Below are 64,061 nucleotides of genomic sequence, written 5' to 3'. Positions count from 1 at the left end.
ACCGTGACTTACCTAAAAATATAGTAGTACAAAACTACAAATATTTTGTTTTTACAAGTTCTCTTATCTTCTTTTTTTGTTTTTGTTTTTTTGCTAGAGTTTTTTAAATTATCAAAATGTGATCATTGCGCATTCGGACAGTTTTTAAACCACGTGATAAGTTTACAAATAGTTATAGAAAAGAAATTAAGAAAAAAAAATTGTTTCTTTGGTGGGAAAAAATAGCCAATTTGAAAACTATATATAAGCATGATTGCCCTTCCCATGATATTTTTCATTTTCTTATTAATGAAAATAATGAAACATCACTTTCCCTAAATGCATTAATCTGATTGAGATAGTTTATGTGAATTATTATTGATCAATCATGAAATGCAATCAATAAATTAGTATACATGTAACATTTATATCAGTAAATATAAAGTTTATTTTTATTTGTTTACGTTGAATAATAGATTGTACATAAGATGTAGCTTTATATTTACTAAAATGTACATGTATGTACAAATATATTGATTGCTTTTCATGATTGATCTAAATAATTCTCATGAGTTATCTCAATCTGATTAATGCATTTAGGTAAAATGATGTTTACATTGTTTTCATAAAAAATAATATATTGTTTGATTATTTTAACAAAAACCATCCTTTTGGTTGAGCATTTATATATTTTAATCTAAACAAATAAAAATTGGTATATAAAATAAGCTAAATCTAACTCATAATACATTTTCTTTTATTTTTATATTTCTAAGTTTGTATAATGTCTAGTTTTACGTTCTAAAAGAGAGTCATACAATCATACAAATAAAAAATAACTTCATCTCAATACGTATGGGGTAAATATTATTAGTGAATAATATATTACTTATAAAATTCAATAAAAAGGTACGAATATCGTGCAAACATGTTGAAATTTCACGTCAAGAACTCAGACATCTCTTATCTTGTACTCCTATTAATTAGTAGTAATATTTATTTAAAAACTATATTTCTCAATATATTCAGCAGTAGAGATTAATCGATTAAAATTAATGTGGATCATTGAACTTTTATTTTACTTTTAATATAAATAAATATATATTATCCCATGCGGCCATGCCAACTATGAATTAAATTAGTGGTTCGTTTAAGACACGTACTTAGCTACCTCGTATTCTCCAGCTTATATCATAAGCTCTAAAATTAAAAGGTTATTGTTCTTTTACGTAAGTTATTATTTATATAAATAAAGCTAATGTTTTTATGAATAAAATAGTAATGTATCACAAATAAAAATGACACTTTTGTGCTTAAAACACATTGTATAAGTTACGGGCTATAAAATCCGCGTCGGTTCTACAAGGTAATTGATGTTGGATTTATAAACCTAGTATGTTCTCTTTTCCGATAGACTAATATTTTGGAATGAGTTCTCATATATCTATAATATCGGTGTTTTTATTGAGAGACCTAATAAGTCAGAGTGGTGGGTTGGCAAAAGAGCTAGCCATTACCAACGAGAACATTTGGAGCTGACTCAGGGTAGTGGCCCAAGGAATGGTGACCTGACAAAGGCACCAGCCACTCAGGGTAGTGGCCCAAGGAATGGTGACCTGACAAAGGCACCAGCCACAACCAACGTTGCCTAAGAGGAGTCAACTCTAATGTCATGTGTCGGTTATATAAGGCAATTGGTGTTGGATATGGTCCATGGAGTGGTGACCTGATAAAGGAATCTATAGTGGCTAACGTGGTCTAAGATTGGTCCATTATTAAGAACACCAATGTTCTACACCGGTTATATAAGACAACTGGTGTCGACTCGAATATCCTACATCGTTACAGACTTCGTCCCACATCAGTGTATAAGACTACTTGTATTAACTCTAATATTCTACAACAATTATGTAAAACAACTGATTTTAGAATTAGATCAGATAGATTCCCTTTCCTTGTAAACTTATTTCATATTTGTTCTACAACAGTTACATTGTACATTCTTCAAGATGTATATGAACATGTCCCCTTACTATATGTCACGAAAAAAAAAGGAAAATCATACGCATATTGCCAAAAACATGTATCTTATCATGATCACCAACTAAGAGAAAAATATAATAATATAATAATGATCGAGCTAAACACCATGCTTGGTGAATACACACATATCTTTGTAGGTATGATTAATGGTATTTAATCATGCCACATCAAATAACAAGATTATGATTGATTTTAATATACTTTATTTCGTGACACTTTTGTACACGGATCGATACACGAATAACTAATATTTGCACGGCAAATGGCATGATGTTTTAATAATACCAATCATCAACATGAAACCAATCGATCGATAGAGGCATGAAATTTAACCAATTAATTTGACCCATATATTATTGATTATTTATTCCCACAGAGACAAGTCATGTAAAACAAGATACACAAATAGTAAACCCACAAGAAAGGGTACAAATCATCACCAATTAATATGGCTCAAAATTGTATACTTGTATCATTAATGAATGAGTCTATGTGATGTGTGAAATGACTAGAGACTAATATTCCATTAGTTTTAGGAGAGTTTGAAACTCATTTAATATTTTGTGTTACTTTTTTAGGACAATTTGGGCATACAACGTCATGATAATCAACTTCTAACATATCATTATTTAAAATAAATATATTGAGTGATTGAATTTATTAAATTGTTTGTAAAATTATAAAATTTGATCAAATTCTGAATTATAACCCACCTTAAAATTTAAACAACAAATCTCGATATTTCAAGATTCTTAATTATTCCATGATGATTTTTTGCTGGAAAAAAGTGATGCTAAATTGATGCACATATTCAATTTTTTTGTAATATGGATGAATAGTGATGCAAACATGTATAATGTATTAATATGGCGACAAAGACGACTAAGTAATATCGTCTAGAAATAAGAAAACAAACTTTGTCACATGAGACTATTGGCAATTTTATAAACTTCATGATTTATCATTTAAATTGGTACGGTGTGGGACAAAACATAAATGAAATATTCTTGGTAATTCTATAGACAAATTAATCCTTGACTTTATTCTATATCGTTGATTATTTTAGAACCAAAACTTCTTCATGAATAACGCATTGTATAGCTTTTTATACATGATATATTTAATTATTCTTGACTTTTGGATATTTTTCATTGTGTGTTGTAGTTGAGAATCATATCCATTTTATAATATGCTTTGTTTGAGTTCTTCATATGTGTTTATAATATTATTACAATTTAATATTATTGGTGAGGATATTTTATATAGCACGATATTTATTTCGCTTGAATTAATTTTTTAAATCACCATTCAATTTTTTAAAAAAATAGGTTGAAAAATCTAGAGTTTTGAAGAATATTGATTGGAGGGTCCCAATATTTTAAATTTCAAAATATTTTAGTGAGAGAAAGCAAGTTGCTAGGGTTGTATTTAAAGCAAATATTGTTCAGTTGGCTGGTCAAGATGGGTAGATTTGACATTCTATCTACATTTTGAATTTTTAATTGCATCCTTAAAACTAGAATTATTTCCATAAATGATATTCCTCGAAAGAACAAAAGTTTACCTAATCGAGCAAGATTAATGTTCAATCATTGATCATTATTATAATTTAGAATATCACAAACGGAAAAATTTTAGCGCTTAATTTCACATGTATTGATAAAGTGAAAGAAAAAAAATTTCATTGTGAAATGATATGTTTTTCCAACAATATTTATATAGAAACTTTGAAGAAATACTTAATCATGATTTTGAAGTTTTGTTGGTCACGTATTTTTTGGTCAAATGTGATTGTGTCTTTTGAGGCAACAATAAAAACGACTGCGTGGTTACGTGAAATTGTGTCAACAAAAAAAGAATAATAATTATCAGTTTTTTGTGAAAGAAAATATAGAATCGAGATCAAACGGATAACAATTCAGTCAAAGTTTGCGATTTTTTAAACTTATTGAACATGTAAAAATTTTAAATAATGAATATAGGAAATAAATAAAATTATTTAGTAACGTTATTTATTTTCCTATTTTTTATAAAACAACAATCACGTATACGTATTACATTCAGTTAAAGTTTGTGGTTTTAACAGCTAATACTGCTTTATTGAAATATGTAAAATTAATGAACGTATAAATAATAAACATAAGAAATAAATAACATTATTTGTTTTCATTTTTTATGAAACGGCGATCACGTATGAAATCGTGACATTCAAGTATTACCTTTCAACAAAATGCGAAACTCTATTTATTTTTAAGTATTATCAATTTGTATAGTACTACAATTTTATTTTATTTTTTTCTAATTTTAATTTTCCACACAGCCCGTGCTGCCCGGCGACGAAGCTGGCGTGATGTTGCTTGCCCGAATTTAATAGAATAAATTTGAATGAGAAAATATATTTCTTTATTGTGTGTGTCAAACATGAATAGTGGATATTATCGTATTTTAATTTGAAGTAAATTATTTCATCATATAGGGAACAATTCAAATGCTCTCTTGAGATTTGGTAGAGGTGAAGATAAATTATTTTTTGTTTTCGTGATTCTTTGTATAAGGAGTAGTTTATGCAATTAGTTAGTTAATTAGTTACGTACGTATTTTAATTTGATTGATCTAATTAAATCATTAAAATAAAGTCATCGAATAAAATTATGTTAGACTTTATCTCTAATATAAGGATAAGGCATCTTAAACAAAAGGTTAGTATTATTCGTTTTCATATTATAAGTTGTTTATTGAATAGCAAATTAAATGGTTCTCCTATTAACCACTTATGACATATTCAGAATTTTTAATTTGAGGTACAAGTTCCTACAAACAATTACTTAACGCGTCATAAAATAAAAAATAATACTGCTAAACGTAAAACATTTTGCAATATTATCTAAATTATTTTTCGACAATTCTTCTTTTTTCCAAACAATCGACAACATTTATCGAAAAATTATTAAAATATAATCATTGAAAGTGACAAAAATCATTAAAACGTAGATAGATAGTAGTAAATGAATTTATGCTCCTGAATTGCGTTTCTCTCTATTTTGAGTATCGAAATAGTATTTTTGGGCTTATTTCCAAAATATTATTAGAACCTGCTCTAGATTTATGGGCTTGGGCCACCAATTAAACCCAAAGAAAAAGTGAAGAGTCCAGCACTAAATTTAACATTTCTGGCCCATTTAATCAGTGGCGCAATTATATGAGTATGTGGGAAATGGGAAGTATAGCTCAATTTATTGTAAATTTCTTTTTAAAAAAATTCTCCAAATATACGAGTTCTGATTTTCATTTGAGATTGCACATAACTATTTCGTTCTAGTAGTAAATGAATTTAAGAGTTGTCTGATTTTGCACACAAAATTGAATTTAATTTGAATTATATAAATGGAATAGACTCTATATTATAAAATGTCATTTTCAACATATTGATTTAGATTATTTAAGTATATATATTTGTCTATAAAATTAAATTATATGAAGAGCGAGTTGAGTATTTAATTATGCCGCTGGAAAAGTAAACATTTTACCTTTGTCATTTTTCTGCAAATCTTAAATTTTCAAAAAAATTTGAAAAGTGTAGTGAATTTAAACGGAAAGGAACAATCATATCTGTGCAGCTTTGGGTTTATTGATAACAAAATTTGCAGCTTTTATAATTAGGGCGGCCTCAGCCGAAAAAGGGATTTTGTATTAAATGAAAATTTCTTGAGTTGTCAATAGAAAAGCACCTTAAAAAAGAGTTTTAAATAATCAAGGTATAATTGAGCCTATTAATTAGATTAGCGAAAAATACATCTTCATACCCTAAAAAGGGCCTATTACTTGTATTTGAAAAAGGGCCTATCACTTGTATTTGACTACCAAAATGGTCCACATTGTACTTGAGTAGGAATTGGGCATTAGATTAGTACTCCCTTCGTCCGTCATTAAGAGTCTCATTTTTTGGCGGGACGAATTTTAAGAAATGTTAAGAAAAGTGAGTGGAAAAAAGTTAGTGGGAATATGAGTCCCACTTGTATATAGTTTTAAATGAAATGTGAGTGAAATGAGTTAGTGGAAGGTGAGACCATATTACCTTTTATGGTAAAAGTGAATCGGGACTCCTATTCGCGGACGGACTAAAATGGAAAAACAAGACTCCTATTCGCGGACGGAGGGAGTATTTATTAAGTATTAAAACAATATTTTAAAGTGGGTCCATAAACTATGTTCCAATTACGGCTGAAAAAATGCATGGGGCCACAAAATTCATAAACAAGAGAAATGAGAACTCAGAAATTAAAGTAAGTCCCATTGAAATCGACATATTTTTATTTGGAACAAAATTTTATGTAGAGTGATGAACTCAAAAAATATTAATTCAAATGACATAATCTTCCAAATTATGCTTTAAATAAGGCAATGTAATACTTCATTTGTCTTGTAAAATAAGAGACTTTAAAAGCAACATAGATTTTAGAAAATAATTTATATATATATATATATCTATCATTTATATATTCCAATAGTCACGAAAGAGCCCACCGCTCGAACTCTTCTTTCGTTATAGCTCAATAAAATAAATCTTAATTATTTAGAGACCATAAAATACATTTTGCAATATTCTAATTTCCTATGATGCCTTGATTGGTGATAAATAAAAAATAAAAGGGCAAGAATACAACATTCAAATTGACTTTGGTCAACTGGGGACAAGTTGTTTCATGAGGTTGAGTGTGTTTGAACTTTGCCCAATCAAGATCAGCATATGTGAGCTGCCAAAATAAATGCCGTTTCAGTTTTCTTCATTTGAATTCCCACCCTTGTCCAAATTCACAAATTCATCAATTTCTTCATTTTATAGTATAGTTTAGTTGGTTGAATATTTAATTTATGATTCAAAAGTCTTACAACTCAATTGAAAAATGGCTGAAAAGTTTTTAGGGCATCCACAATGGGTGCCCTATGGCGCGCCACGTCAGCAGTTTTATCCTCCTACCCTCACATGCAATGGGACGCCCTAAGGCGCGCCCTATGCATTTTATTTTATTTGAATATTTAAATAACAAAAAATTGGGAAAAAACTTCATTTCATATATAAAAATTAATACATTACAATACGAATTAAAAAATAATATGCAAACTCAACGACGGCGGTTACGGGCCCACACTTCTTCAATCATGTCGTTCATGAGTTGCATCTAACGCTGCCGAGGTCTCTTCAAGCATTCCGCCATGGCCTCTTCAACGGCTGCATCTAAGGCTGCCGAGGTCTCCGAGTGCGAACTACCGACTCCGAGAAGCTAGAACTAGTGGTGTCATCGTCGTGGTTCATGTTGGTATGTGAGATAGGTAGAAATGTGAGAGAGGAGCGAAACGAGAGAGGCGAGATGTTCGTATGAACAAGTGAATGAGAAACGAGGTTTAAATAGAAAAAAAATAAAAAACGTGTGGCATCCTCCGCGACCATCGTCCGCCGATCCCGCAATGGGGCGCCCGATGGCGCGGACAATAGGCCATCGTCCGCGCTTCAACCTCGGACGATGCATCAGGCGTGGGCGTAGGGCGGGCACCCACAATGGGGCGGACGATGGCACGCATCGGGCGTGCCATCGGGTTTCCCATTGTGGATGCCCTTAATAACAACACAATTGATTATCCTGATTATTTAGCAAATTTCATCGTATGACCTGACTTTCAATTTAGGTTTTTTTTTTTATATTGTATGAATGTTGAGAAAAAAATGCAATCACAGTATCCTACAACAACAATAACATTGAGTTGAGGGTTAATTTTGATCAAATCAAGATTAGTTTGATTGATGCATGAGTTTCCTCGGTCATGTCAAGACGACGATTTTTTACGTAATAGGAGTACTCAGTAATTTGGTTGACTGATGGGTAAGAATTTTATCAGAAAGAGTGAAGAATGTCTTTTGTCAGAGCATCCACAATGGTTATAGCTCAGCCACAAACTCCCTCTGCCACATCATCAATACTAAAAATCCTCCTGCCACATCAGAAATAGCTCAGCCATAGCCTAGCCATATCATAAATAGCCCAGCCACATCAATAGCCACATCACTAATAACACAATATACGGAATTTAATTTTCGAGACATATACGAGAAACATTAATAATACTATTTTAATTTTTTTTAAATAGTACAATAAATTAAAAAAAGTACAAAAATTTTAAAAAAAGTACATTAATAAAAAAAATTACATTCATAATCGAAAAAGTATCTGCGAATGAAAATTTTTTATTAATTACATTAATAAAAGTATCTGCGAATGAAAATTACATTAATTCCCTCCGGTCGGCATCCCGGGTAGCATCTGCTGCCACGGGTACATGTTGTAGTACCCGGGCATCTGATTCCATTCGCCTCCAACGGGGATTGGGGGAGTTTGAGAACCGCTCGTCCCTGAACTAGGCTCGTTGTTCAGATCCATTTCTCGGTGTTGATCTTGTACAGAAATTAAGATAGAGAGAGTACTCGTTAATACAAGTGGTGCGAATGAAAATGAAGTGCAAATAGCGTATATCACTACTAGAAAATTGGCTTTTTGTGACACCTTAAAATGCCACTAGAAATATATTAACATTACACTTAATCTATAGTCGCATTTGTACCAAATGTGAGGTAAGTATGTGTAACGATAGATGATATGTAATACAAGAGCGCCTATTACCACACCTAAGAATGACATGGCATGTTATGTCATATGACACTTATAAGTGTGGCAAAATGTGGACCAGGACTACACTTATATCCTTCCTAGAAAATTTGCAATTGACTCCTTTAAGTATTTATAAATATAGTTTCGCCCCTACGTCTTTGGTATATACATCTTCTACCTAAAAATATTATTAATTATATTTTAATCCTTTCAATTATTTATAATTTATCGATGTCCCAAATAACACAAATATTTACATTCTCACTTCCAAGAATTAATCAATTAAATAAAATATTAACTAGTATGCAAAACAATCAATTAAATACAAAAATTTTAATTAAAATATTACATAATACTTTCAATAAAATCATAGTATACAATTTTAAAATGAGAACTATAGAAAATGTTCTAGATAACTACAAAATTTATCTAGTATTTTCAATTTTCCTCCGAGCTCCTTATAACAACTTCACATTACATTTCTTGATTAACTTCATCTTCGTAAGAACTTCATTTAATCCTGTTAAGATAACATAAACACACTATATTATTTAAGATAAACAATACAAAGTCATAAGAAAATCTAAGATGATAAAAGGAAATATTAAGTTCTAAATCAAAGTACTCCACTATAGAAGACAAAATAAGTTGAAGTAATTTCTTACCAGTTTTCTCACCAGTGGAACTCCAAACCTAAACTTAATTGAACTAAATATGACACAAAAATAAATATACTTTGAGATGTTGAGCAGCAATAGCTTCTATAACTTGTAGTATATATTGGCCATGTTCACATAATGTTTAAAAATCTTAATTTTAGCCTCTAACAAAAAATTTCTCATATTCAAACTCTACAAAGAACTCTAACCTTCTCAACTATCAAATAGCTCTAGCTATCAAGTCCCCAAGTTCCAACAATTTCTTTTCCTAGATATATTCATTTGCAATCTATCAAAGATGAAATTGAATCAAGTACTTTCAACACTTACACTCACGAAATGAAATATAATATGCTTTTCCTTCCTAATATCATCTCTCGGAATTCTCATCTTGCAACTCCTCCTACCCAAGTTGCAAACTTGCAATTACTTGAGAGCATTGTAGAGCAAAACATATACTACAAAGCATTGTAGAGCATTGTAGTAAGTAGTATCTATTTTACAAATGATATATATGAAACATTACAAGATAAAAAATCATCAAATAAAACATAAACAAGTAGAAAATTTAAATTGGTCAGACAATTCTGCCTCCCATATTCATTGTGTGGTACCAACAAAGTAGTATCCGTCCTCCGTCGGTCATAAATCTTAATCTTAGGAGTGGATTAATTCGTTTTCCATGATTTCTTTTTCATGCTTCCAGGTTGTAAGTTTTTACACAGCCCCATTGATTTTTTCCTCCAAGATTTAACTCAATCCCCACTTCGTTGTCCTTTCCAGTGTTACCATTCAACACATTTAACCTTGATTTACCTAATATGAGAGGCAATTCTTATCAATTTTGCTTCAATTTTTTCCTTCTTGTTTCCACTCAATACGACCCAAAAGTTTACATACGACTCCAACTCGAACAACACAATGTTTCATCGAATTATATGATTCAACACAAATTTTCTTCAGACAACAACCCAAAATTGAAACATTTAGATTCACAAACAAACAACATTCCAACACATAGAACAAACCTCAATTGGAATAAAGGGGCGGCGGACTAGCTAGTAGCCTGGGCAACGACGAGGCCGGTAACTGGCTTGTGGTGGTTAGCAGCGGCATTTCAGAACTGGGCGACGGCGGTTGGGCGGAGGGGGCGTGGAGTGGGGCGGTGAAATTTGGGGGAAATGAGAAATTTGGGAAGACGTGGATTTGTGAGGCAGGTTAAATGGAAAAATGTACAGTAAGTAAATTTATTTTTTATAATAGGATTATATTTAATTATAAAATTAGAAGTGCCATGAAGTTTCTTTATTACACTTATTTCGAAATGTGGTATCACTGTTTGATATAAACGTGATAAAAGGTTGATGTAGTGATAGATGAACAATAATCACACCTTTAAAGAAGTGTCATAAAGAAAGTGTGATGAAAAGCTATTTTTCTAGTAGTGTATATAGTGTTTCGAAAATTAAAAAAAAAATCCGCTGGGCTATGCGCTGGGCGATCCGGGCGCTGCAATGGAGCCGAGCGGATCGCCCAGCGCATAGCCCAGCGGTTTTCGACCGCCTAGCGCTAGGCGAAATTGATTTCCGAAAAACTGCTCGGCGGTTTTCGGATTCTCCAATGGTTCGCCTAGCTCCGGCGCTCGGCTAGGCGGTGCGCTAGGCGCCATTGTGGATGCTCTCATAGTTCTACAAAAATTTGTCCTCGATATTCAACAAAGTTGAGTGAGTATGTCAAAAGCTTCGTCTTGATATGATCGACAAAGTTTATGCATCAATCAAATTAACAAGCTTGTTATTGTTGTTGTTGAGTATAAGTATTAGTGAAGTTGAATTCAAAATCTTTAGGATTCAAAAGCATCTAATTCAACACATGAAAGTAATGTTAATTATTACATTCCACCTAAACAACCCTTGGCTATCAACCCCTAAAGAGGAAAACATGTATAAAAGAACAAAAAGGAGAAAATAGTATATAGAAATAAATATTGGGAAAACTCAATTTGTAGATTGGGCATGCATGGTTTGCTTCATTTATAGATAAATAATTATCACACTTGTGTTTGTTAGTATTTCAGTTTAGGTAAGTTGTAATTTAAAGATATATTGATCTGTTGTCAATAATGCTCAATAGTTTATCATTATAGCTATCGTGATACTCTAACTTAGATCTATCTTTAATATTACATGTTCATATATCCCTCTATCACGTTACTCAAATTAGATCTTCATATTTATTTTTTTTAAAGGCTAAATTTTGTTATAACAACTGAGGTTTACATGTAGCTAGTTTTTCTTTTTCCCATTACTTAATTTCTCTTATCTAGGGTGATTTCGGTGATCAAAAAATTTTGTTTCGTGCCACATTTGTAACTTTTTCTAAAAGTTACTTAGTTTATATTTGCATTATATACATACATATCAAACTACTTCAATTTAACTTATTTAATATTCGTAATCGCAATTTAACTCAAAAATCGAGTGCAACACATACCTAACTAGATAAATAATCTCTTTCTTGAAAAAGCTAATCTCACTACACATACCAAAGGCTACAACTCTAAGTGGTTATAGATTACTATAAATGATTATGATATGGTGTTACTAATTTCATATGAATTGATATAGTTATGGAAGTACCCTAATTTAGGGGATTGAGAAATGGGCAATAGTCCATTCATAGTGGGGAGGAATCTTGGAAGTGGACCTTCACCTAAATACCAAAAAGAACAACCCTACCAATATATAACCTATATTCCTACCCCAAAAAAGTGCATTCCATCATAACTTAAATGTAAATTACTATTTTATTTATCAAGAAATAAGTTCATTTTCTTTTTCAAAAGGTTTTTTATTTAAGATTTGCTTTTCATCTTGCACCTCATCATTGTAATTGGTCTCCTTTTTAAATTTGTAGTGGTAATAATGTTGATTGGTTGACCAAGAGCTTCAATCTCAATTTATTCCCTAAATTTCAATGATGTTTTTTTTATTTTGATTTATTTTTAAAAATTATGATTGGTTGACTAGATTGTTATGACCTCCTTCTAGCAAGGGTAATTCTTAAATATGTTCACAATTTATGGAATTCGAATTTAAAGATAAAATAAGCAATCAAATCATATAAATAAAGTTTGAATAAAACATGTCTTTAATAAGAAGTGACATTCTTAGGGGAGTGATTTGTAAATATGGCTTGAAATTTAAAAAAAATGCAAAAAATGACAAATTTTCATAAATTTACGAACTTTAGAAAATATAAAAAAATATTTATGGATGTAATTAAAGTTATAAAAATAGTTCGACATTAAAAATTCTGAATTTTCATAAAAGTTAAAAATACATTTAGAAGAACTTACGCTTTTGCCCTCAAAGGTGACGTGCATATTATGTGAAATTCTCTATTCTACCTAGGATCGAATATTGTTTATTAAAGGCCGTGTCAATTTTACAACTTTTAAAACAGGTTTTGACAAATTTTGTTTGTATTTTTTTTAAGTTGAAGCTATTTTTAATTTTTTTTTTAAATTTAAAGTGATTTTCGCAAATCACTCCAATTGTTAACCTTAATTTGAAACTCACGACATAAACTAGTTTTTTTCTCCTCGTCACTCATAGAATGCAAAATAGATTGCTTAATTTCTCAAACAAATAAAAAGGTTCAAAGATTCAAGAAACCAATCAGTATGTATGTTCACAAATAAATCCAATAGGAGCAAATTAAATAAATGTTTTTATTAAATATATATTGCTCAATCAAAGTCCCTTCATCCAACCCTATGAGTATGCTACCTTGCTTTAACAAAAAGTTGGATTTTGGTCATTCAATAATATAATAAATTTCCATTCATATAATTATGATTGTCAGGGGAATAATCTCAATTGTGTGCTGAATTAAAAGCTGAAAAAGGCTATTCCAATTTACTGCAAAGACATTTATTTTTATTCACTTTTTTAAAATTGATTTTTATTCTGACTTTTTTTTTGTGAAACAATAAAAAGTGAAATATTTAAGTGTTGGTCTTTGTTATAATTGCCTGCCCAAAATGAGACGACGGCTATTATAAAAAGTAACAGCTGTGAGAATCAAATTGGCGTGAATTGACAACTGCTAAAACACAAAGTACAATTTGGTATTCACTGTTAATCATACTCCATTTGATATCAATAACTTTTGTGAAAGAAAAAAACAGTTGTAGAATAATCTTATGATTTGATATGTTGGTTTCATAAGTATTTATTTGCTTTAACTCGTGTCAAAAAAAAGTACTGGAAAGTGTCATTTTCAAGTTGTAATAGTACTCCTATAATTATACTTCTTGTTCAGTTTATTTAGGCAAGATACTAGTGAGAAATAATACTAATATAGTACAATAATAAGTTTTATATATAATTAAATTAGTATGATATTGTTTGATTGATAAGACTATGTTAGAAGATAATTTTACTAAGATGTTTGATATATATATGTGGCGGATGTAATATCACAATATTACATCAGCCAGTAAAATATATACTTTTTTTTGTAGTGATAAGATTAAATAAAATAATTATTGATAAAGTTTTAATTAAATTATTAATGAATTAATTAGTGTATATATATATAGGGTTGTGATCAATTGAGATTTTTTAGTCTAATTGAGAATGGAGATGCATTATCAGCCACTCATTTTTATTAAATGAGTGGTCCAGAATTTGTCACATTGAAAATATTTTTAGATTAATTAATTATGATCGGACAGAATGGTAATTTCATGGTACATTTTTGTAACACCCCGACTTTTTCTACCTTTTTATTGAGTTCTTGAAAGGACTGTCGTTTGTGCACTTAAAAATTTTTTTCGACCTTGTTTCTTTTGTCGAGAGAAGTATGTCACTTTTGAGGCCAAACAATTATTCTTCCTAGCCCAATTTGAAACTCAATTGTTACGAGCCCAAAATGATACCTACACGAAAGAATAGACCACGTATCAAATACACTTTCGACAACAAATCAAGACGAAAAGTTGGATAAGAACCGCGTCACATCAAGACGAAAAATTAGATAAGAACCACGTCGCATCAGACACGTTTTCCTAAGGCCGCATTAATTAGTCGTCAAATCAAAACGAAAAGACGTGAATTTTTGTCTTTTATGAAAAAATTTTCTATAAATATAACCTTCCATTCACTTCATTCTTTTACTTCACAACAAAGAGCTACTATCAAGATTTCCGACCCCTCTTCATCCTCTTCAAAATTTCCTTCCAATTCTTGTTCTTGCAACCATTGAAGTTTATTTTCAAGAATCTCCGACGAATCGCATCGTTTCTTGTCTCTACCGATCCATTTTTGTCAAAGAAGGTATATTTGCTTCACTTTCCCTCATTCTTTTCGTTTGAACCATGTTCTTGACTCCTACATGCATGTAGTGGGTGTAGGAATCATAGATCACAAAGTTAATCGGTGGGAAAGTGAGTCTGCTTGAGAACTTTGATAGTTATGCGATTTTTGAATGAGTTTATGTAGAGATTGTTTTGAATCCTTGGTGAATGATGTAAGTTTATGTGCAAACATATTTATAAGAGTCTTATCAAGCATGATTGTGTGTTATAAGCATGAGAAAATTTTGTTTGGATGATTGTGGAAGAAACCCTAATTTCGAAATTTTGAGTATGAAAATTGTGGTGTTCGGTTAGTGGATTCCGACGTGTATTTGACTGACCAAACGATCGAATTTTGGTATGAAAATTTTACTGAGTTAATTTCAAGGTGTTTTCTATGTCTCGTATAAATTTCAGCCCTTTTTATCGAAAAATGAATTTTTGAAAAATATTTGAAGTTGACTGCGCAATTCTGCCAGAAACTTGTGTTCTCGGCCAGAAAGTTTCGTATTCTGTTTGACCGATCAAATGACCTCCGTTTGATGTTATTCTTGAACTATGTGAAAATTTGAAGTGTCGTCTGAGTCGTGTAAAAATTTCAGCCTTATTGGACATCGTATGAATTTATGGTGAATTTTTCAAACGAACTGCGCAATGCTACGCGAATCTTTATGTTCCAACCAGAGTGTTGTATTAATGTTTTGACTGACCAAATGATATTATTTCGGTGTGAAATTTTAACTGGGTGAACTTGAATGTGTCTACTGTGTTGTGACCAAATTTTAGCTTCATATGAGGTCGAATGGATTTTTAGTGATTTTTACAAAACGGTCGCGCAGTTCTGCCAGTTTTATGCCTTAATAAAATAGTGCTTATTTTCAAGATATATGGTGTTATATGATGCATGTATATCTAAGGAGTGTGTTTATTGGTGTGGTTAGGTGTTGCACTTTGAAATATGTTATGGTGTGTTTTTCCCTCTTGTGTTGAACATTGGGTTGGGTAAATTGAGAAAAACGATGAGAGAGGAACGATAGGACATGCATAGAAAAAAATGAGTTTATGGAAGGCTGACTTATGTTGTGATGTTGGCAAGGATTATTGTGTGTACGTGAGCACAAGGAACGAGGGTTGCCTTAAATGGATATTGAATGGTTTAAGCAAACGAGGTGGGCTTTCTGTTAAAGTTACAGTTTTTTTTACGAAAAGTATATTTATGTGGGCTTTCGAACTAAAATGTTTTTATGAAGGTTTTTAGTTTACTATAAAGTGGTTATGAGAATTGTTTTATGTGCTTTCTATTTATTATATGATGTTACGTGCGAGCTTGCTAATTAACGTGAAGTATTATGAAAAGTGCTATTTGCTTGGTGTTATTATATGATGTTATGTGTTGCTTTACGATTGCTTATGAAGTGTAGCCTGCGTTGATTCTTGAGTTCGGCTTTGACCGATAGAAATGAGTTTTGATCCAAATACGTTTACGACGAAAAAAAAAAGAGATGAAGTTTTGATGTTTTGAAGGTTATATGTGCTTCTTTTGATGAAAGAAAGATGAGTTATTTAAAAAAAAAAAAATGGTCTTACAGAAAAATAAAGTTGAAAAGGTTATGTCAAGCCATATTTTGTTTTGGAACTATGCCTATCTGACTGCAACGATGAATGAAATGGATTGATGGGTGACCGTGGGAGGTAACCACTTCCCAGGCACTTGAATGTTAAGATATGATGAATGATGAAAGGAAAGATGAATGATGAATGGACTGATGAATGAACAAGAGATAGTGAAATCGGGTTTGTCAGATACGGCATATGTTCCAGGAAAATAGATCGAAAGATCGCTTTTGAAAAGGAAAAGAAAAATGTTTAGTGTTCTCGGACTTTTCCTAAAATCCCGAGTTCACTCAAAGAGTGGCTTGACAAAATCTATTTTTATAAAATATATTTTGGCACGTGTCCACTGAGTACACCAAGTACTCAGCCCTGCATGTTTTCTCTATGTGCAGGTTGAGCGGTGACGAGCGCGGTGGGTGTTGAGCATGAAAGTGAAGAAGATTGTAAATAAAACTTTCTGAATATATTATGTCTTCATACATAATAGTATTCTACTCTCGAATGCTTCCGCCAAGTATTGTTGAGATAATTTTATCTCGAGTTGCTGATTGTTGAAAAGACACTCTGATTTTATTTGAGCTTTTCCCATTTGTTTGGAGCTAAAGTCGAGTTTGCACTCTGTGTATCATACACTCTGATATATATTATTCTTTTAAGCTAATTGAGCCTTTCTTATGAACTGTTATCCTTAAATGCTATTCTTAATGTTTGTCCCTTGGTCACGATCGCCTCGTTTGTAACACCCCTGGGGTGGGCGGTCGTGACAATTTTATTCAATAAATAATTTTTTAATTTTCATTTTTTAAAAAAAAATTAAATTTTTTAAAAAGTAATTTCTTATTTATTTCTTATTTTTTTGTCAACTACATATACAATTCATGTCAATTATACACATATAATGTCAACTATAAGTTATTGACATTTGATGTGCAGACTATTGACGATAATACCCCCGAGTTGGCATAATCTACTTGCAGTTGACATTTCAAAAATGTTGTGGATGAGTGGCTGAAAATGCATCTCAATTCTCAATTAAACTAAAAAATCTCGACCTAAAAGTAATATATATATATATATATATATATATCACAATATGTTGATATACTAATTTACCAATCAAAGTATTCGTAAAAACGAGTATATAATTATTGTGAGTCATTAGAGTATTTTGACTCTTTTAAAAGGGATTTATTAGATTGATATAATATAAAATGGAGATGAGAGAAATGTAATCATAAATGACAACAACCACACTAATAAGGAAACAATTTTGCTTTTCCTTGAAGGGGAGTGTTGCAATTGAATAATAATCCGTCTCTTTTTCATGTGTAGACAGTAATAAAATTATTTTTTGTTATGAATAAATAACATATGGGATCATAAAATAATGAGTAAATTTTGCATATAATAATTGTCGATATGATTACCCATATTTGTATTTTTGACCAAAAATTGTTTGAAAAGATAACTTGAGGGGTCCAAATTAAAGAAGAAGCTAGTGCACTTTCAAAGGTTGGCTTGCTATTTAATTGAAAGGCTTCCCACTTATATAGTTGGGCACCCAACCATGCATCTTAGGTATAATGAGTAGTATTTATAAAATCACAACACATTACACATATAATAAAAATTTATATGTCTCAATTCTATCCATTAGAACTTCAGTACTAATAATTAAAAATGATCATTTGTTCTAATTAAGATTTGATTATTATATGAATAAATTTCTATATATGCTTGAATTTCTCTCTTTTTGACTCTTTTCTTTGCTTTATTGCTATCTAAAGTGCTAAAACTCCAAATATGACACATTTGAGAGGTGAAAACTTAAATAAGTATTATTGATGACCCATTAATTAATTAATCCGTAGGGGCTATATATGATCTTATTATAACAAAGTAGGCTTTAATAAATTTCTTTATCCTAATTATTTTGTAGAGTAGAAGCACAAAACTTGTCAGTGGTCCCTTAAAAGCATTCCAATTGACAACTAATATAGCTAACCACCTCATTCAAGATTATTGCATAAAATGCTAGAAACCACCTCATTTTCATTTTGAAAAAGAGTGATAGTACTTACTAAATTATTACATTATGGCAACTTATACAAGATATTTTTAAATTTCGGATTTTGGAAAATATACTTTTAAAATGTAGACTACAGAATGATTAAATCGTATTTGGGAATTAATTAAAATAATTGGTTTTTGTAGATTTGTTACAAGAGTCTGGTGGACAAGATTTATTGTTTTAAATATAAAATTTTTTGAAATCAGAACATATTATGATAACCAAAAAGATAATAAAAATAATAAATTAATAATCATAATTAATGCTTAAATATATTTTCATAATTTTTTTCTACATATTCTAGCTTAAATGAAGGGTACAACAGTCATAAGAAACTTTTTTTGTTTTGTAGGTGAATTAAATGTGTGACCAAATCACTAGAAAATGAACTGATTTTTGTTTGAATTATCATATTATGACTAAATAGCATCACTCTTTTGAAAATAGTATGGAAATAGCAGTCAAAATAGGTTACTAATTCTCCAATAAAATCCACTTAATATATCGTTTTTGTAGACCCTTAAAATTATACTATTACAATTGGATTCGATTTTATTCGGCTCGACTGGACTTGATTCGGTACAACATAATTAGCTCCCATCACGACAAAAAAAGAAATTGCAAGTTCTTCGTGGTGAGATTGATTTGAGTTCAATCATAGAGTAAGATAGTTCTTCGTTTAGTCGAATCATTTAATTGGAATATTTTTCTAGTTTTGGATGAAAAATTATTTTCATATGTTTGAGAGATCACTTTCATCGTGGTGAGGATAGATGGACCATACAGTTGGATCCTTCAGGGATACTTTAAAAAGAAAAATAAGTATAAGAATACAAACAAGAAAAAATTTGACATTATTTTATTTATTTTGTGTATATTCGTATGTGATTGAAAATTATCAGTCCTTTTTGTAAATTCATGTTGAATTAGACTACATTGATTATAGAAGAAGAAGAAGAGGGAGTAATAAGTTATGAGTATTACTATAAATTAATTACGTGCATTTAAGTGCAAATAGGGCGGCATAACTTTTTTTTATAGAATTGATCAATTATAATAGTTTATTTTTAAATTACCAGAAAATGTGCTTACATCTTAAGTTGAGTATGATAATTGTATTTTTTTTCTATATAGTAATATGTATTTAGTTTACATCTCTAATTTACATATTTGGATATAATAATGTCTCGATCAAAAAAAGCATTACTATTCATTGATTCTTTAAGAGTTGTCGAGTAGTTTTATACAGTGTTTTAAGATGTTAATCCTTCAACCTATATGTTTTGGATAATAATTTATCTTAGTTTGTAAGACATTAATTCTCGATAGATCGAATATTGTTTTGTTCAAATTGATTCTTTTAAAAAAATTGACTTTTCTATGCTATATCTAAAGACCCAACCAACATCCTCTCAAGCGTCCCATTCTTCAAAAACCCACGAGCACTGGCTAATAAAATACTATAGTAATATCAATAATAATAGTCTTAATAAAATATAGAAATACATCAACTCAATATATATAAGATTTCATTGGTCCCCCATCTCCCCAGCTAGAAAAGATGCATCACTAATTAAATAAATCACAATCATTTATCAATATAAGTGAAGATAATTATTATAGTAGGAAGGAGTTTTAAATATCATCTTCATGCTATATGACAAACTCTATATATGTGATAATCGCTCTCGCTTAATTCTCATCACTGTTATTTATTTAATTTTATAAGTATTTATTGTTATTCCAATACTGATTATTAAATGTTAACATTATTAATTCTATATATTAATAAAATTAGATTGATTGTTCATTTTCTTTATAATGTCAAATAAACTAATACTCCCTCCGTCCTTCAAGAATATGTGCTCTTTCATTTTTAGTTCGTTCCACAAGAATATGCACTTTCTAATTTTGGAAAGTCTTTTATCTCTAATGATGTGTGACTCATTCTCCACTAACAATACTTTATTTACTTTTTCTCTCTACCTCTCTCTTACTTTACTAATTTTACATTAAAACTTGTGCCGACCCCAAAGTGTATATTCTTTGGGGACGGATGGAGTATATGCATGAAACGAGAGTGATGCTTACATATAATGCTTGCATAAGATTTCACATATCATTATCTTCTTGACACGAAACACAATCCTTAATAAATGAAAAGCTCATAAAAATTATAGTACCAATTTGTGAAATTATGTAACTATATTTTGTATCTTAGTATCTTCTTTCACATTGAGCTTAATGGAGCATTAATTTCGATCTTGATTGTATCATACTCCAAAGTCCAAACCGATATTACATAAATATAGACCAACAATGGCTCTGTCTAACAACAACTATTCTAGAAACTTGTCGAATCAAACCCAAAATAAGAAGACATAAACTTCAATTCTATTTCCACATAATTAAAAAAAACCTAGAGTGAAAAATGGAAAACCAACCTTTTCCTTACAAGACTATATCCAACTTCTGAAATTTGTTTTTATTCGTGCCTATGTAATGAACCTTTTTGGCTTATGGAGTAACATGCAATATGCGACTGTTGTACAATTTACTCGATTTGAAAGATTGGTAAAACTAATTAGTAAAATGTAGTTTTTCAATCATCAAATTGGGTTGATTTCACTTTGACACTTTCTATCCAACTATTTGTACTTCTATAATCATATTAATGGAATGACTTAGTACTATTAAACTCAAAGTAAATTGAGACGTTTTGAAGTTTATGATATGAATTGTTCGCCTAATTTTTTAAATGTTTTTGTGTGTATTCGTTTTTCCGTCACGTGAACTTTACAACTCAATCACTCAATATTCGACTATAATCTAATTTGATACAAATATTAATACTATTAACTATTTTATATCATGATTCATGTACGATTTTAAACATACTCTTATTTATTTCCAATCTCTTATTTATTATTAGAATGATTAATTCTCATATAAACAATTTTATATTTCCAATCTCTTATTTATTTAAAATGATATATTCAAAGTCACAAAATATTAAGGATTTAATTTGTTACTCAATATTGTTACATGGAGGTACGTTTACAAAATTTAACTTTGGTTATTATTTTAATATTAAAAATGTAAATTTAATAAATAACAATTTTTAATATGTTTAAAACCAAATTTGGTTTTCAGTTGTTTTTCCAAATTTTTATATATTCGAACCAAACCAAATTAAACAAGAAAATCAAATTTTGTCAAAATTTTATACTGAAATGAAAAAAACTAATCATATATTTTAAAATTCAATTTAATTCGAATGGAATATGATAATATACCCTACATTTTTACTACTCATATCAACTAGACCATAAAAAATACCTTTTGTTTTACCATCTCGTTATTTCAAAGAAAAGACCATGGAAATGACAAATCATAGTAGAAAATGTGGCCAAGTAATTTTATAAAAAAATTCAATCAAAAGAAGAGATATGTATGAGTCCATAAGATGATTGATGATGGGTCCAAAGGTGCAATAATAAAATAAGACCGCTTCAAAAATCATGTGGGTTTGTTTATCGTAACGTCTAGAGGGAGAATCATATTTTGTACGACCAAATAATGAAAAAATTTAGAAATAAAAAATAAAAATCGAGGGGAAAAAAGAATCTTGAAAAGTAATGCAAAAGGAATAGTAAACAGAGTTTTTCGGTGGCCTAAAAAGACTGGTTTCTTAGTACAACAACTACAAATTCAAAATGAAGAATCCCATCATTTTATTCCTTTTATGAAACAAAAAAGATTTAAAAGTTAAAACAAAAAAAGGTGGTATATGAGGCATTTAACTTGTGTGTTGCAATCATAGTGTATTTTACTCCTAAATGTTATATGTGTCACAAATGTTACTTTTGGCTGAGTAATATGAGTCATACTTTTTACTAAACAGATTTCAAGAAATGTGAGTTGAAAATTTTAATAAAATGATATATTAGTTTTACACTAATAAATATAAGTAGAATGAATTATTGAAATGAATAGTAAAAAATGAAATGAAACTTCCATATATGGACATCTAAAATAACAAAGGTGAGACTTCGCTAACTAAGAGAGTAGTCTTTGATTTCGAACTTTATTCATTAGTGGTCTTTAATTTCGAACTCTATATTTTATCACTTAGAAAAGAGTGTGTAGACTTAGTACATATATACATGAATCTAGGAGAAAACAAAGCTCCACAAATTTCAAAATGAGAAGTAAAGGAAGCAAATTCAGTTGCTCGAGGAAGAAAAAGGAGGAAACAAGTGCCCCTAAATCCAAATTGGAAGAACAAGAAGAAACACAAAACAAGAATTGAGATAGAGAGTGGACATATCTTAGGTTGCCAAATCCTAGTCATTCTTTGGTCAAACAGTTACAAACCAATGAAGCTCATATCTTAACATAATGAATAACATTGACCAATAGACAAGATTTTTTAAATATATTTAAACTAAATTAATAGAAAAATCATTAACTTTTGTAAAATTTTATTCAATTTCAAGCTTTTCATCAATATTATTCAAAATTTTATTCAATTTCATCAATTTTTTTCTACTAATTCACTAGGAAAAAGTAAAAGAATACTTTTCATGTGCAATGGTCAAGCCATAGGCAAGAAGAAGGTGAACTCATGAATATATCATGCCCTAAGTTTTGCATGCATTCTCTCTCATCCCTCCTCTCCTTCTTGAGAGAGATGTGATTTTGTTTTCCCCTTCTTCTTTTCCATCTTCCCAATCATCCTTTCCCCTCCAAAGGAAACCATCATCATTGCCCCCAACAATCCTTAGAATCCTCACCTTCTAATAAGATTGTTATTCCCATTCCCATAATCCAATCCTCTCTCCCTTAAATACCTCTCTCTCCACCCTCACTTCTTCTCCCCCCTCTCTCCCATCTCTCTCTTATGATGGATCCTTCTTCAACCACCTCTGTCAATGGCTTCTACAACTTCCTGACACGTGGCATAGACGATCTTGAGAGAGCCTTCGTGTCCAGCAACTTCATGTCGATTCAATTCCTCCAAAGAGCCCTCTCTCTCCTCAGATCATTCCACACACAGTTGACCTTACTTGTGCAGAAGCTTCACCTCCCAGTGGGTGAGAAATGGCTGGATGAATACATGGATGAGAGCTCCAAGCTTTGGGAAATCTGCCACGTGCTGAAACAGGGTGTTTCGGGAATGGAGAATTACTACTCCGCCGGCCTCAACATCGCCGCCTCCCTCGACAACCACCGCCGCCTCAGCCCGCAGCTGGCCCGCCAGGTACAGTTCAAGATCGAATTTTTATTAATGTTTAACCAAAAAGGTTGAGTTTTTATTAGTGGGTTCTTCCTCAATTTCACCAATTTTCAATCTTTTAACAAAAAAGATCGAGTTTTTATTAATGGGGTTGTGTTAAACTTACGCCTCGGCCTGCAGCTGGCTCGGTATAATCAAGATTCACCCTTGTACAACAAAATTAACATCGATTTTTTAATCTGGAATTTTACCAATTATCAATCTTATTTATGGGTTTGTGTTGAATTTTGGAATTTTGGATTTTTTAGGTGATTCGGGCCATAGCGGGCTGCAGGAGGGAAGCAGTGGGCCTGGAGGAGGAGAATCGGGCCTTGATCGAGACAAGAATCGAGCCACTATCCCTCAAATTCGACGACCAAGTCTCGATCGAATCGAAATTGAACGGATTCAACGGATTCAGAGGCGTTCTCCACGCGATGAGGAACGTGAGCTCGCTGCTGCTGATGATCCTCCTATCCGGGCTGGTCTACCGCTGGCCCGAGCCCGGCGGCGGCGGCGAGGGCGGCGGGGGAGGGCGGTCGGCGTTCATGGTCTCGACGGCGCGGCTGCAGCGGCGGGTGGCGGCGGAGGTGGGGCAGGTCGCGGGACGGGCCGGGGTGCTACTGCACGAGTTCCGGCGGTCGCGGGCGGCGGTGGACGAGCTGCGGGCGGAGCTGGAGCGGCGGTGCGCGGCGGCGGAGTGGGAGGCGGAGGGCGCCGGGATGAGGGAGAGGGTGGAGGTGTTGAAGGGCAGTTTCGGAATTTTGAGGGCGGGGGCGGAGAATATTGTGGGGCAGCTTGATGATTTCTTTGATGAGATTGTTGAAGGGAGGAAGAAGCTTTTGGATTTCTGCAGTCATAGGTAGATTTTTATTTTATTTTTTTTTTGGAGAAAAAAGTTCCAAGAATGTGAGGAAATACAGGGGTTTTAGGGAAGAAATGAAAGAATTTGTTTTACTGTAACTTGTTTTTAATTTTTTGTTTATTTGGAAAGTAAATAGTAAAAACATAAAAATTGATTGAAGGGTACTTGCTAAATAAAACAGAGGAAGGTAAATACCACTCGTAAAAAGAAAAAAAAGGTTAATTAAAGAATTTTTTATTTTCAATGCGTTTAGAGTTTGTTGTAAAAAAAACTGATTTTTTAATAAATTTCGAACTAATATTTTGTATACAAAGTTTGATCAATTTATGGTCTTATTCGCATTTTTCAAAAGATAAATGATGGATCATGAAGGTTTACTACTAATTAATTCACGATGATTTTTTTCTGGACAAAATGCAATGCTGAGTACATGTAAAATCTCGACGATGTGGACAAATAGTTGTGCAAAATGTGAGCGATTAAATAACCTCGCTTCGAAAATAAGAAACAAAATAAATTTAGTTAGATGGGTTAATTATGAATTTTTTAAATTTTGTGATTTGGTATTTAAATTTTGAAACTTATTGAAAAAATTAGAAATGACAAGCTATTCTTGATTTTGTAAGTAATAAATCCATAAATTTAGTAAATTATTGATCTATAAACCCAAAAATAATAGATGAACATAAGAAATTAAAACAGATTTTTCAATTAAGATTTTTCACAAAAAAAAAAAAGAAAACATGACATGAGTGCGACAAGCTAGAATGCAAGAAGAAACATATTTCAACCAAGCATAAAAGCAATGTTTCTGTCTTCCATTTCAAGAAAGCAGTGAAACAATAAAGCATGGAAACTTCTTGCTGTAAAAAAACATGGGGTAATTTATTCTTTAAATGCAATAATATGTCATTGAAATTTGGAATAATTTGTGGTTGCATATTCTTGCAACATAGTGATGGTTTGTGGCAGTGGTTTGAATAATTCTGGTTGCTGTAGTGGAAATGATGTTTAGGAGGAATGATGAAAGTGGTGGAATGGTTTTGGAGCAGTGAACAAAAGAGACTGTTAGATTCTTGGATTTGGCTTTAATGTCAAAAGCAAGATGCATTTTTCTGATCTATGTGAAGCTTTTGTTCCTTTGATAGCAATGGGTTTGATCATCATCAAAAAAATAAAAATGCTTTTCCCCATCTCAAAATCTCGATTCTCGATTCACGGAAACTTCGTCCTTGGTCGGTGGGGATGTCAATCGGGTTATTCAGCTTGGTTGTTAATCGTGTTCTTGTGGATCGGATTTGTGTTTTTTCAGGTTGGATATTTTCGACTCGGGGTGGTAGTATGGCAATGTAAGAAATATGACCTACTTACTTTTTTAGAAAACATATTTTGCATTGCGAATGATAGTAACCCGTGTTTAAGCCTTGATATTTTGCGATCTCAACCTCGAAGTACGGGTGTTGAAGGTTTAAGAAACGTTGATTATGATTCTAAGAGAAGCAGAATCGTAATCGGCGTTGACAACATAATTGATGGTTCTGGACCTGTAATTTGCGGATTTGGTTCTGATCCAAAATGAGTGTTTTAAAGCCGAATTTTACCCATTTTTAAAAATTTCCCACAAGTTTCTTTGACTTTTTCGGCTCTAAGGTGTTAGGCCATCCGCAACGCTGTCTCTTATCCGTCTCTTAACCGTCTCATCTCTTAACTATTCATGGGCCCCATTGTACTTTTTACTCCCTCTATTAATTAAGAGATAGCACCTGCAACCCTCCATCTCTTATCCATCTCATCCCTTAACTATTCATTCAATTTCATTTTTTATTTTTATTTCCAACAAATTCAATTAATAAAAACACACTTCATTAAATAAAATAAAATTACAACTTAAACTTCTAAAAAAATTTAAAATCTCATTAATAAAATCCTAAAAATTTTAAAAATACATAATTTAAATAAAAAACATATTTTTATGGTGGATTAATTTGTGGGAATGATTTGATATTTATAGAAGTGATTGGAGGCTTTAAAAAATAAAAATAAATAAAAATTTGCAAAAAACGCCTATAAACGGCTAGTATATTTTTTGGGTTTTTTTTTTGATTTTTTCCTGAATTTTTAAAAAAACAAAAAAAACATTTTTCGGATAAAAACGACTCCCACTCGCGGGCCGGCGAGTGGGCGTCACGGACGAACCGGAGGTCGCCACGTCGCCAGCGCGCGTGGCGAGACGTCTCGCGAGCTGTCCCTCCGAGACGGGATGGAGACGGAAGGCTACAACGCCGTCTCTTATCCGTCTCGTCTCTCCGGGACGAGATAAGAGATGGCTAAGGGATGCGTTGCGGATGGCCTTAGTATATCACTGAAATATATAGTAGTATCACATTTTATTATAAATCTTTTTTTACTCTACACAACACTAATATTCAGAACTAGTGTTTATGCCTTGAGATTTTGTGATCTCACATTCAAAGTAGGAGTGTTGAAGTAGGGGTGTTGCCGGTTTAAAGACCGCTGTTTACGATTTCAAGAGAAATGGAACTGTAACTAGCCTTGCTAGCATATTTGTCATTTGATGGTTTAACAGTTTCAGTTTTATTTCAATTTTTCACGATTAGGCGCGTCAAAATCTATCATAGTTTGAAAACCCAAGCGCCAGTATGAGCTAACCATTCATCTCTATCTTAAAATGAAAGGCATAATTAATTTAGTATAATATCCTGAGTCCAATTAAACCAAATCTAATCAAACAAGATGAGATTAAAAAAGTGATTAGAAGATAATGTGGATGACTTCCCTTTTGGTTGTGTAGTTTCGAGATGTATTAAAAGTTGTGATTTAACTTAGTGTCACCTTTTTTATCCCCTTTTATTTTACATCATTTTCAAGATTAAGACAAAGGGTCTACGTCTCTATTTATAAAGAGGGTTATTACGTCTCTACTCGTATTCAATAATATACTTAGAGATTGAGTAAAAAAAAAAAAAAATATTACCCAACTAAAGAAAGTAAATCAAATCTTATATTTTGGTTCATTTTTTTAACTCAGTTTTTCGATTTGATTATATTTTGATAAGAAGATGGATCGAAAATCGAATGCTCAAATCTATAAATAAAAAAGAGATTTAAAAGAATCAAATTACACTATTCTCTCGTTGGAGAATAATTGTGACCTTCTCTCTGTCACACACACTTAGATGGAGGTAAGGAAACACACATCAATTCCAAGATGATTTTATTCCTTTGGTGCCATTTTCTCCCCCTTTTTAGGGGTTAAACTCTGCAGAAGGAATATAATACTGTAAAAAACAGTTTTATAAATATATGCAAATTCTACCAGAATCTCATGCTTTTTGTCCCTTCCCTAAAACAACATTTCACTCAATTAAATATTTTACTAAATAAATCCATAAATGATGCAGTCAAAATAAAAATACATTGTGTTTGTTGTTCAGACAACATTTTTTTTTGTCTTCCAACTAATCCAGTTTACGAGTTATTCTATCCAGATTAATTATATCTTATTATTCTGCTACACTATCAACAAGTAGGATCCTATATACCAGAAAATTCATCTCAAGGAATATGGAGACAGTGATTTAAGACTTTAATTTATGATAATAGTATATCTATTTGAAACACCAGGGTGTCACAAACTCAACTAACACAGACAGAATAATTCCAAAATTAATTTTAAGTAGTTTGAGTCATGTAAGATATTAGTTTGATACTACTTAATTGTGCTTACCTCATCTTGAGAATCTAAGGTGTCTCTTTACTTTCCCTCCATGTTTATAACTCTTCTTAGTCTAGCATGATATAAAAAAACTTAATTACAAAAGTTGGTGGAATATGATTCCACTTAATTTATTGTTAAATGTATTCAGATGATTTAATTAAATGTGAAACATACTTATCATTTATAGTCAAAATAAAATACTACTCCTCCGTATGATTCTTATTGACAAATGGATCGACAAAAAGAGATTATTGAAACTTTACACAGAGTCAGTTATTAAAAACCTTCATAGAACTTGCAGCTATAGACTGGGCTCTTCATTTTGCGACCAGAAATGGATGTCTGCAATAAAATGTTTTATTTCGTTTTTACTTTTTTGTTGGCATTTTTTAAAAGTGTGCCCGAATCAAAATGAGAGTCAAAACTGATATTCAAAATCTGACTAATCCTAACTTTGAACTATTTACACGTGTCAGAATGGGCCTACTTCAGTGGGCTGTTTTAATTAATAAAAGAATAAACGAAGGCCCAAAACATGAGGCCCGGTCAACTGCCGTTGGGTTGAAGATGGGGCAGAGGTGTGCGGATGCCATAAGGTCTACGAACGATGGAAGGCATTTTCAAGCAGTTCATCGGAGCCGGTGGCTGGGTCGATCGGCCCCACCAATATCCGCTATTATATACTCCATCTGTCCTATAAAAATATATACACTTTTCATTTTTATCCGTCTCATAAAAACATGTGCATTCCATTTTTTAGGATGTTTTATCAATTTAATAATGCATGTCCTACTATCTACTAACACTACTTTAACTATCATTCTCTTCATCTCTTTTACTTTACCAATTTTTTTCTTAATTTCTGTGCCGTTCCAAATGCACATATATTTTTGGGACGGGGGATAGAAGGTAGAAGAATTATTAAAAAAAATTTATTTGCTTGTGAATTAGCAGTAAATTATTTTAGTTTTGTGTAATACTACGTGCTACTAGTTTTAAAATTAGTTCATAAATGATTAAATTACTCATATTTATTTGTGTTGATTTTGCCAATCAAGATTTCGAGCACGATTGACCTGATCATTTGTGAACTCTCTTCCATCTTCTCATTTTCCATTTTATCATTTTCTCTCTTTCATTAATTCATTTTTTATACTATAAACTTTTTAAGTCAACAAATTTACCTATGTAATTAGTTAATACGACGTCATTTTACTGCCAAAAATCTGAAAAATGAAAAATGAGCAGACAAAGTGTTTGTTGATAGTTGCAAATGAAAAATGATAATCTCTTTCATGCCGTTCACGATGACAAAATGATAGATAAACTTCGATGGATGTTATTCACATTATTGATTGTTGTGTACTTGTGTATGTCTGTTTCCGGTTAGTTGCGAATGCTTTTAATTGCCATAAATTATTTCAGCTTCTATATAGGGAAAGTGGGGTCAATTAATCAAGAATTCCCTCTTAAGTCTTAATACCATGAAATTACTGATATTTTCTCTCTCCTTTTCACATTAGAATGAATGGCATAATATCTTGAGCCTTGTTACATGTTGTTTAAGGGAGTGAGTTATACCAAAAATAGCTTTGACATGGCTTATAGTCTCAAAATAACATCCACTTTGATGCTCAAACCTTGTTGCCTCTTCATTCTTGTTGCAGTATTGCTGTCAAGAATCTGCACAATCTGCTCGGTCAAAACACTAGTTTCAAATGCAACTATAGATCAAGATGCCCTTGTTGCCTTCAAAGCCGCCATCATCTCAGACCCCTACCATATCTTGAAAAAAAACTGGTCAAATGATGTATCTGTCTGCAGCTGGATAGGAGTCTGTTGCAGTGCGAAATGGTCGAAGAGTCACAGCCCTCAATGTCTCTGGCTTTGGCTTTGGAGGCCCTATTGTTCCAAATCTTGGCAACTTGACATCCCTCGAGCTTTTAGCACTTACCAACAACAACTTCACAGGGTCCATACCCCAAGAGCTGTCCAATTTGCGCCGTTTGAGCGTTTTTGAAGCTGGATACAACCTTCTCAGTGGGAAGATGCCGTCATGGCTGGGAACCTTGACGGAGCTAGAGTATCTTCGTCTCAATGGAAATGCCTTCTCTGGAAGCATCCCGCGGTCAATAGGTAATAACACTAAGCTGGTGCTTCTGAACCTGGCCTACAATTCTCTGGGTGGAGTTATCCCACTAGAGATTGCCAATCTTTCATCCTTGGAAATGTTAGATCTCAAATACAATGGCCAGATTGTAGATTCTATCCCAGATGGAATCTTCGACCTGTCTCGAATCGAAGCGATTGATCTCACAGGTAACAGTCTGTCTGGCGAGCTCCCAAGCACCATGTGTGACAATGTGCCTCGACTGAGTGGACTTTATCTCTCTGCAAACCTACTTAGTGGGAGCATTCCTTTTGATATCCACAACTGCAGCACCTCCGTGATTTGTCCTTGTCCTATAACCATTTGAATGGAAGCATACCCAGCTCAGTCGGATTGTTAGCCAACCTCGAAACCTTGTACCTAGGGATAAACTCCTTCCATATTGGTATGTGGCCTAACTATCTTCCAAAAAGAATTCTTGCATTTACTCCATGATGATGATGCTCTGTTGGTGAGGTCTAGAGTTAATTTTTCATTTTTTTCTTGCTTTCTCTCAGGGGGGATCCCACCAGGCATACACAACCTCTCGCAATTGCAGCTGCTCAGCCTACAAAGTGCATCTCTAACAGGGCGAATCCCGTCATATATCTTCAATATGTCTTCTCTTGAGGAACTATCTCTCAAACAACACTCTCTCAGGGGACCTTCCACTGACCCTGTGTGGTGGCACAACCAAACTTGAGCAGCTGTTTCTAGGCACCAATCAGCTGACTGGCCGAGTTTTAGACAGAATATGCAACTGCAGAAGCCTATCTGTGATTTCATTGCGATACAACAACTTCACAGACAATATACCTAAGTGTCTTGCAAATCTTACTGCCCTAAATTACCTATATCTAGGCAAGAACAACTTCACAGGTAGCTTGCATTAGAATAGGATGATATTTCTAACATAATACTATATGTTTTGATGTCTTCTTAAATTCTGATTTTGGATTTCACAAATATTTTCAGGTGAGCTACCCGCTGAGCTAGGTAGCCTTAATTTGGTGCATATCTTTGTCAATGACAATGGGTTATCTGGCGCCATCCCAGTCTCAATCTTCAACATATCATCAATGAAGGGCATGAATTTTTCAGAGAATCTCTTCACTGGGAAGCTTCCTTCAACAATTGGGCTTTTACTTCCCGATCTACAAAAGCTTTATTTGGGCATGAACAAACTGAGTGGACCAATTCCAAGCTTTATCACCAATGCTTCTAGTCTTACTGACCTGGTCATGACCTCCAACTCTTTTACTGGCACAATACCCGATTTTGGTAATCTTAGACTCTTGCAACGCCTTCTTCTTGCAGAGAATAATCTAACAGGAACATCTTTTTTGTCTTCTTTACCAAAGTGCCAATTCTTGCATGATGTAGAATTTTCACTAAATCAACTGAATGGTATGCTTCAATTGGCAACCTCTCTGCTACTCTTCAGGTTGTTAGAGGGTTTGGGTGTGGAATCAGAGGTTCCATTCCTGCTGAAATTGGCAACGTGACCAACTTGCGTGACTTATATTTGGACAGCAATGAGCTAACAGGATCCATACCAAGCATACTGGGAAATCTGAGCCAACTCATACGTATATATCTCGAGTATAACAAGCTTGAAGGATATATCCCCCCACAGCTTTGCCAGTTAAGCCGTTTGGGGGACTTGTATGTGAGCCATAACATGCTCCATGGGCAGATCCCTTCATGTATTGGTGAAATGAAAACTTTGAGAAGATTATACCTCGATTCAAATATTTGGAAGGCAATGTTCCGTCCACCTTATGGCAGCTCAATGATCTAGTGGCCTTGAACTTATCCACAAACAGTTTGAATGGCTCTCTTCTGTCTGAGATAGGAAATTTGAAGGTTATAACGGATTTGGACTTGTCGTGGAATTTGTTCTCAGGCAACGTCTCTAGCTCCATTGACAAAGCAGAGTCATTAGTTGTGCTATCTCTGGCACATAACAAGCTGCAAGGGCCTATTCCTGAATCCATTGGTAAATTGAGAGGTTTGGAATCATTAGATCTCTCGTTTAATACCTTTTCCGGTTCTATACCTAAATCACTCGAGGGCCTTGCCTTCCTGAAGTATTAAATCTTTCTTACAACAGACTCCAAGGAGAGATTCCTAAAGGTGGTTGTTTTGCTAACTTCACTGCTGAATCGTTCTTAGAGAACTATGGTTTGTGCAGTGAGACGCGTATGCAGGATCTACGTGTCCCTCATTGTAGCCAGAAGTCCAAGAGTGTGAACTCTTGGACCAGATATATCAAGTATGTGATACCTCCTTTCATACTTGCCCTCATCGTGGTGATCTTTGTCGTTGTACTGATTAGAAGACAAAGATCAATGATGAAAGAGCAGACAGAAGATGACCATCCATCACTTCATGCATGGAAGAGGAGCTCTTATCTTGAGCTGCAACGGGCAACTGACTGCTTCAGTGAGAGCAACAAACTAGGAAGTGGAGGTTTTGGGACAGTGTACAAAGGAACTCTTTCATCTGGCCTAACTGTTGCAGTTAAAGTCTTCAACTTGGAATCTGGGAAAGTGGCCAAGAGCTTTGACACAGAGGTGGAAGTGTTGAGCTCGATTCGCCATAGGAACCTGATCAAGATCATCGGATGCTGCAGCAGTGAAGATTTCAAAGCTTTGCTCTACGAGTACATGCCTAATGGCAGCCTCGAGAAATGGTTGTATTCCAGCGACTTCTTCTTGGACTTGCAAGGAAGAGTGGGCGTGGCTGTGGATGTGGCATCTGCGTTGGAATATCTTCATGTTGGGCTCACATCCCCTATTGTTCACTGCGATTTGAAGCCAAGCAATGTGCTGCTGGACGAAGACATGACAGCTCGTGTGGGTGATTTTGGTATAGCCAAGTTGTTTGGAGAGGGAGAGCTGACAGCTCAAACCAGAACCTTAGCTACCGTTGGATATATGTCTCCAGGTAATAAACATAAACCGATCTTTATGATTTTCGATCCGAAGGGTCATATATTTCTTGTTTTTCATTGCAGAATATGGAGGTGAAGGCATCGTGTCGACAAGCGGGGACGTGTACAGCTTTGGCATAATGGTGCTGGAGCTGTGCACCAGTAAAAGGCCTACGGATGATATGTTCGGTGGTGAAATGAGCTTGAAGTCGTGGGTGAGCCTCGCGTTGCGCAGAAACGTGATGATTGAAGTCGTGGATGCGGCTTTGCTAGAAGGAGAAGAGAAGGATTTCTCGTTGAAGGAGGAATGTTTGTCATCTCTTTTGAGTTTGGCAATGGAATGCTTAGCCAGTTCACCTTTTGATAGAATCACAATGACTCAAGTTGTAGCGAAATTAAACAAGATTAGAACTTTGTTTATGGATAAAACTAGGGCATAAACTAGCATATAAATAGTAGTAGCATATAAATAGTACTATTCATCTATGTAATTTTAAAACAAATTTTGCAAGTGTATTTAAATGTTACCAATGTATGTTGATCGATGGTATGTTTTCAAGGCCGGTCCGGGCCAAGCCTCAACATGTTTCATCATAGATTTTTGGGTTGAGGTTCTCGACGACCTTGTTAGACATATGCGTTTGGCGTCCGGTGCAAAAGTTGTTTGACGATGGGGTGGGTGTGCCTGGTGTCGTTGGCTCTGATGCCAAATGACATGCCCCTCGTTGGGTGAATGATCGAGCAAAACGTCTACTTGGATTCTCTCGACCAAGGTGGTAGGATTATTCGAATACTTGGCGGCAATACTTTGGGATGACGCGTAGCAAGACGACTAACGACTCTTGGTACACCTTCAAACGACTTCTCACTCTTAACTAAATCTCACACGAGCTATGCCCATGCAACTGGTTTTGAGACACTCTAGTAATCTAACTGAATCATGAACAAGCTGGATAAATTTGCCGAACACCCTATGGAATATGACCGGTAACAAACATACAAATTGTACTTGACACAATAAGGCAACTACGAGCGTCCGACTGTATCATGTGAGTTTCTTAATTCTTTATCCGTTAAACGAATTATTTAGAACACGTGTTAAAGAGATGACAAATTCAAATGGTGAATTATTCATGCCATAAACCTAATCAAGCCCAAACGAATGTTGGTATTTGATAGGGTTAAACTAAATCAAATCTAACTTAATTTCATAAAAAATATTAGTAATACTAATATTTTTGAAAAAAGTACGTTAAAAAAAAGGTGTTGTTTGGTACTAACACGGTTTTTGATGTCGCTAATAAATACAGAATACAGCTGATCGATGAATGTGATCGTCTATCTGGAGCTGGCGACCTACAAACTGGAAACCTTCAAATTAAAGTCAACAAAGATGGAGTTTTTATACGACGAATCATTCTCTCTCTCATATTGGGATTACTTCAGTTATCTTCTACTTCGTCCCATCGCTGCTATTCTCTTCACCGCCTCCTTACTCTTCTTTGGTCAGCTCTCTCTTCGTCTTTATGTATATTAATTGATAGGTTGCTCATAAATTCATTTGTTCGACTGATTCTCTCTACATACATTGATATGAATTCTGCAATTATCTGGAGTAACTCTTTTATCTGCGCTATTGAACGTGGATTCTTTTTTTGCCTTTCTTATTTATGATGAAAGTGGTGAATTGGGAGTATTAATTAGGTTTATGTATTCAATCCCTTCAATTAGGGTTCCCTAACACTTTTCCCCCTTTAGCTCTTGCGTGTTTAATGTAGCTTGGCCTAATTCCCAGATTGAAGCAACCCCCCCCCCCCCCTCTCTCTCGTTTTGTGTGTATCTGTGTGGAGTAAAAAAGGGAAATAAAATAGGAAAAGTAGCAGCAATGGAGTGTGTGCATGAGTTTATTATCTGATGAGTGCCTGTGCCTGTGGTGTAAATTTCATTGCTCATCATTGCTCACCTGTGAAATCGAATCATGAAAAAGATCGAATACGAACTCACCATCCCATTGCTCACGAAATATTCTTGAAAAGGAAAGATTTAATCTTTTCACAGTAAAGCCAATCATATGATACGATTTTTCGCCAAAATCTGGGAAATTGAAACAAATGGATTGCAAAGGAATAAGGTAAAGGCAAGAATCTTTACCGTCCAAGGACGAAGCATCCATAGCTAGTGTTTTCTTGTAATAACAAAAGAGTATGCCCGCATTAACACCAAAAGCCCGCTATGTCTCCCTCTCACACACACACACACATTTTTTGTGTGTTATCTGTGTTGGGTGGTTCTTGGAATGGAAGCTGCATTTTTTGTGTGTGTTTTCTCATTTGTGTGTGTGTTATATGTGTAGGGTGGTTCTTGGCATGGAAGCTGGTACTGGTTCACGTACCTCTAGTGCAGGAAATTTTTGGTCTGAGGAAAAAAACCTTCAAGCCAAAGCCACCTCATCGAAGAAGATTTACTCAATTTTACAACAGAATTAATGCTCAAAATCCTTCTTCTGAAGGTAAAACTTATTGTCCTTGCTTTGCTTTTTGATATAGTTGCATTTAAATTGAATAATTTGAATGATTTTGTGGGTTCTAGTTGCATTTGTATCGAGTATGCTGGATCCTCTGGTGGTAGTTAAGGATTTGAAACTTTTAAGTCACTCAAAATCATTCAGGCGTACGGATGGTACTGGTATATAAGAACAGTTGTGCTATGTTGTGGATGATAGCTAGTTATATTGTTTGTGTCTTTGAACCGTTTTTTCCTGCGTTTGTATAAAGAAAAAGAAACAACTTTGTCATGAACTATGGAGTGTCTACATGCTCTAAACCATTCTGGATGAAATTTAAGAACAAACTTGTTAACTCTTGACACAGCTTTCTCATGATTTATAGGATATAGACTTGCATGCTCGCAAGAATACCATTGTTCTTGCATTTGAAAAAGGCATTCTCGATGTTTTCACTGGCTAAAATAGCATTTGCGTACTAGGAGAGTGAGGTACCATTGACAACAGCGTTAATCCAAGCTCTCGACTCTAGAGGCAACTGCTGGACATCTAGAAAATGTTGTTAGACATCATGATGATAGTTCAAGTGTTTGAAATCCTAAATAACTCAAAAATCATTTAGGGGTGACTGAAATTTAAGAATAGCAAGAAAATCAGTAGTCTATAGAAAATCAGCTATAGTAAGCAACCGTGTTCTGTCATTCGCATAAGGATTTCAGCGAGAAAAGAACAATGTGCTTAGGGATTTTTCGAGGCAACTAATTGATTTCTATGTTTTGGAATCACAGAGTAGCCGAAGAATTCATGCTTCGGATGCGCATTGATCTAAGCTCTCGACTCCGAACTGGCTAATGCTGGGAAGTGCTCAATCAGGAGTAGAAGAAGAGTGTTTGATGTTGTGACATAGTAATTTGTACATTAATAAGCTGTTTATTTATTGGTGGTTGTAAATTGATCATAGTATTTTATAACTGATGTGTGCTATAAGAAGGTTCGGACTTATTTCATCGTGAATTTACTTGAGTTGAGTTTTTTAAATTATTGTAGCATGTTGTATTCCTGTTGGCAAATGGTTATACAATTGCTAAATATAAAATTATCTACCAAATACGATTTCATTCCTTATTAATCAATGAACATAGTATCATTTAATTGTGTACTTATATAATCTAATTCTTATATAAAATAATATTTTAAACACATATCTAAATTTAGAAAAGTCCGTTTAAATACTTCCGAATTTGCCCGATACTAAATCGAATCAACTTGATCACAATTTTGCTAAAAAAAATAAAATTAATAAAACCAATATTGGTGGTTCGGCGATTTAAATAGTATTCTAACAGATAAATTTCGTTTCAATTTTCACAAATTCCGAATTTTGCAATCCCCAAATCGCAATTCTTCCGATCAGCACACCGCCGTAACGCCGTCGTTTCCGTCCTCAAATTAGGGTTTCTATGTCGAACTTCCATTCAACCTCCGCGGCCGCCACTTCGTCGTCCAGCCAATACACCTACTCCGCTGCCACCACGCCCTATTTTCCGACACCATTTCACCTCCAACAAACGCCTCCCCCGCCCCCTGCTCCTTACATCGGCGCCGCCCCTCCGCCTCCCGTCTACCCCGCGCAACCCACCGTTTACGCCTTGCCGCAATATCAGCAGGTAAAGTTTACATCGCATTGATTTATTAAGTCCGGTAGCTTGTGTTTCTAATGTATAAAATAGGTTTTGTTAAGTTAGGAATTCATATAGAAAATTAGAAAAGTCATACTAAGAATTCATACATGATTGATCATCACCTTGTATCAGCTTCTATTAATTAATTGATGGCAAGTTCGTTCACTGAAAAGTTAAAAAAGCGATTGCTTTGTGATGTTTTTCTAACACGTAATACTATGTGATGATATTTCAGCCTATTAAGTGAGAATTCACATAGAAAATTAGAGAAGTTATAGTAAGAATTCATACTTGATCATCACCTTGTATCAGCTTCTATTAATTAATTGATGCCAAATTCGTTCACTGGAAAGTGAAAAGCGATTGACTCGTGATGCTTTTCTAGCAAGTGATAATATGTGGTGATATTTCGGTCTATTAATTATATTTCATCACTAACAGCGGGTTTTAATCTGAACAGGCCCAACAGTTGTTTCAGAGAGATGCACAGACAATAACACCAGAAGCTCTTGAGAGTGTGAAAGCTGCACTTGCTAACAGTGATATTGAGCACAAAGCGGAGACCAAGAAGAAGGCGATTCCTAGGAAAGCGGCAGGGCAGAGCTGGGAGGATCCCACTCTTGCAGAGTGGCCTGAAAGTATGAGTTTATTGCTCTCTTTGTTTATATACTACCCTCATTACTAATTTGAGAAGGGATCTTCTTTTGCTTTTCCATAGACAACTCCCAGTATGCTAGTATACCACCCTGATCTTAAAGTTTTATGATGACTCTGTTATCCCAACAGTGGCGGTTAGATGCTTTATTTGTTGTTCATTAGACATTTAGTTCTGTGTTTTGTTTTAGCATTACCATTTTTTCTTTATGTCATCTATTCACGACACACAAATTATAATCTAGAACTTCTACATTGGATTCTATATACCATGAATTTTAACTCCCTAATACACACTTGTATGCAATGACTTCTTAAGTATTTCTGACATTTCACATAATTTACTCTAATGGTGCTGTACTCAAGCTAAGCTAATCATGCTCGTTCCGTTGCCAGCTTAGACATCTATATCTGTTGAAGCAGATCAGCTTCATGTTATCTCATTTTGTGTTGTTTCATGTTGATGATTATCAGTTGATCTTTCTGAAACATTGTCTTTTTCCATTTATTGATATCTCAACATCTTGCAGATGACTATCGTCTATTTTGTGGTGATCTTGGAAATGAGGTGAATGATGATGTGCTATCAAAGGCTTTTGCAAGGTTTCCTTCCTTTAACATGGCAAGGGTAAGATCTTCTCAAACTTAATTGAGGCATTTTCTCGTAGGGGTGCATAATTTAATGGCTCTCTCCGTTTTACATATTTTGAATGGTATACATGAGCATTTGCATGATCTCTTCAGATGTCAATTTGAAATGCATGAGGCCCTCAACTGAAAATCTTATTTCATGAAGGTAGATTCCTTTTTTTGGTTTCAACAAGTGTTCTTCATGATTCATGAAGCTAATTTAATACTCGCATCTGAACTATTATCCAACTTTAATCTCAATCTCTCTTTGACTAGAGAAATAGTAGCATTTATAGACCTGATAACCGATGACAATTACACAAGTGATGTGCAAGTGTATGATAGGTAGATTGTTGTTCTACTGCAATGTCATTTAGTTATGTGGTGGCAGAAATGATCATTTTCTACCCTCTAAAAATTGTCAAGCTTTGTTCAACGCACTCAGGGTGTATGATCTGTTCGAAAGAGTTGTAAAAGTTAGTAGAATAATGTTTTCCAGAAGTTGAAATATTGGAAGTCTAGAATTGAACATGATTCAAATGGTTTATTTGCTGGGGATAAAGAATGTAAATTGCATTTGATAATAGCATCCAACCCCCTAACACTTAATAATTAGACCCCTTCCAGGACATAAGAAAAGTATCAGGCTTAAACGCATGAGATGAGACCATTGTAGGCATTTGATAAGTGCTTATTGTAATAGAGTCTTATAGTCGAACTGAGATTGTGTGATTTTACTTATTTTTGTTGGGGCTAATGGCTGATATCTTATACTTTGGTATGCATGTTGGATATAGCATGGACTGCTGGTTTACTGAGATATGAGTGTCAGCTTGTTAATTTACTTCTGACGTGTGATCGGATGGGAACTTCATCTTTGCATTGGTTTGCTGCCTTTTGATGTGTAGTTTGTGTTTGCCCATGTATGCAGTTACACCTCTATGCTTCAGATCTAAACTTTACTTTTTGTTCTCATTACTATGATTATGAGCTGTATGCCTTCATCTTAGCTTTCCAGAGAAGCAAGAACAAAAAATAAATCAAGATTGTAGAATTTAGTGCTTGCAGATTATATTGCGAACTGTTTAAAGTGCAAAAGCCTAACTGTTAATCTGAAATTCGACTGTGTAGTTGCATATTGATTCGTATTGCATACCTTCATTTCCTTGGGTGTGGAATTACCCCTTTCCTCATTCCAATTTTTACAGTGTCTTCCCATGTGCTTTGGTATATTTATTCTGTATATATGGGCCCGAATTTATAGTTACATGTGGGGAAACTGTAAATAATGGTGGCTAATCTTGATCAGGTTGTTAGAGATAAGCGTACTGGGAAGACAAAGGGCTATGGATTCATCAGTTTTGCTAACCCGAGCGATCTTGTGGGAGCGCTGAAAGAAATGAACGGTGAGTTGTGATGTTTTTAGCTAGGCTCTATATATGAATAATGAAGTGATCTCTGCAGCATAGCGAAACTACTCAACTTATGAATATGGAGTATGTTTTATATAAGATGTCATATTTATGATTCAGGAAAATATGTTGGAAACCGCCCAATCAAGCTTAGGAAGAGCACGTGGACCGAAAGGACCGATACTGAGGCTTTGGGAAGACAGAAGGTTAGTCACTAATTACTAGCGGTGTTTACAACAGTTGGTGATTTTGCCCTGATTTTTCATTTCTGTTTTCCTTTTTTTTTCTCTTCTGTTGCAGCACCATTATCAGAAGAAGACGAAGCAACCAAAGAAAAGTGTCTTGCACAAATGAAATCAGCATCAAGAATACTGGCTGTTGGATGTTAGTGTTTCTGGAATGCCAATGAGAGAGAGAGAAGACTTCAGAACTAATTCAGATGTACTCAACTATTGCTATATGTTAACAGTCATTTGATTGACATAACTGTAAAAAAGATGAATCTTGTCTCATTTGTATTATGAGTTTGGCATGTTTTTTTCCCAAAATCAAGTAAGCATACATTTGTTCAAATCAATTCAACTACAAACTCTCAAACAGTAAATCTCAGCAGACTATATGCCAAATTAGATGAAGACTCTTCTTGTTTAAACAAGCAGCATTCACAAGTCTTCGTTTACTTTACCCATTTTCGTTCCAAGGTGTAATTGTTGATCAATGTTTTTTCCTCCCTATATGAAGAGCGTACAAGATTGATTCTCAAATATGTAAAGAGAATGCTTCTGAATGATATTTCTTTAAACTATCGGTTGTCAACTCTAGCAACTGAAGGCTGCTGCTCGGAAAGAGTTTTTTTCCTGCCAGGTCCAGTTGAGACCTTAACCATGGCCGGCCTTATTAGCCGGTCACCTATAGAGAAGCCTCTGCGAAATTCTTGAGTGACGATCCCTTCCTTGAACTCATGTGACTCCTCACGTGCAATAGCCTCGTGCATCTGTATCACATCGTTGGGATAACAGTATGTCATTTTGTAAATATGGGAAACAAGATGGCATACACCACTAAACACATAATAGCATAGTTTACAGAATCATATAAACATATGGCTAAAATTAAATGGCAAACGTGCGCACATATTCAAAGTTCATCCCTGCATCATACATTTCTCTTGTAGGCTTGTAGCAATCGAAAAGCATTGAGATACACAAGAGTATGGAGTTGCTGCATTACAACTTTGTTATTCTAAGGATGATATTGTTGTGGAACAGAAAGTTGGTCTGTGAGCAAACAACAATGTGGCAAATTCGTGTCTGAGTACGTCTTTTGGAGTCGGGGGGATAGAGCTACACTAGTTTGAGGCCCAATGTTACTCCCTAGTTTTTAAAAATCCATAGTATCTCTACTCCTATGCTTACCTAGTTAAAGTCATCGTTGCATTCATGGACAGCATCAAAAGATGAACTATTGACTAACCAGAGAGAAGGGGTTCTCTTACCGAAGGATCAAATGGCTTTCCCACGGTAGGGACAGCTGCAACACGCAAGCTTCTCATAATCTCTACAAACTGCTTGTATATACCTTGATAACTTGTGTCAATTTTCTTCTCCATCTCAGTCTCTATCTTCAGCTGTTGCTTGGCTCTCTCAAAACTGTCAACCATTGACAAGAGGCTTTCTATTACTTCTCCTTGGGCATCACTCCTAACTGATGCTCTTTCCTTTTCCGATCTTTTCCTATAATTGTCAAAATCAGCCTGCAATCGTAGAATTTTTTCCTTTCCTGAAGATACCTCCGCAGACAAGGCTTCAACCTGTTCCACCAGCTCAATTCTCTCTTCATCTATTCTAAACAGAATATTTTCTATCTCATATATGGCCCGTGCATCTCCATATGCAATAGCTTCCTTGTACAACTGCATGAGCGACTTCATATCGGGTCGAGACTTTTTACTTGCTGCTCTCTCTGAACTAGATTCGTCTTCATTGTATGCCTGCATGTTTAATTTTGGATTCAGCACATCATAGAAGTATAAGTCATCAAACCACCCATTTACTTATATTATGTGAAGATACAACAAATATAATGTTGCAGCTCTTTCAAGAGATAATTGGTCCTAATTTGCAAATGAAGGTGATTCCACAGCATTTTAGAAAGTAGAAACACAAAGAAGTCAGTAAATTTGCATAACTCTCGTCCAACTAAACATCATATCCAATTACAGCATTCTTTTTTTTTAGCACCCATATCCATGCCAATACATAACCGTCTCAATTGCATTAACTTCATTTTCATCCCAGTTCTCTCATACCATTACACATCCATGACAGAAGAGCAAACTTACAAGCATAATCGCTCACATTCTTCAACTACATCATTGTCCATAATCTGAACTATCATGCCGAGCATATCCTACCACACTTGCTCATCTAAAATATGCTACTTCCAGCAACTTATGATGGCACAAATTACAACAAAACCAGCTCCGGAATAATGTCAACACGATTCCCTCAATGTTTTCTTATTAACATCACCATTTTTAACATCAATTTGATATCCTAGAGATGAAACTCCTATTTCCCTACCATTTGTGCTTATAACTTATCTTTCCACATCTAAATTCTACTCCCCGATTCAGAGTGAAAGGCTAGCTAATTGCTCCACATATTTCATGATTCCATTGTTTCCAAAGCACAAGGAAAATTTTCTGCGAACTATAACCAAAAGGCAAACTGCAATTTATCATCAAATTCAAAACCCTGGAGCTTTCCATATAACGTTCCAATAGCTATCTTCCCATCTCTCTCTTTCCTTTCCAATCACATAAATCAAATTTATAGAATGCATCACATAATACATAAAATTGATATCCTAGAAATGAAACTGCTATTTCTCTAACATTTGAGCTTATAACTTCTTATCTTTCCACATCTAAATCCCAGCACATATAACACGATTCAGCGAACTATAACTAAAAGGCAAGCTGTAATTTATCATCGAATTCAAAACCCCGACTTTCCATACAACTTCCAATAGCTAAAACCCTATCTTCCCACCACTCTTTCCCTTGCTTAATCACATATAATCAAATGCATCACATAACACATCAATACTTCAACTTGTGTGAGACAGGTAGAAAGATACCTCTGAATCAGGATTGAGTGAAGAACGCGTTTCCTTCCTAAACCCTTTGTTACCAAATCTGGGATTCCCCAATTGGCTGCACGCCTTGAGAGCAGGAGTGGTTGTGGGTCGAAGAAGCAAATGGTATGAGGTTTTTGAGGATGGAGAGGGGCAGGAGACGCTTCGGTGACTGTAGAGAGAGAATAGGTTAGATAGAGAAGCTGAAGCTGCCATTTTCGCCCTAAGCTACTGGAAGAAGGAGATGAAAGAGGATTTTGTAAATGATGAAGCTAAAAAAATGGATATTTCTACCACTTTTACAAGGAAACCAAGCGTATTTACCTAATTATTTAATTATTATTGTCTTAATTAGAAAGCTAATTAATTAAGCAGTAACTTTTTTTATAGTATTAAAATATAATTTGACAATTTTAAATTAGATCAATTTGTAACAAAAGGTGACAAATGACGTTATATAGTGGATATATAAATAATACTCCGTATTTAAATAAAGTTTATAACATTATAAACACCATATAAATGCCATGAAATAGAAAAAATGATGAATTCAAGGTAAGTGCACATTACCAAAGTTTTTTGGATTGTAATAGTTCAATATTTATTGCAAAATAAGTAAAAGATGTGAAATAGTAAACAAAAAGCCTCAATTAAGGTAAACATTCTAATTCTAGACTGATTTTTTGCTTAATTTGAATTGATCCAAAAATTTTGAGCTTTGAAAGAATATAAATATGAATCGATTCAAAGTAGTCAAAAATCTAAATTCTTATAACTAAACATGAAACTATCAAATCCAAATAAAATTTGTAAAGTAGAAATGGGCGGTTTAAAGCCCACACATCGGCCCAATAGTCTATTTTGACCGGCACTGATTATCACATGCTCCGCGACGCAGCGTATTACCGTGCGCCCTTGACAGACAGATTCATTTGCTAGGTATCCCCTGCTATAAAAAGGAAGCTACAGCCATCTTTTTTGGACTCTCTCACTCCTCGGTCTTCTCTCTCACTCCTCGGTCTTCTCTCTCCCCCAATCGCATCGTTTCCATCCCCCATTTTCGAGGCGAGTCGACCGCAGGCAGGTAAACGCCTCTCCACCTAATTTCTCAGTTTATTGCTATTTTTCGAAACCTATTTTTGAGTTTTTCATTTTATGTGGATTCAGCGTGATTTGCGTGTTTGTACCATTCTGAAAGCTTCTCTTCCGTTGTTTTTTAATGGATCGCATTTGATTTTTCTATTATTTGTTGCTGTTATACAAGTATTTAAGTTTGCACACGGTGATGCGGTATTAGATCCGAATGAAATTTGAACAGTGCTAGTTGTAGTTTCTGTACAGTTTTTATACAGCGAAAGGTATGGATTTGTATGGATCTGGAATTCTAGATCTGTGTGCGGTTACGCGTAGATCTGATTGATTTTCATGTTTGAATGTGCTTTCTCTTTGCAGATCTAGTCTGATTTTGCTTGTTTCATGTGTTTATGAATATGTTATTTATTGAGCCTGTGGAATAACATTTGTATAATTAGTCTATGTTGTTGTGTTTATTCGTGGTTAGGTGTATAATTGGTTCTCTGAATTTATGGAGTCTAGACGGCTATTTGTTACATTTAATTTCAAATTAAAAGCTTTGTCATTGACTTTAAAGCATTGGTTATTTGGCGGTTTTCTTGTAAATCAGTGTTGTAATGATTACTCATAATATATATGGGCTTACTATTTGAATATGAGGATTATATCACTAGGATTCTAATGGTGAAATACTAGTAGTCGTCATATTGATAGAAATCTGTTCTATTGTTACTCTGATGTGTACCCGTATTCATGTATCTGCATCCCCTTACATGCCTTGCACATACCTTTCGAAATTTTAACTAACCTATTATTGTTCGAATGATACTTAATATTGTCATCTTGGAATATTTAGGTAGCATGGCAGATCAGAACCGGCTCCCAACAATTTCCCAGAAGGTTGCTAACCAGCTACACCTGGGATCCAGCATCTCACAAGTTCGCTATGGGGGTGTCCCACAACCTGCTGCATACCAGAGGCGATTTGCTTATGGCAATTACACAAACCAAGCGTTCCAGTATCCTAAGACCTGCGTAGCAACTCAGGATCTGTCCTTGATCTCTGCTAATGCTAACCCAGTGTTCGCTCAGGCTCCCTCAGAGAAAGGATTTGCTGGCTTTGCAATTGACTTTCTTATGGGAGGTGTTTCAGCTGCTGTGTCAAAAACAGCTGCTGCTCCTATTGAGCGTGTGAAGCTTTTGATCCAGAACCAAGATGAAATGATCAAGGCTGGCCGACTCTCTGAGCCATACAAGGGAATTGGAGAGTGTTTCGGTAGAACAATCAAGGAAGAAGGCTTTGGATCACTGTGGAGAGGAAACACTGCTAATGTTATCCGTTACTTCCCCACTCAGGTCTGTTCTGCCTAATTTCCACTGTTATACTCAATCATATTGTTGCATGTTTCATCAATTATATTCTGTCATGATGCTAACTTGTGGTTGTTGTGTCCTCAACAGGCTTTGAACTTTGCATTCAAGGATTACTTCAAGAGGCTTTTTAACTTCAAGAAGGACCGTGATGGTTACTGGAAATGGTTTGCTGGCAACCTTGCTTCTGGTGGTGCCGCTGGTGCTTCTTCCCTGTTCTTTGTCTACTCCTTGGATTATGCTCGTACCCGTCTTGCCAATGATGCCAAGGCTGCAAAGAAAGGAGGCGGGAGACAGTTCAATGGGCTGGTTGATGTCTACAGACAGACCCTCAAGTCTGATGGTATTGCCGGTCTTTACCGTGGATTCAACATCTCGTGTGTTGGTATCATTGTATACCGTGGTCTGTACTTTGGTTTGTACGACTCTCTTAAGCCAGTCGTCCTAACTGGATCTCTGCAGGTCAGTTGCAACATTCCCCTAGAATCCCAACACAATGCTATTATTCATATCTGAACAATATTTGAGTTATTGACGACTTGGTGTTATTTATGATTACAGGATAGTTTCTTCGCTAGTTTTGCCCTCGGTTGGCTCATCACCAACGGTGCTGGCCTTGCCTCCTACCCGATCGACACAGTCCGTAGAAGAATGATGATGACATCGGGTGAGGCTGTCAAGTACAAGAGCTCGATGGACGCCTTCACCCAGATCCTCAAGAACGAGGGTGCCAAATCTCTGTTCAAGGGTGCAGGTGCAAACATTCTTCGTGCCGTTGCTGGTGCTGGTGTGCTCTCGGGTTACGACAAGCTTCAGGTGCTTGTTTTTGGAAAGAAATATGGCTCCGGTGGTGCTTAAGTCCCTTTTTGGTGTTTAGTTTTGAGAAAACTCTATTTAAGTATGATGGCGATGATAAAAATCTTTTTATTGTTTAGTTTGAGAATTGACAATGCGGGATGATAATCTCCATTTGAGAATTGGATCTCTTGTTTTGAAAGAGTATTTTGCTGGTATTTCATAATAATGTGTTGGGATTTTTTTTGGTATCAAATATTCTTCGGTATTTATATCGCTCAAGAAAAATTTACATTTTGTTGTAGGGCTCAAAATAACAAAGTTCCAATTAATACTTGCATACTCTACACAGACACACATAATTTTATAGAAACAATTACTCCTTAGCATAGTCACACGCATTATTTAAGAGAAACAACTATATTGTGTTTCTTTAGAACACACAGGGCTCAAAACCTCTTGATACACATTTTTTAAGATCACAACTAAAATTATCCATTATTAAAAACGAAAATACTTAATCTATATTTTATTCATTTTCTATTATTTTATTCTCTCTTATTAACATACAAAATAAAGTTACATAAATTTCGTGCCGCCCGAGGAAGAGATTATCTTCCTTGAACGGATGAAGTAGTTGTTTAGTTGTCAATCCCGTCACATTAATACACATTAACGTCACAATTTATAGATATCACCAAAATTGTACACGTATGCCCCAATTTTTAGCATTGGATTTGCCCCCTCAAAATTATGGTGAAATAATTGAAATTTTTGAAACTTTGTGATTCTATTCAAATTTGAAAGGTTAAGATTGATCAAACTTTATAATTTTATAGGTTATTAATCCTAAAATCAGTTAAAGAACAAAGTATAATAATTTTTTTTCTTTTTTCTTCTTCACAAGGATATTCATCAGCGATTTAGTTACTAATCCATTTACAAATTTGTAAGAATATCAGATGGCGAAACAGTTACCCGTTGCTCCAAAGATCTAAAATTGTTCTATATTCAAAGTCAAATGTCGATACCAATATTTAATTACGATGATTCGATGAATTCATTTCACCCCCAAAAAAATTATAAAACCAAATTTCCATTGCAAGTTGTCCAAACATGAAGGAAGAAGAATCAATTGCACGGTGTTGTCGAGAATCAAAGGATCAATAAATCTCTAAGCAAAGTTTTGAAAAAAAAAATACTTTCTCCCAATCCCCAAGTTCTAGTTTCAAGATCTAACATCGGAAACCGCTAAAGGCTTATGAATAACAAAATTCAGAACTCGTTTAGATAAATAGCAGCAAAAATCTCACTCTCACGTGTCACAAACAATAATATCTTCACTCTCCCTTACCAATCAAGATTTCTCATTCAATTTTATAAACTCACAATCACACACACACACACAGAGAGGGAGCTCTGGGGTTGATAATTTCTGCAATTGGTTGAGTCATTGCGCAATTTGCAATGGACTATCCGTGTACGTTGCCATGCAAATTTCCTTCAACTTCGAGTGTTATCGCTTCAAGAAGTAATCTTAGATGCCCCCTAAATAGTACCCCATCAAAATCCTTCTTCAAGAGAGCTGGGATTCTTGCTCCTGATGCAAAAAATCTTGTCCCGTTTGCGGTCAGAGTTGTCAGGAGAGGGGATTCTGCTAAATTGTCTGTTTCTGCCGTTTCGTCGGTTGAAACCAGGTAAAGTTTCCAACTTTTTTTCAATTCACCTTTTTTTTTGGAATCAGTTGAATATATGAGATATTGTGAATAAATGGGTCTGTGTGTGTGGGTGAAATGATAAGTCAAGGTAAGTAGCATAATCAAAAGATGTGGTTGTTATTGTAAACTATTGAGTACAAATTCTAATGTGGGAGCAGTTTTGCTTGTAGAATGGATGATGATTTTGAAATTGTAAACCAATAGAGTTGGTATTGCAATGTTGGGAGTAGTTTTTCTTGTTGATTGAATGATGATGATGGTTGAAATTTTGAAAATGTTTTGGAAGTGAGTTGAATGATGATGGTGTTTTTCTTATAGATTGAATGATGTTTTTGAAAGGGTGATTTCTGTAGAAAATTGTGAACCAATAGGATTAGTATTTCACTGTTGGGAGTAGTTTCTCTTGTTGATAGAATGATGACTTTGAAATTTTAAAAGGGGTGATTTCTGTAGGAATTGTAGTAGTTTCTCTTGTAGATTTGATGATGAGTTTGAAATTTTAAAAGGGTGATTTCTGGGGAAAATCGTAAACCAATAGAATTATTATAATGTTGGGAGCAGTATTTCTTGTTGATTGAATGATGATGATGTTTGAAATTTTGAAAGGGTGATTTCTATGAACAAATGTTTTAGAAGGGAATGACTTTCTTTGTTTCTTTTGTTTTTCGTTGGTATAATGGGATCTATAGGGAAGGGATGAAAGAGGAAAATAGAGAGGAGAGGCGGTCTAAGAAGTCCGGTGATGATAAGGTTAGGCTGAAGCTCAGACTAGACCACCAGGTCGCATTCGGGGAGCATGTCGCAGTGTTGGGGTCTGCCAAGGAGTTTGGATCGTGGAAGAAGGAGGTGATGCTGACATGGACAGAGAACGGATGGGTTTGCAATATGGACTTGGCGAGCACAGGAGAGCCTGTGGAGTATAAGTTTGTGATAGTAGGCCAGGATAAGAAGTTGGTGTGGGAACATGGTGATAACCGAGTTCTAAAGATTGAAGAGAAGGGGAGTTTTAGTGGTGTTTGTAAGTGGGGCGAGACTACAGAGGAGGTGAAGCTGCTGCCTTGGGAGGGGGAAGACGAGCAAGAACTGGAGGCGGGAGGGAGTGAGAATGGGAAGAGTGTTGCTTCTGCAGTAGAAGAGGGTGTTACCGCTAGTTCGTTTGTGGACCAATGGCAGGGAAAGAACGTCTCGTTTGTTCGCTCGAAGGATAACCTGGATGGAGAAAAGAAGATACGCTGGGAGACTTCAGGTCTCGAGGGGATTTCTCTCAAGCTGGTTGAAGGTGACCGCAGTGGACGTAACTGGTGGAGGAAGGTATAAACAGTTTTGGCTTTTTTCTTAATTGAATACCGATAGTTATGTTGTTTGACTGTTTCGTTTCTCGCATTAAAAAACACTGAGGGTCGAGTTGAGATGCACATATTTTTGGACGAGCTGTGGTTTTGAATGTTGTTTCTGCATTTCCCTGTTGCAAAGCTTGAGGTTGTTCGAGAGCTTGTGGCTGAAAACATCGACAGCGAAAAGCGCTTGGAAGCTCTTACATATTCAGCAATATATCTGAAGGTGTTATGACGTTCTAGCTATCGCTTTTCTTGACGATTGATTAATTACTTTGTGTCCTAAATCCTGATCGAATTTTATTTTTTTCTGTAGTGGATAAACACAGGTCAGATTCCTTGCTTCGAAGACGGGGGACATCATCGACCGAACAGGCATGCCGAGATCTCCAGGCTTATATTCCGCGACCTGGAACGAATCTCCAGCAGGAACGACACTTCGCTTCAGGTCAATTTTCAAATCAATTATGTTATACTATCACTTATTAGGTAGTTCAATTTTGGGGTTCCTCAGTGATATCTATTAAAATGCAGGAACTTCTAGTTATCCGCAAGATTCATCCTTGCTTGCCATCTTTCAAGGCAGAGTTCACTGCATCCGTTCCCCTAACGAGGATCCGAGACATTGCTCACAGGAACGACATCCCTCACGACCTTAAGGTGATTGATAAGTGATTTCATCTATGCTTTAGTAAAATTGATTCGAGTCATTAATGTAGTTTATCGATATTTCCAGCAAGAAATCAAACACACGATACAAAACAAGCTTCATCGATGTGCTGGCCCTGAGGATTTAGTTGCCACAGAAGCAATGCTTGCAAGAATCACGAAGAATCCCGGACAATATAGTGAAGCTTTTGTTCAGCAGTTCAAGATATTCCATCAAGAGCTGAAAGATTTCTTCAATGCTGGAAGGTAATTTGTGTTTCATGATAATTAACTAACGCTTGTAGCTTTTCGTTCTCTAAGTATAACTGGGAACTGCAACTAGCTTGACCTAGTTTAGTCTAATCTCGAGTTTCATATGAAAAATGTTGGATCCTATAATAGGATATATGGTCAAACGTCGCTAAGAATTTTTCTGATGCTGAGCTTTTGATTCACAATTGTAGTCTGGAAGAACAGCTGGAATCAATCAAAGAATCTCTGGGTTCGAGCTCTTACCTACCTCAGTTTTTAGAATCTAAAAAGGTACCATTGCTTTAAAGTTCTTATTTTGTCTTAGTAGATATTGCTAGCAGAAATTTGTTGTTTCTCGAACAAATGTGAGTATATAGAACATATTGTCAATTCATAGCTTCACAAAATCATATTGTAAGATTGAGAAATATTCGCTGGAACTTTTAGTAATGTTGTAGAGCATAATAGTTCGTAAATTATGCTTATTGTGTATCTAATGTTTCATACAATGTTCAGGCGCTGGATAATGTCGGTGCAAGCGATATTTCTAAAAGTGAATGGATAACAGTATTGATGAAAACTATACAATCTCTGGGCAATCTTCGCCAAGAAATCGCTAAGGGTCTAGATAGTGGCCTTCGAAACGACGCCCCTGATGCTGCTATAGCAATGCGGCAAAAGGTGAGACTACCTGCGTATTCTGTTAACCATTTCTCTCGGTTCGATAAAAACCCATTAGGTCGGTCGGTGATAGGATCCGTGTGATTGCAGTGGCGTCTATGTGAGATTGGACTTGAAGACTATTCATTTGTTCTTCTAAGCAGGTACTCTGCCCTTACAGCCATACTTAATCTCGCGTTTCCTCCCCAAATAAAAAGCTTGTTAATTGGTTCGGGTTTTGGGCTTTTCACAGGTTCATCAATGAACTTGAAGCTGTTGGTGGGGCCCACTGGCTCGCGGAGAATGTAGAGCAAAAGAACGCTGGTTCTTGGAGTGAGCCACTCGGAGCTCTAGTCGCCAGCATACATCAGTTGGGCCTATCAGGCTGGAAGCCCGGCGAGTGCAAAGCTATAGGAAACGAACTCATAGCTTGGCAAAACAGAGGTCTTCTCGAAACTGAAGGTGAATATTTTCCCGAGTGAGCGAGTGACTTCATAGTGCTGGTCATGTAGAACTACACTGATTTCTCACGAGTGGTAATAATTTCAAGGCAGCGAAAATGGTACGAGAATATGGGGTTTGAGGCTTAAAGCTACACTCGATAGAGCTAAGAGACTAACAGAAGATTACTCGGAGGCACTTCTTAATATATTCCCTGAAAGAGTTCAGGTAAACTAAGAAATCGAAAAAATTATCGTTTTAATATATGTTAATGCTTATAGTTCATTTGAAGATTGACTCGATTTTGGGCCGTGCAGATTTTAGGAAACGCCTTTGGGGTTCCTGATAACACCATTAGGACGTATGCTGAAGCTGAGATTCGTGCCGGGTATGATACTCCTGTTTTTTTTATTATTTCTACCGTGGATGATTCAGTAATCATTGTAGCCATCTAATTTTCGATGGGGAAAATACAGTGTGATTTTTCAGGTTTCAAAACTGTGCACTCTTCTTCTGAAAGGTGTTAGGAACGTTCTCGGGTCTGAGGGCTGGGATATTCTTGTACCGGGAGATGCTGTTGGAACCCTCATCCAGGTACTCCGTCTCGTTCCTTGTGGCGCAAATATAACTTGCATGCTTTTATAGAGAAATTATCGGTATCTTGGCCTACTGTTCATGCTTATAGCATATCTAACCAATACAGCTCGTATGCAAAGCTAAAGGTTAATTTGCTAAAAAGTACACAAACGTTGGGCCGTTTTTGGTTTCCCACATGAACTTAATTTTTTTCCTAAAATACACAAAATTTACTTTTTTTTTTCATTTCCGTTTCTCGCATATCCCATATCAAAACTTACATGGAAATCATCCGAAAATACACGGATTTTACTTGTTTTGGATTTTCTCGCAAACCCCAAACCCAAAAAGCAATCTTGATTTGCCACGTGGCTGTCATGTCAGTTTCGATTTGGAATTTTTGGAAAATCCAGAGTCCATGTATTTTTCGTGGCGATTATCCAAATATAAAAGAAATCGCATACTTCCATTTAGCAATGCTTTTACTCATCACCACCTTTTGTTTAACAATTATGCCACGAATACGATTTCTTGAACCATCACATGTCCTATTTCTGTGGCCTTATTCTATGATAGCCCGTCCCGTTCAGTCAACGTGATTTTCAGAAACTTTTTTATGTCCGAAAGTTGTTATATTGATTTCAAATGTCTTCATGCAACTCGTCTACAGGTGGATAGCATCGTTCCTGGGTCAATACCATCGTCTGTAACAGGACCGGTTATTCTAGTCGTGAACAGAGCTGATGGAGATGAAGAGGTTATTTTCCGTCTCTGAACTTTTTGATGATCGGCGTGCATTTTGTTGGTCAAGTGCTTAACGTTAACTTTAAATTCTGCCTCTTCCAGGTAACAGCGGCCGGAGATAATATTACTGGAGTCATCCTTTTGCAGGAGCTGCCCCATTTATCTCATCTTGGTGTCCGAGCGCGGCAAGCAAGTCCTATTCCATGTTTCTGTTGTTTCCTTTTTCGTTTCTTTGATGTTGAAACGACGTAGAATGTATCTGTGAACTGCAGGAAAGGGTTGTTTTTGTGACTTGCGAAGATGATGAAAAAGTTTCTGACATGAGAAATCTTAGTGGGAAGTTTGTGAGGTTCGCTTTCGATTGATTTTTGTCGGTTTCTCTTGTCAGTGTCTTTCCTCACCGGCTCGTTTCAGGTTGGAAGCATCACCTTCGGGGGTCTGCTTGGTTCAAACTTCAGCAGAAAGTAGCAATGGTAACATTCCGGTGGGAAATAAACCGACTGATGGTTCATCCAAGACCGGAGACTTGGAACAGAACAGCACGTCTTCGGAGACAGACATCAAAACGGTATGGAAATGTTTTGAGGCAATGGGATTATTTCGTTGCCAATCCAACGTTTATGAGTTTATAGTGATGCCTCTCAGGGTACGTCGTCTGGAGGTGTTATAGCGGTTGAGGATGCTAAAATTCACGATTCCGGTGCAAAGGCCGCATCGTGTGGTCGCCTAGCTTCGTTGGCTGCTGCTTCGAATAAAGGTGGAGTAAATCGAGTTGATCCAACTTGTTTATTATGTGTGTGTTGCGGTTTTCGACTACCGTATGGAGGCGTTTACGTAGAGTGATCGATTAGATAAATGCGGTTTTACTGATTCTTGAACCTTGAATGACAGTGTATAACGAAGGAGGAGTTCCGGCTTCGTTCAACGCCCCCAAGGGAGCAGTGATCCCGTTCCGTTCCATGGAACTAGCCTTAGAACGCAACGGGTCGTTGGAGACCTACGTCTCGCTTCTTGAGAGCATAGAAACAGCTGAAATTGACGGAGAGCTCGACCGGCTGTGTAACCGGCTTCAGGAGCTCATCTCTTCTCTGAGTCCTTCAAAAGAAACCATCGAAACCATATCGAAAATGTTCCCAGATACCGCGCGGCTGATAGTACGTTCGAGCGCTAATGTTGAGGACTTGGCTGGAATGTCCGCCGCGGGGCTGTACGAGTCGATCCCCAATGTCAGCCCGTCTAACCCGATCGTCTTCGGCCACGCCATCGCCCGCGTCTGGGCGTCCCTCTACACCCGCCGAGCCGTGCTGAGCCGCCGAGCGGCCGGGGTGCCGCAGGACCAGGCCGTGATGGCCGTGCTTGTGCAAGAGATGCTCTCTCCGGACCTCTCGTTCGTGCTCCACACGGTCAGCCCGACCGACAAAAACGAGGACGTGGTCGAGGCGGAGATCGCCCCGGGGCTCGGGGAAACCCTGGCTTCGGGCACGAGGGGCACGCCGTGGAGGCTCGCTGCCGGAAAATTCGACGGGACAGTGCGGTCGTTGGCGTTCGCCAACTTCAGTGAGGAGATGGTGGTGCGCGGGGGCGGCCCCGCGGACGGGGAGGTGATACAGCTGACGGTTGACTACAGCAAGAAGCCCTTGACCGTTGATGCCAGCTTCCGGCAGCAGCTCGGGCGGAAGCTCGGGGCGGTCGGGTTCTTCCTCGAGCAGAAGTTCGACGGCGCGCAGGACGTAGAAGGGTGCTTGGTCGGGAAAGATATCTACATTGTGCAGACTCGGCCGCAGCCGCTCTAAAGGCTGTTGGATCGGATGCTCTCTATCAACTTAGTAGAAATACTTCACTTTTAAAATATATTCCCGCGAAAAAATTGTCCCGATTTCCTCTTTGGCTCGTCATCATTAAAAAATTACTACTAAATGCTAATATTTGTACTAATAATATAGTTATACAACTTACAATACTTACTACCATCAAATATTTTATTAAAACTGGTGTGTACTACTATTATTCATAGTGTGACAATTTTTTGGCGGAGTAAATACGTATTGAGATCATATACTATGTGCTAAAAAAGAAGAATGTTCATATTTGTGCAAGGAATAATGTTAATCCAAAACACAAATATTGATATTTTGTGTCCTCAACATTATGAATTGATAAATTTACTGATTCAAAATTTAATGTTTGATATTTTTATTTTATGTCCCATGAATTGATAAATTTTAGTAGTAATTGTTAAATCCTAATGATCAACTTAATTTTGATTTAATTAAACAATTTAATTACTACTCGGTATTACATTAATTTTTATATTAAATTGTTCCTAAACATTTACGGCATAGTTTTGCTTTCTATTTTTATATCTATTTATTTTTTGCAGTGATTCATTTAACCAGCATATTTAATTAATTTTTGAAATTTAAATAAATTTATAAGTAATTAACACACCATAATACTATGTATGAGCATAAAATTTTCTCTAAATTATTCTAATCCTTTTGGATTTACAATTAATATATTGTAAAATTTAATTAAAAATTAATTAATTAATTTAAAAATAATAATTAAAGTTTGTTGAGTTAATTTATCCTCATAGTCAAATCATTTTATTTATTTACACAATCATGCACAGTATTGCACAATATTGCACTAAGATAATAATATGATACTCAACCATTCAAACCACACATGAAATATCTCGATCGAAAGTTATAGGATAATTTAACAGTATACAACTTTCAATAATCATTCAAATGAAAAAAAAAAAACTAATCAAAACAACAATAAAAAAAGAGAGTATTATTACTCCACCATTCTTCCCCTCACCCACATGAGCTCTCACCGCCCTCTCCGCCGCCACCACTCTCCCCATCCTCTCCGTCGTCGTCGTCACCAGCCATCTCAATCGTCTGCGCACAGCTGGAACGACGTAGCTCCCTGCACGCTTCCCTGGCATAATGTCCGACGAGCTCCCAATGCTCATCGCCGCCGACACAGAGATCAAATCCTGCTCCGCCTCATTTTTCACCACCGCCGCCGGTGGCTGCACTACGTTGTTCGCCGGCACCGGTGGCCGGACGTTGTTGTTCGCCGCCGCTGCCGCAGCCCGTCGCTGGAGGTTGCGGAACGCCACCGGAAGAGGGATGTTGTGGGCCGCCGCCTGCAGCTGGAGGTTGTGCAGCCCCGGCGGGTGGTGGACGCGGTTGAGCATCATCGCCGGCCGGATGTTGTTGTTCATCACCACCGGCTGGAAATTCTCTGGCGTGGTGGAGATATTGGAAATTTGGGCTTACACATGACTAATTTAATGTGTATGACTATCATTCAGTTGCCCAATTAAAGTGATCGATTAAAGTTTTGGCTAAAATGTATTTATTTGTTATGGAAATAAGTGTAGATACTATATGAGATTTTCTATTTGACGAGGGACTGAATAGAAAAAATAAAGGGACTTATATTTATATAAATATAAGATTAGGTTATGGTCTCGAAGAACATTCAATATATCTGTATTCTCTCGGCAGACTATTGTGAAGAATGTCTCTGATCGTTTGGATTCCTTCCTTTCTTCTCCATCGTTCTCGGTTAATCATCATAAAGATCTTTATGTAATTGTTCATTCAATTATTTCAACAAGTGGTATAGAGCCACTCTATTGATGATTATGTTCCAAAGGAGAATTAGGGTTTCTAATTCTTAATTGGTTTTACGAATAGAGAAAAATTAGGGTTTATGTGTTATGGATTTGTATAACTGTTTGGATGAGCCATTTCAATTCAAAGTTTATAATAATTATAGCATGTCGGGGAATTCTTTAGTCTTTGTGAATTGATTGGATTTGTGTATAATATTAATTTGGTTGTATTATGAAAATCAAATCACCGCCGCAGCGCCAAGATTGATTCTTTTGATTATTTGAGATATGGTTTCCTCTTTGTATCCATGTCATATATATATATATATCTTAATATATATACACGACAGTTTTGGGAAAATTGATTTCGGTGAATTTATAATTATGCACACTTATTGGATGATTGTCATTGTTGTATAATGTATAATCATGCTTGCATAATTCACGTTTTGTGTTTAGGAATTGATATTTCAATTCATATACACGCATATACTCGTTCTGTGGAAAATTAATATATGTACATATGTCGTGACTTTTGCTCGTGAATTCAGAATTAGTGGGAATTCCATTCATGTTTGTTGGCAATTGAAACTAGAAAAATAACATATAATTGTCCCACATCGGTGTTAAAAGAAAACTGAAACTAGTATATAAATCTCATGGGCCACTCCTCCTATCACCAATTGGTTTTAGGATGGAACCCATGAATTTCTATCAATGTTATATGTTTGGTTAGTTCTGTTCAAGTAAAGTACTTCGCTAATTCTATATTCTTGTTTGGAGTTTTAATTTTACGGGTGTTAATTTCAGACATTGCAAAACAACACATTAAAATGTATAGCTTTTTCTTATATAATATCTCTACATCCGCAATTCAATGTTACATATATTTTCATTTTAGAATGTTCATCATTCAATATTACATTCCATCATTATTATTTTGCTAAATGATTTTTATATTCAACTAATTTATTCTATTCAAATTTTATTGTGAAATTAATATATAGAATTTTGATCCATGTTAGCAAACTATTCTCTCCACTTTTACTAAAAGCATATTACTAGTATTTCGCTTTTTACAAAAATACATTGTGTGTTCATTTTCCCACTCATTTTCCTATAGGCCATGTTTGGTTGCCAGGATTCTGTCTGAGAAAGTAATTTGATTTCTTAAATTTTAAATTCCTGTGTTTGTTTCCGTTTTTAATCAAACTGGGAAAGTAATCAAAATCCTGAAACAAGGAAAATTAATACAACTTTCCAGGATTCTGAATCCTAACTTTTCTTAGGTATTCTTTTTCCCAGTTTTAGGATTCTTACATATTTAATGCAATATAGTACAGTTTATTATTATTATTATTATTATTATTATTATTGTTATTATTTATTACATGTTTTAAAAATAATTTAAAAGTACAAACAATACTTACTTTCAGGATAATAAATAACTATAATTCAAATTATCATAATTATAACTATATTATTAATATTTATTTTTATTTTATTATCATAATAATAATAATAATTTATTAAATAATTAAATATAATTATATTTATATAATAATATAATAATTATTAATATATAAATTAGTAATTAACAATAAAATTGTAGTGAAATTTTAAATTATAAAATTTATTCAATTAAAAATTAAGTAAATATAATGATAATAATAATAATAATCTTATTTATTATTATATTATTATATATTATGATGTATAATCCATATTTAAACTATCCATCGTAATAATAAATAAAATAATATAATTATTATCATTTGTAATTAATAATTTATTAAATAATATGTATTATTATTTTTTATAAATAAAAAATGATAAGTATATTTTTAGTTTAGTGTTTAAATCAAATACATACTTTCAAATCTTGATATTTTCCAAACACGGGAAAGTAAAGTTATTATAAATCATATTCCCGGAATTCATTTTCCCAGGAATCATTTTCCTTGCCAACTTTACTTTCTCGGCAACCAAACATGGTCATATAGTAATTTACAAGAATTTCACTAGAATTAAGCATTTTCGGATATTTGTGTGACTCGTGTAACAATGTAAATCTGGTTAATAAAGATATGATTTTTTATAGTAAAAGTAAAACAAGTCAAACCTATTTAATTAGGAAACTAATAGAGAAAAACGCCATTGGAATTTCTCACACTCAAGTTTCATCACAAAGAAATAGAAATAATTATCTCCAAACATGATTTGTTACATTATTAAATATATTGTATCAATGATGCTATTTTAATTTATTTCATGTTTCTATGTTATGAGTAAATGTCGTATGTTATGATTAATATTTGTAAGTTAATGAGTAGACAGCTCGTGTAAGGTTGGACTTTAAATTTGCTGTTGAGACACTCGTGTAAAATAAAGTTAAATGTACAACAATATCAATGCCAACGTACTTACACGAATGATTATTGAATGTCTAAATCAACCTAAATAACAAAAATTCCATTTAAATTTCATCAAAAAATCAAGCTAGAGAGTATTTATATCAATTTTCCTAAGATTCAACCTAATAAAAATCCATCTAAAATTCAATAAAAAACCAAACTAGAGAGCATTTATTTTAACTTTCATCAAATTCAATTGAAGTAAAAATTCCATCTAAGATCCAACCAGACTACAGAGTATTTATTTTAATTTCCCTCACAATCATTAAAAGGGGCAATTCAGTTGAATCATAAACTTTTGTTGACAGGAGATTTTTTGAAACTGAAAAAATAAAACCATCACTTTTATTTTTAAAATTATGTCAGATCAGTTTTGAATGTTACCTTCATTGGATAATAGGGAAAAATTGAGAGGTTAATACTCCCTCCGTCCCATTAAAGATGACTCACTTTCCATTTAGGTTTGTCCCAACTAAGATGACTCATTACTAAAAATGAAAACATCCTTATTTCTACTCTATTCTCTCTCTTACTTTACTAACTCCACTTCACACACAAAATAAAGTTGCATAAATTCTCGTGTCGCCCAAGGAAGGGGTCATCTTCCTTGGAACGGGGGAGAACTATTTTACATTCCATTTTAAAAAATTATAGACCAACCAGAAATAAATAACAACTATCCCTAATCAAATTAACAATCATCCCTACTCAAAATAACAATTGATGCGATTTCACTCAAGTAGTTGACGTTGACCTTTTCACTACGAAAAATCAAAATAAAACTATTCAAAAAAATCATATCTTTTGAATGGTATTGAAATCTATACTACACTTTTTCTGTTTAGTGATAAGAAATGAAACATGTTATATTTACACAGCTTCAGATTTCAAAATTATTTAGCATAGATATATGTCTGAAAAATGAAATTAAAATTACTATCTTTTCCTTTTATTTAATGCAATGGAAACTAAACTGACATCCCTTTACATTGATTATTTTTCCACTCAACCAACGATATTTATTAATATTAATCTCATCAATATCTGAAAGGCAGGAATATTCTTTTTCCAGATCATTTCAAACTGTCTGACTCTACCCAATATTCCAAAATAAAGTATTTGCTTTTTCAAATAATATTAGATAAAATTGTATTGATTTTTAAAAAAATAATGAAACCTAAGTATATCTTTCACAATAAAAAATTGTTGCAATGAAAATGTAGATAATATCCCCTTTTTATATTAGTCCAAGAAAATATAAATAATTTAAACCAAAATAGAAAAGGGTAGAATGGGGAATTAGAAAAGAATGCGTTTCTTAGAGCATCCGCAACGCGGTGCCGTCGCCGTTCCTATGCCGTTCCGGAGGAACGGTTTCGCGGCGGCACGCGTTGCAGCGTGCGTTCCGTCGCCATTCCGTGCCGCCACCGTTCCCATGCCGTGCCGCGTTTCGTTCCTCCGGAACGCGGAACGAAACGTTCCGCCACGCGCCGAGGCGACGTGGCGGACTCCCATTCGACGCGTGAAGCCCACTCGCTGCCCCGCGAGTGGGCTTCGTCCCGATGACGCAATAATTCATTTTTTTAAAAAAAAAATTCGAATTTAATAAAAAAAAAAAATTTTTTTTTTATTAACGGTAATGAGACCGTTAATTTTATAGCCGTTTTTTTTTTTTAAATTTATTTATTTACTCTATAAATACTCCTATTTCATACTCATTTCAATCACAAACACACATCTATTTCTCTCTATTTCCACCCCAATTTTCATCTCAAATCAACTCTATTTTCCTTCTCCCAAATTTAATCAAACTAATGGATCCTTATGAACAAATGCGTCAAATATTGGCCTACCTTCGTGAAGACGTGCAGTGGGTCTGCGAACCCAAAGCAGGCTCTTTTTGCGCAGAAGCAGGAGGCTGCTCGCAAGGATGTGGAGAGGGCGTTCGGGGTTCTCCAAGCGCGCTTCAACATCATCAAAGCCCCGGCTCGTACGTGGTTCATGGAGAACATGGTCGACATCATGTATACGTGCATAATCTTGCACAACATGATTGTCCAAGACGAAGGACCCGAGGCGGGTAATTGGTTCGACCCCGAATCCCCCGGAAGCTCAACCGCAAGTAGTCCGCCTCGAAGTGGAGCGCATCCGTCTATACAAGAACGGTTATCTATTCGTGCAAGGACACGCGACTCTAGCGCCCACACCCAACTCCAACATGATCTAATTGAGCACATTTGGGCAAACTTTGGCGGATGAAATTATTAAAATTGTGTACTTTTATTTTTTTATGATTTTAATTGTGTGCTTTTTATTTTTTTAAGTTTAAGTTGTAACTTTGTTTTAATGTTGTGTGTTTTTTAATAAAATGTGTTTGTTTTTTTAATTGAATTGAGTTGAAATTAAAAAAAAATGAAATTGAATGAATAGTAATTTAAGGAACGGTTAAGGAACGGTTAAGGAACGAGGGTTGCAGGTTCCGTTCCTTAGTTAAGGAATGGAGTAAAAAAGTACAGTGGGGCCCTCAAATAGTGGTTTAAGGAACGGTTTAGGAACGGTATAGGAACAGCGTTGTGGATGGCCTTAGCGTACAACCGGAAAAACAGAGGGTATGACAAAAAATTTGCACGGAGAAAGCGTCAGTTGCCTTTGACTGACTCAACACACGTTTTTCCTCGATAAACGTTTTCTCTTTTTTTCGTTTGGTTTTGAGACATGCCAAACGAGAGGTGGGTCTGTTATATCGACCAAATAGAAGAACTCATCCCAAAAAAATAATTTATTAGAAGAAATAGCACATTTAGTCTATATATTTCACATCAGTTGTTCTCATAATCGATGTAGGAATTGAGTCCATAATAGTGCGTGGTGGGATTATTACTTTTTCCTCTCTTTTTTCATTCCCTTTGCCTTTTTTGGTTACGCGATTCGTCTCGTTGTGATTAAAAGATTCAAAAAAAGTCAAATTTCGGGCTTATCACAGTTTCATGCCCATCCCATAATTTCCGTCAGTTTGGTTCATTTTTTTAAAATTAGTATCATGTTTTTAAAATATTTTTAGTCTATTTTCAAAATCAATTTTGACAAATTGGTATTGAGTGAATGTATATTCATCTCGATCAGAGACGAAGCCAGGATATTTTGCCTGGGGGTCCAAAAACTGTTTATAATTGTGAGCTATTTTTTACGTCGACTTCAATATACCTGTAAACAGTTGCAATATGAGTGGAAGGAATAGTGAGAAATAGAGATGGTAATGAAATAAATAGTAGTGTTAAAAACTAGAGATATATACAACTTTAGTAAAAATCGATACCGACATCAAAATTGCACAATGAAGTGAAAATGGCCGTATCTGCATCTTAAAATAACATTTCTTATTAACGATTATACATCGTAACATCAAATAAAGCACATAATATCATTTTTCACATATATTTATTATTCGAAAGCTTACAATATCCTTTCGGTAGAGCTCTTCATATTTTTCGATCAATTTATGTTTTAAATGAACCAAATATTTGTAATTTAAAAAAGTAGACTAGCAATGTATTTATGTTTTAAAATAATTACATATTTATCATTCAAAATAAATTAAAAAATAGACTAGAACAATAACCAATTACTATAGTTAAAGTATTAAAAATAAAAAATATAGTAGCCAGAATAATAACTACTATAAATAAAGTACTAAATTAAAAAATAGACTGTAAATAAAGTCTAGTAATTTAATAAATGATAAAGCTTTCGAAAGTCTATACAAATGGTATATATTAAGATTCAAGAGTAATTGAAATGAGTTCTCTTGAGGAAATAAAATACTACTCCTACTAAAAAAAAAAAAAAAAAGGAACAAAAGAATAAAAAAAAAGGAACAAAACTGCTGCTGTTGCCAAGACTCAAACATCCGACTTGGAAAGAAAAGGCAGAATATCAAACCAACTCAGCTACCAAATATGCTTGTATATCTTTGGAATGTATAATATATATAGTAATAATTTCAATAGCTGGGGGGCCCAGTGGCCCTCATGCCAATATGTGGCTTCGTCCCTGATCTCGATATAGTTATTTATTCAGAGAGTTTTATATGAGACTGTTTAATAAGTTCAAAAAATTAAAATGGAGAGAATGTATCATATTTTTTCAAATGGATGCTAACTAATTTTAAAGTGCTAACGTACGTCCAATCATGTGCTGCCACGTGGCATGAAAAATGCAATATTGTAAACACAAAAATGCAATATACATTTGTAGATGAATTTTGGCAGATTGTATTTTTTATTATTGAGTTTTGCATTTTAGATATTGACTGTTTAATTTACATTTTATATATAGAAGGATTGCATTTATATATAGCTTATTTTGCATTGTAGACAATTAATGTTAAAATACAAAACTTAACAATATAAAATGTAATTTGTTTATAACTAAAATGCAAACTGCGGAAATACATGTACAACTTCAGAAATGTATATTGCATTTTTTGTGTTTACAATATGTCATTTTTCGTACCACGTGGCAGCACGGGATTGGATGTATGTTAGCAGTCTAATTAAGGATACACACTAGTGCTCCCCTATTTTCAAATATAAAGCAACTATTGAAATTTAGCAAGATTTATATAACAAGGTATTGATAAATGTATCATTTAATAGCTTTTTTTCCACATCAAACCTAAATAATCTTGTGAGGAATCGTAACTGAAATGGTTGTAAGATCAGATAAAATGTTTGATTTCGTACATTTTTAAAGTAAAATTATAATCAAACAAAAATTAGAAATAAAACAAACAAGGCTATTTTAAGTAAATTAATGTATTATATTCTTTTAAAATACGAGAGTGTAATTTTATTGTCAACTATGAGTGTAGTTTTTCCATTTTAACTTTGAAGACGTGGCTCTTTATATTTTTTTGACCATTTAATCTAGAGTGCACTATGCAAATGATCCCTAAACTATGTGTGTAGTTTTGTACGTAAATGGTACTTAAACTTTAAAAATATCGTGGGTAGTCCCTGAATTAAG

General features: G+C 34.7%; 8 protein-coding genes across 9 annotated transcripts; 7 read left to right on the top strand and 1 right to left on the bottom strand.

Moving 5' to 3' along the window:
* Positions 1 to 23,086: 23,086 nt before the first annotated feature.
* On the top strand, positions 23,087 to 24,692 carry LOC121806805. Its single transcript, XM_042206958.1, has 2 exons — positions 23,087 to 23,653; positions 23,938 to 24,692. Exons 1-2 carry the CDS (start codon positions 23,294 to 23,296, stop codon positions 24,532 to 24,534), a joined length of 957 nt encoding a protein of 318 aa, XP_042062892.1. The 5' UTR covers positions 23,087 to 23,293; the 3' UTR covers positions 24,535 to 24,692.
* Positions 24,693 to 27,730: 3,038 nt separating this feature from the next.
* On the top strand, positions 27,731 to 32,518 carry LOC121807883 (receptor-like protein kinase). The gene is made up of 7 exons (XM_042208224.1): positions 27,731 to 27,736; positions 30,105 to 30,591; positions 30,940 to 30,996; positions 31,082 to 31,300; positions 31,397 to 31,800; positions 31,866 to 32,086; positions 32,248 to 32,518. The coding sequence occupies exons 1-7, from the start codon at positions 27,731 to 27,733 to the stop codon at positions 32,516 to 32,518; spliced, it is 1,665 nt and encodes a 554-aa protein (XP_042064158.1).
* Positions 29,793 to 33,891, top strand: LOC121807328 (probable LRR receptor-like serine/threonine-protein kinase At3g47570). Its single transcript, XM_042207551.1, has 4 exons — positions 29,793 to 30,827; positions 30,940 to 31,300; positions 31,397 to 33,370; positions 33,441 to 33,891. Exons 3-4 carry the CDS (start codon positions 32,626 to 32,628, stop codon positions 33,794 to 33,796), a joined length of 1,101 nt encoding a protein of 366 aa, XP_042063485.1. The 5' UTR covers positions 29,793 to 30,827; positions 30,940 to 31,300; positions 31,397 to 32,625; the 3' UTR covers positions 33,797 to 33,891.
* Positions 33,892 to 34,697: 806 nt separating this feature from the next.
* Positions 34,698 to 36,897, top strand: LOC121806923. Its single transcript, XM_042207100.1, has 3 exons — positions 34,698 to 34,861; positions 35,710 to 35,865; positions 36,648 to 36,897. The coding sequence occupies exons 1-3, from the start codon at positions 34,750 to 34,752 to the stop codon at positions 36,650 to 36,652; spliced, it is 273 nt and encodes a 90-aa protein (XP_042063034.1). The 5' UTR covers positions 34,698 to 34,749; the 3' UTR covers positions 36,653 to 36,897.
* Positions 36,898 to 37,163: 266 nt separating this feature from the next.
* Positions 37,164 to 40,785, top strand: LOC121808069 (RNA-binding protein 42-like). The gene is made up of 6 exons (XM_042208411.1): positions 37,164 to 37,526; positions 38,002 to 38,179; positions 38,726 to 38,823; positions 40,135 to 40,231; positions 40,358 to 40,443; positions 40,538 to 40,785. Exons 1-6 carry the CDS (start codon positions 37,320 to 37,322, stop codon positions 40,589 to 40,591), a joined length of 720 nt encoding a protein of 239 aa, XP_042064345.1. The 5' UTR covers positions 37,164 to 37,319; the 3' UTR covers positions 40,592 to 40,785.
* On the bottom strand, positions 40,729 to 43,646 carry LOC121808068 (protein GrpE-like). Its single transcript, XM_042208409.1, has 3 exons — positions 43,379 to 43,646; positions 41,733 to 42,227; positions 40,729 to 41,231 (listed from the first exon to the last, which is right to left on the bottom strand). The coding sequence occupies exons 1-3, from the start codon at positions 43,589 to 43,591 to the stop codon at positions 41,040 to 41,042; spliced, it is 900 nt and encodes a 299-aa protein (XP_042064343.1). The 5' UTR covers positions 43,592 to 43,646; the 3' UTR covers positions 40,729 to 41,039.
* A 662-nt stretch (positions 43,647 to 44,308) lies between these two features.
* On the top strand, positions 44,309 to 46,871 carry LOC121808067 (ADP,ATP carrier protein, mitochondrial). 2 transcript variants are annotated; one of them, XM_042208407.1, is made up of 4 exons: positions 44,309 to 44,459; positions 45,306 to 45,805; positions 45,911 to 46,282; positions 46,382 to 46,871. In XM_042208407.1, exons 2-4 carry the CDS (start codon positions 45,311 to 45,313, stop codon positions 46,676 to 46,678), a joined length of 1,164 nt encoding a protein of 387 aa, XP_042064341.1. In that variant the 5' UTR covers positions 44,309 to 44,459; positions 45,306 to 45,310; the 3' UTR covers positions 46,679 to 46,871. The 2 variants fall into 2 exon arrangements, with proteins under 2 accessions (XP_042064341.1, XP_042064342.1); XM_042208408.1 differs by having other exon boundaries at positions 44,373 to 44,455.
* Positions 46,872 to 47,760: 889 nt separating this feature from the next.
* Positions 47,761 to 55,027, top strand: LOC121808066 (phosphoglucan, water dikinase, chloroplastic-like). Its single transcript, XM_042208406.1, has 19 exons — positions 47,761 to 48,312; positions 49,023 to 49,644; positions 49,807 to 49,893; positions 49,984 to 50,115; positions 50,202 to 50,327; positions 50,404 to 50,582; positions 50,780 to 50,858; positions 51,084 to 51,248; positions 51,339 to 51,391; positions 51,481 to 51,689; positions 51,778 to 51,896; positions 51,986 to 52,056; positions 52,145 to 52,262; positions 52,915 to 53,001; positions 53,091 to 53,177; positions 53,261 to 53,337; positions 53,403 to 53,556; positions 53,634 to 53,745; positions 53,880 to 55,027. Exons 1-19 carry the CDS (start codon positions 48,083 to 48,085, stop codon positions 54,779 to 54,781), a joined length of 3,609 nt encoding a protein of 1,202 aa, XP_042064340.1. The 5' UTR covers positions 47,761 to 48,082; the 3' UTR covers positions 54,782 to 55,027.
* Positions 55,028 to 64,061: the final 9,034 nt, after the last annotated feature.

This window comes from Salvia splendens, chromosome 6, assembly GCF_004379255.2.
Source record: "Salvia splendens isolate huo1 chromosome 6, SspV2, whole genome shotgun sequence".
Lineage (NCBI taxonomy): Eukaryota > Viridiplantae > Streptophyta > Magnoliopsida > Lamiales > Lamiaceae > Salvia > Salvia splendens.
Note: the sequence above shows the minus strand (reverse complement) of the source record. Positions and strands in the feature narration are given on the sequence as shown.

What these genes read in the sequence shown, in the direction of transcription:
- LOC121806805 (XM_042206958.1), top strand. Translation starts at nt 23,294, where the DNA reads ATGATGGATCCTTCTTCAACCACCTCTGTCAATGGCTTCTACAACTTC. An exon ending in GCCCGCAGCTGGCCCGCCAG is followed by an intron (nt 23,654 to 23,937) that starts GTACAGTTCAAG and finishes TGGATTTTTTAG; the next exon opens with GTGATTCGGGCCATAGCGGG.
- LOC121807883 (XM_042208224.1), top strand. An exon ending in CGAAGCGATTGATCTCACAG is followed by an intron (nt 30,592 to 30,939) that starts GTAACAGTCTGT and finishes GCTTTCTCTCAG; the next exon opens with GGGGGATCCCACCAGGCATA. An exon ending in GCAGCTGCTCAGCCTACAAA is followed by an intron (nt 30,997 to 31,081) that starts GTGCATCTCTAA and finishes ACACTCTCTCAG; the next exon opens with GGGACCTTCCACTGACCCTG.
- LOC121807328 (XM_042207551.1), top strand. Translation starts at nt 32,626, where the DNA reads ATGCAGGATCTACGTGTCCCTCATTGTAGCCAGAAGTCCAAGAGTGTG. An exon ending in CGTTGGATATATGTCTCCAG is followed by an intron (nt 33,371 to 33,440) that starts GTAATAAACATA and finishes TTTTCATTGCAG; the next exon opens with AATATGGAGGTGAAGGCATC.
- LOC121806923 (XM_042207100.1), top strand. Translation starts at nt 34,750, where the DNA reads ATGGAGTTTTTATACGACGAATCATTCTCTCTCTCATATTGGGATTAC. An exon ending in CGCCTCCTTACTCTTCTTTG is followed by an intron (nt 34,862 to 35,709) that starts GTCAGCTCTCTC and finishes TTATATGTGTAG; the next exon opens with GGTGGTTCTTGGCATGGAAG.
- LOC121808069 (XM_042208411.1), top strand. Translation starts at nt 37,320, where the DNA reads ATGTCGAACTTCCATTCAACCTCCGCGGCCGCCACTTCGTCGTCCAGC. An exon ending in TCTTGCAGAGTGGCCTGAAA is followed by an intron (nt 38,180 to 38,725) that starts GTATGAGTTTAT and finishes AACATCTTGCAG; the next exon opens with ATGACTATCGTCTATTTTGT. An exon ending in AGCGCTGAAAGAAATGAACG is followed by an intron (nt 40,232 to 40,357) that starts GTGAGTTGTGAT and finishes TTTATGATTCAG; the next exon opens with GAAAATATGTTGGAAACCGC.
- LOC121808068 (XM_042208409.1), bottom strand. Translation starts at nt 43,591, where the DNA reads ATGGCAGCTTCAGCTTCTCTATCTAACCTATTCTCTCTCTACAGTCAC. An exon ending in CACTCAATCCTGATTCAGAG is followed by an intron (nt 42,228 to 43,378) that starts GTATCTTTCTAC and finishes TTAAACATGCAG; the next exon opens with GCATACAATGAAGACGAATC. An exon ending in GAAAGCCATTTGATCCTTCG is followed by an intron (nt 41,232 to 41,732) that starts GTAAGAGAACCC and finishes GATGTGATACAG; the next exon opens with ATGCACGAGGCTATTGCACG.
- LOC121808067 (XM_042208407.1), top strand. Translation starts at nt 45,311, where the DNA reads ATGGCAGATCAGAACCGGCTCCCAACAATTTCCCAGAAGGTTGCTAAC. An exon ending in TCCGTTACTTCCCCACTCAG is followed by an intron (nt 45,806 to 45,910) that starts GTCTGTTCTGCC and finishes TGTCCTCAACAG; the next exon opens with GCTTTGAACTTTGCATTCAA. An exon ending in TCCTAACTGGATCTCTGCAG is followed by an intron (nt 46,283 to 46,381) that starts GTCAGTTGCAAC and finishes TTATGATTACAG; the next exon opens with GATAGTTTCTTCGCTAGTTT.
- LOC121808066 (XM_042208406.1), top strand. Translation starts at nt 48,083, where the DNA reads ATGGACTATCCGTGTACGTTGCCATGCAAATTTCCTTCAACTTCGAGT. An exon ending in ACATCCCTCACGACCTTAAG is followed by an intron (nt 50,328 to 50,403) that starts GTGATTGATAAG and finishes CGATATTTCCAG; the next exon opens with CAAGAAATCAAACACACGAT. An exon ending in TCATTTGTTCTTCTAAGCAG is followed by an intron (nt 51,392 to 51,480) that starts GTACTCTGCCCT and finishes GGCTTTTCACAG; the next exon opens with GTTCATCAATGAACTTGAAG.